General features: G+C 42.3%; 3 protein-coding genes and 1 pseudogene across 7 annotated transcripts; all 4 read right to left on the reverse strand.

Moving 5' to 3' along the window:
* Nucleotides 1-933: 933 nt before the first annotated feature.
* On the reverse strand, nt 934-12,905 carry LOC102958324 (glutathione S-transferase A2). 2 transcript variants are annotated; one of them, XM_007095518.3, is made up of 7 exons: nt 12,799-12,905; nt 7,458-7,562; nt 7,025-7,076; nt 5,649-5,781; nt 3,599-3,740; nt 2,067-2,198; nt 934-1,208 (listed from the first exon to the last, which is right to left on the reverse strand). In XM_007095518.3, exons 2-7 carry the CDS (start codon nt 7,542-7,544, stop codon nt 1,083-1,085), a joined length of 672 nt encoding a protein of 223 aa, XP_007095580.1. In that variant the 5' UTR covers nt 7,545-7,562; nt 12,799-12,905; the 3' UTR covers nt 934-1,082. The 2 variants fall into 2 exon arrangements, with proteins under 2 accessions (XP_007095580.1, XP_042842492.1); XM_042986558.1 differs by lacking the exon at nt 7,458-7,562 and having other exon boundaries at nt 12,799-12,814.
* Nucleotides 12,906-16,405: 3,500 nt separating this feature from the next.
* On the reverse strand, nt 16,406-20,105 carry LOC102949368 (glutathione S-transferase alpha M14-like). Its single transcript, XM_015543560.2, has 4 exons — nt 20,012-20,105; nt 19,215-19,356; nt 17,541-17,672; nt 16,406-16,682 (listed from the first exon to the last, which is right to left on the reverse strand). Exons 1-4 carry the CDS (start codon nt 20,080-20,082, stop codon nt 16,590-16,592), a joined length of 438 nt encoding a protein of 145 aa, XP_015399046.1. The 5' UTR covers nt 20,083-20,105; the 3' UTR covers nt 16,406-16,589.
* Nucleotides 20,057-57,947, reverse strand: LOC102958599 (glutathione S-transferase A4-like). 4 transcript variants are annotated; one of them, XM_015543558.1, is made up of 8 exons: nt 57,872-57,947; nt 48,635-48,741; nt 46,889-46,940; nt 44,188-44,320; nt 41,931-42,072; nt 37,891-38,022; nt 21,834-21,890; nt 20,132-20,141 (listed from the first exon to the last, which is right to left on the reverse strand). In XM_015543558.1, exons 2-7 carry the CDS (start codon nt 48,719-48,721, stop codon nt 21,867-21,869), a joined length of 570 nt encoding a protein of 189 aa, XP_015399044.1. In that variant the 5' UTR covers nt 48,722-48,741; nt 57,872-57,947; the 3' UTR covers nt 20,132-20,141; nt 21,834-21,866. The 4 variants fall into 4 exon arrangements, with proteins under 4 accessions (XP_015399045.1, XP_015399044.1, XP_007095581.1 ...); XM_015543559.2 differs by lacking the exon at nt 21,834-21,890 and having other exon boundaries at nt 20,057-20,141; XM_007095519.3 differs by lacking the exons at nt 20,132-20,141; nt 21,834-21,890 and adding an exon at nt 36,274-36,693.
* LOC122238916 lies at nt 50,233-50,333 on the reverse strand (annotated as a pseudogene).
* Nucleotides 57,948-60,834: the final 2,887 nt, after the last annotated feature.

Consider the following 60,834-nt stretch of genomic DNA (forward strand, 5'->3'; position numbering starts at 1 on the left):
CACAAAGAACCTCAAAAGTGTGAGGGAATACACTTTATGGTTCTTAACCACTAAATTTGTAGTCATTTGTTACAACAGCCCTAGGAGCATGATATACAAGGTATGCATGATTTTGGATTAGAATTACCTTTTTTTTTTTTTTTGTTTCTATCGCTATAGTAACCTCCCATAGGGCAAAGACTATATCTGGCTTGTTTATCATTAATAACGCAGCTCCTGGAACACAGAACGTTCTATATTAAAGATAAAATAAATATATGCTCCATAACTAAACAGGAAAAAAGATTCATCAACTGAGGGAAAATGGTTCTGTACAAAAAAGAAAAGAGAGAAAGAAAGAAAGAAAGAAAGAAAGAGAAAGAAGAAAGAAAGAAAGAAAGAAAGAAAGAGAGAAGGAGGGAAAGAAGGAAAAAGGCAGGCAGGAAGGAAGGAGGGTGAAGGGAGGAGGAATCTTTTAGGCTGCATCACAAAAACAGCAAATACAGGGGTGCCTGGGTGGTTCAGTCGGTTGAGTATCCAACTTCCCCACAGGTCATGATCTCACACTTCATGAATTTGAGCCCCATATCAGGCCCACGTCGGGCTCTGTGCTGATAGCTCAGAACCTGGGACCTGCTTCGGATTCTGTGTCTCCCTTTCTCTGCCCCTACTCTGCTTGCGTTCTCTCTTTCAAAACCAAATAAACATTAAAAAAAAATTTTTAAAGAAATACAGCAAATACAAAGGAAAAAAAAGAGCATTTTTTGTGTTACTAAATATAGGTCACATGAAACTTTCTACTTCAATTGTTTTGACAAGGTATGATATGATATGATAGCTGTTATGACAATTTTTTAATACATCAAAGAATCCATTAAATTTTTTTCTCCCTTTATTTATTTTTAAGTCCAAGAGATGTCCTAGGTGCTGATCATGATTTGATATTTGGTAAAAACAAAATAAATTGCTTTGCAAATCTTCATGTAGATGAAATTATATACTTTTGAAAACTTTACTAGCCTCACAATCATCAGGATCCACATCAGGTAACGCACATCATTGTTGGAAGCCCCAGACGCAAGTGCTGGCCATCCATGCCCGCTTCATTTAATCCTGAAAATCTTCCTTGCTTTTTCTAAATCTTCCTCACTGATAGGAGGCTTCCTCTGGCTGCCAGGCTGCAGAAACTTCTTCACGGGAGGGAGATTGCTGATTCTGGTCTTCAGGGCCTGCAATACACAAGGGCACAGCCTCAGACGGAGCCAGGGCCAGCCCCATCCCTGGCACAAGCCAGAGACCCTCCTAGACAAGGACCAGCTGAGTGCCCTCCATCAGCACCAGTGTGAGGCTGGGAAATGCACAGCCAGTGAGACACGAAGATGGGAGGAAGAAAAGACAGCTCGATCCCATTTTCCCCAAAGATGTCTTTCTTTCAGGCTCTATTCAGTTTCTATTCAGTTTCTTCTTCCCTACACGAAATCCTGTAGCTTCATGGCTTTTGTGCAATACGGGGAAGAGGATTGTGTCTGTCAGAATCCACACACATCAAGTCTCCAAACAGACAATGAAAATGTAGGAAAATTGCCCTGGACGAGAGACAGAAAATATAGAAAGCTGAACCATGAGACTGGCCAAAACCAGGCATTCCACTGAGAGAGGGACTGAGAGAGGGAGACTGCCCAGGGGAACATGATGTCTGCCCTTAGGAGCAGGTGCGGAGGGAAGAAATCAGAGGGTAGGAAACCTCCTCAGACAGGCACAGGAAGGAAAGAGGACACAAGTGGATAAGGGAAATCCCAGAGAAACCAAGGACAAATGCCACAGAGCAATGGGGATGGGGAGACTGATGCAGAGCCCTGGGTCCTTCTCATGGTAAAGACAAAGTGTTCTTCTTGGGGAAGCATCCACCTCAAATGTTCTGGGCATGACAAGATTCTCTGCATGCCTCGACCAGCACCCAGGAGGTAATCAATGCTGGAGACGTGGGGACGGCCAAGTCCTGGGCAACGATGGGACCCGAATGTAAATGTTAGATTCTGGAGGGGGAGATGTGAGCCTTCCCTCCTGAAGGCTGTGAGAGAGATTACCTTCAGCAGAGGGAAGTTGGCCATAAGGCTGGGGTCAAGCTCTTCCACATAGTACAGAAGTTCAACCAGGTGAATGTCAGCCCTGCTCAGCCTGTTGCCAACAAGGTAGTCTTGTCCGTGGCTCTTTAACACCTGGCAGGTTTGAGGAATTACATCATGAGCACAGGCATGGTCAGGCTGGGTCCCTCTGCCCCTCCCCGCACTCTCCAACCCAACCTCCTCACCTCTGCTGCCTCACTGAGGGGGTGTTGGCTGCAGACCCTCTTTGCTGCGCTCTGACTCAGTGTGACAGCAGGTCTCTGCTGTTCTTTCCCTGCTCCTCAGCTGAAGCCCCAGCTACCGTTTCCCTGAAACGTGTGCTCCTGTGTATCCCTTTCAACTATTCTGATGTATGCAACTTTTCCTAATAAAATGTTGGGGAAATTCACAAAATTTATTAAAACATCCCAATAATATGCAAATGATAACGTGAAGAGAAAACCCCACGGCATCACCAGCTTAAGGCACTTTGGATAAATACCCTTTCACACTATGTACACATATAGAAACATGGATAATTGTTATGCAAAGAATATAAGACCACTTCAAATGCCATATGGTAACATATGTTTTGCATTTAACTTACCATAGGGCGCTTTGATTTCAAAGCGAGTGGGGGCAGGGGCAGAAAGAGAGGGAGAGAGAGAATCCCAAGCAGGCCCTGGGCTGTCAGCACAGGGCTCAGTCTCACCAACTGTGAGATCAGGACCTGGGCTGAAATCAAGAGTGGGATGCTTAACCAACTGAGTCACCCGGGTGCCCCAGCCCATAGTTTCCATTTAGCATGATTTCAGGTAGTTTGGATCTTGAAACATTCTCCTCTTACGTCCAAGGAGAAACATTAACTGAGATAAGCACTGTCTATAATGATGGAACCTTATTTCCTTAGTTTGCATGGCTGTCCTCTGAAGTGTGAGAGCCATGCCTTCGAGTAGGTCAATTCTTTTCTCCCTAACTTCTCTCCATCTGTATCTTCCTCTTCATCACACTGCCCCCATCTCTGACTAGATACACCTCATCTGTCCACCCCCAAGACACTGCCACTCTCTCCCGAAGGGCAGCTGGTCTCATGTCTCCCTATCTCCCTACGCATGTTGCCACAGTATCTCCTGATGCATTGCTCTCACTGTGTTCCTCTTGGATCAAAGCCCCTATGTGGTGCTCTGTCTGCAGGACCTACTCCAATGTCCAGTGTGGCTCTCAGAGCCTTCAGCAGCCCAGGCTCTAACTATGACCATGAAAGTCTGCCAAATAGAGAATTCTCAGTTGGCTCCTGGTAAGTTGAAGTCTTGTTGGAAAATTAAAACTTGGGTATCACTGGTGCAATTCTTCCTCACAGTCAGTTTTTATGAAATGCTTTGAGAGTCAGGGTGCTGCGTCAGTATTCCGGAAGGCTCACTGGAAGTGGAGGTAAAGGTTCAAGGAATGCCAGCCACTGTCTTTCTTTGTCCTCTATGTCCAGCACCCAAAGTGCTCAATGACTGTCCACTTACTTTTTCAAACACGGGGAGATAACGATCTGTTACTTTCTCTTTGATCTGGGCAATCTTGGCCTCTTTCTGATCAGGTGGACACAGAGACAAAACGAGGATCATTTCATTCAAATCTGCCATACCTTCTATGTACATATCTATCCTGAAAGACAAAATGACCAAATTGTCAAATGTCTTCTGCCTTGATTTTAGAGTTGAAAAATGTATGAGAATGGGGCATCAGGAGGTGGCAAAGTAATTCAGCTCCATTTGATGCATTTTTATATACCAGTCATTAAGCTCTGATATTTACTTGATTTGAACATTTCATCCTAGAACAAGCCATCAAGGTAGATATGTGTCTAAAACTTTCATTATACACATGATGAAATAGAGGGACAGAGAGCATTGGTGACCTGTCCAGAGTCACAGGGAAATTGGTGGAATCCTGCAAATACCTACTGGGACCATACCTAGGGTCTGTCACCTCCATGGTGGCTTGTTCTAGGCACAAACGGAGTGTGACTCCATGTGGCTGACCTGCCCCCTAAGTGATCTCCAGAGAGAGTCGCTGGCACAACCATCTCAGTCATGTCCCCTTCCTCTCTCATCCTGTTACACCACCCAGGCCTGTTTAAACCAATGTCAGCAGGTTTTCCAATAATTTCCCACAGCACATGTTTCCACACTCCGTCCACATACAGTTGCCCAACTCTGGCCTTGTTCGCATTTCTCAAGTCTTCACCTAAAATATCTCCTGAAATGGTGAAATACTTTGTGCATTCCAAGTAGCACATATTCCAGCAGAGTAGTTTTGAATGTTCCAAGCTGGGCTTCCTGTAAGAGGTTTTTTTTTTTTTTTAATAAATCTTTATTAGCATATAATTCAATACTATAATGTGTACACTTCAAGAGTGTTTAAGTTTGTGATTTTTATAGTAAAGACACAGAATTCTGTACCATCACCACATACTAATTACAGAATATTTTCCTAATCCCAAAAGAAATGCTGTATGCTTTTACACCCATTCTAATTTCTTCCCTCCTCCAGCCCCTGGCAACCACTAAACTGCTTTCTGTTTCTATATATTTGAATGTTCTGGATATTTCATACAAATGGATTCACACAGTATGTGCCTTTGTGTCTGGTTTCTTTCATATAACATGATGTTTGCAAGGTTTATCCATGTTGTAGCATGCATCAGTACTTCATTCCTTTTCATGGCCAAACAGTATTGCATTGATAAGTAGACTAACCACTCATCAGTTGATGCACATTTGTGTCATTTCCACATTAAGAATTTTAAGAACACCACTGCTGTAAACATCTGTGTACAAGTTCTAGCGTGGATGTGTTTCAGTAGTCTTGTTTGCATACCTAGTAATGGAGTTGCTGGAATATGGCAACTCTATGGTTCACTTTTGAGCAACTCATAACAGTTGTTTCTGAGATTTAAATTTCAATCATGTGGTCCCATAACCACAGAGAGAACCCACAGATATGGTTGTATGGACTAAATCTGGCTACTTCGGTCCTGTATCAAAATGCTCGTGATAACCCTGGCATCTTGAGGACCATGCTCTGCTAACCCTTGTCAAGCGGCCAGTCCGTATAACAGGCTGATAAGTGAAGTTCTTGATCATCATTTTGATCATTTCTGAACCTTCAGAATCAGCGCCTTTGGATCCTTCTGTTCCCCAGTCTTATCTGCCGGACACTCAGACTCATCCTTTGTCTCTAGCTGTTGGCTGATATCCAGCTCCTAAAGGCCTGAGTACTGAGAATAGTGACTCCACCATCTTTCTGGCTTCCTAGTTCATCAGCATTAGCAAAAGACTGTCACCATATGTGCTCTATATGTGGACCACTTCCTTTTCTGTAATCCCACTTGGTGAATCCACTCCTAGGGGAATCCCTCATCCTCACAGCTCTCTGTGGTTTTGGACCTCAATCTATACCGCCAAGTCCTGTGCTGCTGCTGGCCACGATCCCCCCAACACAGTCCTGCCTGCCCAAGAACCCAAATTTTTACATTAATTGCTGATGAAAGAACAAAAAAAAGTACTGTACAGAGCTCTCTCCTTTATGTCTTTCCCATAGAGGTTGTATTTGGTGGCAATGTAGTTGAGAATGGCTCTGGTCTGGACCATCTTCATTCCATCAATTTCAACCATTGGCACTTGCTGGAACATCAAATTTCCATCTTTTGAAAAAAGAAAGAAGAAGCAGAGTGACATATTTTATGGATCATACTCTTTTAACATGAAAAACGTTTGTTGCCATGACCGAAGATATAAAAGGAAACAAAAATTATTGCCTGGTAACATTTCATCATCTCTGTATTTTGGTTTTTGCATCCTCTAATCCTCTTTGATCTCAGTCTGCATTTTACTCTTCACCTATTATTTCATTTATCTTTTTTGGAAAAATTTTTAATGTTTTTTTTTTTGTTTTTTTTTTTTTTGAGAGAGAGAGATATGAGCGAGAATGGGGGAGGGGCAGAGAGAGAGGGAGACACAGGATCTGAAGCAGGCTCCAGACTCTCAGTTGTTAACACAGAGCCTGATGTGGGGCTCAGACCCACGAACGGTGAGATCATGACCTGAGCCAAAGTCAGACAGACGCTCACCGACTGAGCCACCAAGGCGACCCTCATTTATCTTTTTATTTATCATCCAGATACATGGTAGGTTCCTGTATTTTTTGTGGTTGATTTACTTTCATGGGTGTTTTAGGAAACGTTGAGAGAGGCTACACCAGGGCCAACATCGCATTCAGTTCAAATGAAACATTCCAAAGTAAGTCTCTGGGTTCATGCCATTAAGGCGAATTTGAAGGGAGATTTCTATGTAGGGTGTTTTGCTTGCTCCCCCAGTTCTACCACTGGACAGTGTGTATCGGGCAAGCCCTGGTTTCCTGACTCTGCTGATGCAAGTAGTGCTTGAATTTTGTTCTTCATCTCCATCTTCATACTGTCACCTGGCCTTTCAATTAATCCAACTAAACCATCTTATTATCTGAGTCTATGATATTGCTAGGATATAAGCTTGCAATAATCCAGCAGAGAAAAGAACTCACACAACTGCTGGCCTATTTCTACTCTTTTCATTCTACTGCGTGGGTTTGAGAGTCCTTGCCTGGGCAGGCTATGTGGGATCCTGAACTGACCCAGCTCACTTGGGGGCAGAAAAGCTGGAGAGTGCAAGGGGAGGGCATTCACAGGACACGGTAAGACAGTTCCTTTAGCAAACACTCAGAGTTCAAGCCCCCCCCAGCCTTGAGTGAGGTGGAAGATCTGCCCAAGGAGCCCCGCCCCTTACCTTGGAGCCACTCATCTTCCATTCCACCACCCCCAGCTCCCACCACACTCACAAGTAGGTGTTCAAACCCTAACTTATAACTTCTACTTGATCCCCTCATCCGAGGAATTAGATACCCGGTCTTACCATTCTTTAACTTATCCAAGTCTTCTGGAGTTTCTATAAATTTCTCTTCAAACTGGAAAGCAGAAACAGTGAATTAGCATACCTAAAATACCAAGGATGCTTCTTTAAAATCATCTGATATTTGAAAAAGATTCATGTTTCTAATTATTGCACAAATGTCAAAAATGATATTTTGTAGATTTCTTAAATCAAAATCCAGATAAGGCTTACACATTATGCTTAGCTTCTGAGTTTAAGTTCTTTGATGAGAAGAAATTTAATAATATATTAGGTGAAATCTGTTCATCTCTTAATAGCTGACAATTTTTCTTTTAACATAAAACTCTTGACAGGTCATTTATAAAAGTAGAAGAATCTCCTAGCTTATGTGAGAAACGTATTCTGATAGAGTCAATTTTTGGTCTAACTTAGGATGACAAAACTCAGATCTAACCTCTACTCCGGCTGAAGCCAGGAGCCACCGGATGGACTCCATTCTGCCACGTCCATTAAAGTAGTGAAGCTTGGGCTTCCCTGCCATGATAGACTCTGAATTTCTCTAAACATGAATGAAACAACAAACGAATGAATGAATGAATGAATGAACAGATGAACGATATCACAGAAGCAAAAACATACTTTTTGATGTTGGTCAAATAGCACCAACAGTGCTTAAGGAGTACATGCCTTCCTCATGGAAGAATTAGAAGAGACCCTAGAATGTCTTTCAAGGCCCAATTCTCATACATCATTAGCCAGTCCTGGGAAACTCTTCCAAACCCTGCTTGTTACCTCCACTAGGTAAAGTCTGATTCTCTTGGCAGGCTAATAGGTGAGAGTGTGTGGTAAGGATGCAGGTGTGGGTGTAAGGAGGAGGGGGAAGGATTAGAGAATTGCTATTTGTTGAAACTCTGCTAATGATCCTGACCCAATGCCAGTCCTTTTGGATACATTATATCTTTAATCATCATAATGGCCCCATGAACTATTTGTTATCAGACCCATTTTTCACTTAATGAAACCAAGGCTCAGAGGTGAAAAGCCTTGTCCATAGTCTTCTCTAGTTAGTGATGGACATGGAAATCCACACCTAGGACTAAAAAGAGAGCAGGCTTGGAATCCACTCCAGTGCTGGCGCTGGGAGCCTATCAGGGACACTGAAAGCAGAGGACATCTCTGACAAGACCAGGATGAGGAGCAGAGTCAGGCTTCCACTCCTGACTGTTATGCTGCTTTTGTTTAAAACAAAGTTAGGACTAAGACTCGCTTAACTGCAGCTCAAAAGACCCTGGTTCTTTTTTTTTTTTTTTTTTTTAATTTTTTTTAAAAAATGTTTTATTTATTTTTGAGACAGAGAGAGACAGAGCATAGCAGGGGAGGGGCAGAGAGAGAAGGAGACACAGAATGCAAAGCAGGCTCCAGACTCTGAGCTGTCAGCACAGAGCCTGACACGGGGCTTGGACTCAACGAACCGCGAGATCATGACCTGAGTGGAAGTCAGAGGCTTAACCAACTGAGCCACCCAGGCGCCCCAACCCTGGTTCTTTCCATAGACACAGGATGCTAATTGCTAATTTCCTTCAATTCCCTTCCTTTTTTTTTTTTTTTTTTTTTTTTTGATTCTACATTCTGCCTTTACTTAGTGCACTTTATAATCTGAAAAAGGGGTATTACCATATTAACATTACAGTCAATGGAACAGAACTAACATTTCTTCATGTCTATCATATAATGGGTATTCTCGCCTATTTATCTTCAATTAATCCTACAAAAATCACCTGAGATACATTCTGTTATTAGTGTCATTTTAAAGTTGAGGATACTGAGGTTTCTTGAGTAACTTGCCCAAAGTAAGTGGTGAAGTTGGGACCCAAACCTACCTCTACTCAAACTTTATTTTCTACATTGGTGTTTTTAAAAAATGCGTGACCATCCTTCAGTGGATTGTGAAATCTAATTTTTAAAATGAAGTAGGAGAAAATAGAAAATATTAGAGTGCATTCACGTAGAAACACAAACTTTGTTTCATGAGGTCTTAGCTTCTATTATGTGTTTGTTGTGTATACGGGCCTGTGCATGAGTACACACTCATTTGATCAGTATAATGGTACTTTGTGATACTTTGTATCTGGTCAATGAAGTTTGAAAGCCCTTGGTCCATCCCAGGCTGCGTAGGAAGTGAACAAAGCAGGGAACCAGATAATAAAACTCAGTGGCTCAAACAATGGATGTGCTATCATAGGTGTGAATGGAAACACACAGGACCCATTAAAAGGTGGAGTCCCCAAGGCAGGTCTTAAGGAGGAACAGTTGCCTTTTCTATGCAAATCCCAAGCTCTGTTTGCAAAACGTTAAGATTGTCTTGCAAACTTTTGTTGTGGAGTTTGGGACAAAAATATACCTCCCTTACCCAGTGGATACATCTTTGAAAAACTGTGTGACTTGAATTTTAGAATTTTAGATATCAAAATGTTTTTAATGTCCACATTTTTCATTTGGGACTCAACAGTCAAATCTTTAGAAAGTAAAGAACCATTTGGAAACATAGTTACTCAAGTCATCTGTAATTAGAGATTTTGTTTATTGTACTTTTTTACCACAGGGAATAGAGGTACTATGACTCAGCAGAATGAAAAGAATAGTGCTCATTCTATGTGTGTTTTGAACTACAGGTCACAGAGCTGTGATTCAAACCCTCACACTGCTTACCCATGGACTGAGGATCAGATTACTAAAGGAAATGATATTTACCTTACGTAATATTTTATCATAGGACTCCCCCTGATAAGCAACTTTGTTCACCTTCTGAAGGGGAGGTCTCCAGAGGCCTGATAAAGGCTGTGGCAAAGGTTATCAGAGAACTTTGCCTGATCAAGATATCAGCAGATTTCTGGTTCTGCCCCGGCCTTGTGCATCCCTTATGTCTTCCATGTCTGGCCCATCCCCCATGCCACTGGCTCCCTGATCCAGGCACTATGGAGTCTTTCCTGCCCCAGCCCTTTGCATGGATTCCAGCCACTGCTTCTCCCTGCAGCTGGTCACAGCACTAGCACAAGGCCTCACTGTCAACTCGGGTTGAAAATTATCCCTTCTCTCCCAACATCCTGTTTCTTACCTGGTAACAGACCTTTCACTGCTCCTTCTTCAACACTTTGTTTCTGGTGACATGTAACGTATATCCTGCTTTCAAAAAGTTTCCTTCAAACTTTCTCAACTAACATCATTGATCAGTTTCATGTACTAAGAAATGATGGTTCACAGGAACAAGACAGGAGCCTGATTTGGTCTCTGCCCTAAAGGGTTTAGAGATAACTGGCAGCACACAAAAGGCCCAGTGGTGACTCCAGTTTAATTGGGTCCAACCCCCAAATCATGATTGTCTTACCCAAGTAATTCAGAGCAAGGTGAAGGTTGCCAGGCTGAAAGCCAAGGCTCCTGCCTCCCAGGACAGCATGACATGTTCATGCTCATTGCCTCTTTGACCACCATTTGTCTGTTTTCCTGCTCTTCAAATTAGGATTGTGCCTTATCCTTGTCAACCATGCTCTCTTGAGCATCTTGCAAAGTGCTTTTCTTCACTGTCATTTCAATATCTTCTGCCATACATGCTATATCTTTTCCCGTGGATTCTGTTATGCCTGGACAACTTCTGGATTGTTACAGTGCTGTCACTGAAACTCCAGTCTCGCCTGTCCAAACCTGTCGTTCCCCACCAATGTTAACACTTAGGACAGCACATCGTTGACTCTTATATTCTGATTGCAATGACTCGTGCATTCTAGCTAGGTGAATTTCTGTGCCTTTAAAAGTGAATTAAGTGTTCTGCTGATTACCTACTTTTCCCATCAAGATTTCTTGAGTTTGGGAGTTGGAGAAGTCACATGATCTAGTGATTCTTAATTAGGGGTGATTTTGCTTCCCCACACCTTGGAAGACATCTGATAATGTCTAGAGACATTGTTAGGTATCAAAACCAGAAAGGAGAGTGTTGCATTGTCAGCTGGGTAGGGATCAGAGATGCCTCTGCTATGGCATGAGACCATGCTTGATGTGCCTCCGAATGCTTTTTGTCTCCTACTAGTCATTCTGCATTTTATCTGCTTATTTTCATCAACCGTGTTATCCTAACAGACACATTTATTGGATACTTAGTTGAAAATGTCTTATGGTTGATTGCAATTAGCTATTGTACCTATGTAGTCTTTCCAGGATAGGATGCACTGCCATTTTGGGAAAACGCAGTAATTCTCCCATTATCCATTGGTACTTATTCTGCTCCACAGGCTGCCTGTCACTGGCCCTAGGGTAGAGCCTGACCCCCACACTGTGCTCTTTCTAGAAGTACTGAGTGAAACAGAAAGAAACCATGAGAATCTTAATTGTGTCAACAGTACTGCTGAAGTAACCATTTCTTGCAAAACTTGTAAATAAGCTCTCATTGTAGATATTTTAAAGGTCGAAGTTCACAAATTTGAGAAAATATGTATGTTAACAGTATTGTCAAATACATTCTTTAAAGCTAATTAAATGCACATTTCTATAACAAATATTTTTAACTAAACAACAATGGCAACAAAAGAACAATTAACAGGACAGCTCCCCCACAACACAGAATAAGCCAGCCTAAAGTGTCAAGAAGGCCAAGCTTGTGAAACCCTGTTCCAGCCCTTCTCTAGGTTTGCCATGAGTTGCCCAGAAAGAGAATGGGGCTTACCAGTCAGCTAATCAGAGCAAAGACTGACTTAGAATCTAGTTCTGCTGACATTCAGATTAATTTTTACTCTTATATTAAGTCTTAATTTTTAATTTTTACAGCCTACATCACATCACTGTATCATAATTCACAACTATTGCGTGTTGACTATAATGGTTCTCTGTGTCTGCACGAGATACATTCCAAGACCCCCAGTGGATGCCTGAAACCGAGGAGAGTACCAAACTCTACATATACTATGTTCTTTTCCTATATATACATAATACGATGAAATTTCATTCATAAATGAGGCACAGCAGATGAACAACAATGACAAATAATAAAATAGAACAATTCTAATGATATGCTATAATAAAATGATGGGCAATTTATAACATACGAATATTTTTCTTTCTGGAATTTTCCATTTAATGTTTTCAGACTGCAGTTACCACAGGTAACTGAAACCGCAGAAGGCAAACGACACGTAAGGGGGCCACTATGCTTCCACAGAGAAAGTAAGTCTGGCAAAACACTCGCACTCTCTCCTGCACTAGTCATATTCTCAGATTGCTGAAATGGTATCGTTCTTTTTTCCCCTTATATCATTCAGTTTTTTCTACCTAAATTCTTACGTCCTAGGTTTCTAATCTCTTTATTTTTATATTTCTGTAAAGATGTATCCAACAGCAAGTGAATAAACATCTCTTGGGGCACCTGGGTGGCTCAATTGGTTAAGCATCTGACTTCAGCTCAGGTCATAATCTCACAGTTCATGGTTTTAAGCCCCGCCTCAGACTCTGTGCTGACAGCTCAGAGCTGGAGCCCGCTTCGGATTCTGTGTCTCCCTCTCTCTCTGCCTGTCCCCTGCTTGTGTTCTCTCTCTCTCTCTCTCTCAAAAATAAACATTCAAAAAACAAAACAAAACAAAACAAAACAAAAAAAACAGCTCTTGAACTGTTCCCCAGACACACCAAGAAGTGTAATGCGAGTATAAAACAGGCTTTTCCTTGTGCTAAGGACACATTTGAACGCAGTTTTCTGGTGACCTAGAGAAGAGGATGGAAGGCAATGTCTGAAAACTTAGAAAAGCAGCACTTACCTTACTGAGGTCTATTTCCCACTAGGCTCAGCAGCTGCGTGCCAATCCTTCCTGCGTTTATAAGCTCTTTGATAGTTAGTAACTCCTCCTCTGTGAGGTGGGTAGAGTTCAGTGGGGGGAAAGTCACTCCCACAACGTTCAGGGCCTTGGCTTCTGTGACAGATTTGAAGGAAATGGCGAGTCACCTTCTTATGAAACAACTATTTAATATGTTCCTTTTCAAGGTTGGCAATTCAAAGATTAAACAATTTCTGACTGATTGGACTCTCTCTGCCAGTCAGTGAGGTATGGCTTTGGAAAGAAATTTACAGTGAGGTTTTCATGAATTGCATACTAGGACCAAGACAGATGAAAAACCTCTACCACGAGGCTAGCAGATCTCGGGAATGCCTTTTATATTGGGTTTTAAATAAAATACAGGGCACCCAATTGAATGTGAATTTCAGATATATAATACATTATCTTTTGGTACTGGCACAAAAATAGACATATAGATCCATGGAGCAGAATAGAGAGCCCCAGAAACAAACTCATCATTATATGGTCAGTTAATTTTCAAAAAAGGAGGCAAGAATATACAATAGGAAAAAGAGTCTCTTCAACAAATGGTGCTGGGAAAACTGGACAGCTACATGCAAAAGAATGAAATTGGACTACTTTCCAACACCATTACAGAAAAATTAACTCACAATCGATTAAAGATCTAAATGTGAGACGTGAACCAGGAAAATCCTAGAAGAGAACACAGGCAGTAGTTTCTCTGACATCAGCCTTAGCAACATTTTTCTAAATATGTCTCATAAGGCAAGGGCACAAAAGCAAAAATAAACTGTTGGGACTGAATCAAAATAAAAAGCTTTGCACAGAACAGAAACAATCAACAAAACAAAAAAGCAACTTCCTGAATGGGAGAAGATATTTGCAAATGATATACCTGCTGAGGGGTTAATATCCAAAATATCTAAAGAACTTATTTATACAACTCAACACCCAGAAAACAAATAATATAATTTAAAAATGGGCAGAAGATATCAACAGACATTTCTCCAAAGAAGACATCCAGATGGTCAAGAGACACATGAAAACCTGCTCAATGTCACTCATCGTCAGGGAAATACAAATCAAAACCACTATGAGATATCATCTCACTCCTGTGAGAATTGCTAAAATCAAAAACACAAGAAACAATGAGTGTTGGTGAGAATGTGGAGAAAAAGGAAGCCTTGTGGTTGGTGGGAATGCAAAATAGTGCTGCCCCTGTGAAAAACACTATAGAGTTTCCTCAAAAATTAAAATTATAATTACAGTATGAGCCAGAAATTCCACTGCTGGGTATTTACTCAAGGAACATGACAGCAATGCAAAAAAAAAAAAAAAAAAAAAAAATATATATATATATATATATATACACTCCAATGTTTATTGCAGCATTATTTAGAATAGCCAAGATATGGAAGCAACGCAAGTGTACCTGGACAGATAAATGGATAAAGAAGATGTGGTGTGGGGTGCCTGTGTGTCTCAGTTGATTGAGGGTCCAACTCTTGATTTGGACTCTGGTCATGATCCCAGGGTTGTGTGATCAAGCCCTGCATCAGGCTTCACACTGAGTGTGGCTCTCTAAAATAAAATAAATAATTAAAGCAAAGATGTTCTGTGTATATACACAAAAAAATATTACTCAATCATAAAAAGAATGAAATTTTGTCATTTGCAACAACACAAATTGACCTAGAGAGTATAAAGCTGAGTGAAATAAGTCAGTCAGAGAAAGACAAATACCATATGATTTCACTCATCTGTGGAATATAAGAAACAAAAGTAAAAAGAGAAACAAAAAAACAAAAAAAACCAGACTCTTAACTATAGAGAACACACAGATGGTGATCAGAGGGGAGGTCAGTGGGGGATTAAGAGTATGAGTAGTGTGATGAGCACTGAGTAATATATAAAATCTTTGAATCACTGTACTGTACACCTGAACCTAATATCAGTATGTTAATGATGCTAGAATTAAAAAAATTTTTAATTACAAAAATAAAAGCTTTCAAAAAATAAATACTCATATAGTATAAGTATGCCCTTAATGTTGTTTGGAACATACTTAACACTAAAGAATTATTGTTTACTTGAAACTCACATTTAACTGGTATCCTGAATTTTTTCTGCTAAATCTAGAAATCTAGTTCGTATGCTTTTTTCTCACTGTCACACTCCAACCAGCCTTCCTAGCCTCTGGGCCTTTGCACTTACTCTTTGTTCAGTTTGGAATACTCTACCTAAAGCTACTGTATTTATCCAATTATGTTCTTTCTAACAGTATTTTGACATTATATGTTTACTATCAGTTTCCTCCATGGACTACGAACTCTTGGAAAAGAGTCTTCATCTTGTTTTCAGTCAAGGCCCCATTGCCTGGCACAGCATCGGACACATATTGGCATGTAGAGCTCAATAAATAATATGCTGTTTTAAAATAATTAAATGGAAAATTTCTAGCAAATGCAAAAGTAGAGAGAACAGAATAATAAATCCCGATGTACTCATCCCCCTGCTTCAGCAACTGCCAACAATCTTTTTTTATCAACACCCTGTAATGGGTGGTATACCGGCCTCCTAAAAAGATAGGTCCGTGTCCAAATCTCTGGAACCTGTGAATGTGATCTTATTTGGAGAAGAGGTCTTTGTGGATGTCATTAAGTTAAGGAACTTGAGATGAGATCATCATGGATGATCTAAGTGGATCCTAAATCCAATAACACATGTCCTTATAACATAAGAAAAAATACAGACACACACAAGGTGAGGTGGTACAAAGATGGAGGCAGAGATGCAGACGATGTGGCCATGAGTCAAGAAAGGCAAGGAGTGCAAAAAGCCACCAGAAGCTGAAAGAGGCAGGGAAGGATTCTCCCCAGGAGCCGCTGGAGGAAGAGCAGCCCAGCCACCATCTTGACTCTAGACTTCTGGCCTCCCAAAGTGTGAGTTCTGTTGTTTTAAGCCTTCCCTCTGTAGTACTTTCTTAGAGCAACCATAAAAAAACACTGTATACTCCCATCTACTGCCCCCCAATATCATGGGAGTATTGTGAAGAAAACCCTAGACAGTGTATCACTCCATCTATCAAACATTTAGTACATTATCTCTAAAATGTAAACAGTTTTGGGGTGCCCGGGTGGTTCAGTCAGTTAAGCATCTAACTTTGGTTCTGGTCATGATCTCATGGTCTGCAGTCCATGGGTTCCAGTCCCACATTGGGGTCTGTGCTGACAACTCAGACCCTGGAGCCTGCTTTGGATCTTGTGTCTCCCTCTCTCTGCCCCTCCTCTGCTGGCATTCTGTCTCTCTCTCAAAAATAAATGAACACTAAAAAAAATTTTTTTTAAAGAAATACAGCAAATACAAAGGAAAAAAAAGAGCATTTTTTGTGTTACTAAATATAGGCCACATGAAACTTTCTACTTCAATCTTTTGGACAAGGTATATGATAGCTGTTATGACAATTTTTTAATACATCAAAGAATCCATTAAATTTTTTTCTCCCTTTATTTATTTTTAAGTCCAAGAGATGTCCTAGGGGCTGATCATGATTTGATATTTGGTAAAAACAAAATAAATTGCTTTGCAAATCTTCATAGTACATGAAATTATATACTTTTGAAAACTTTACTAGCCTCACAATCATCAGCATCTTACATCAGGTAACACATGTCATTGTTGGAAGCCCCAGATGCAAGTGCTGGCCATCCATGCCTGCTTCATTTAATCCTGAAAATCTTCCTTGCTTTTTCTCAATCTTCCTCACTGATAGGAGGCTTCCTCTGGCTGCCAGGCTGCAGAAACTTCTTCACGGGAGGGAGATTGCTAATTCTGGTCTTCAGGGCCTGCAATACACAAGGGCACAGCCTCAGACGGAGCCAGGGCCAGCCCCATCCCTGGCACAAGCCAGAGACCCTCCTAGACAAGGACCAGCTGAGTGCCCTCCATCAGCACCAGTGTGAGGCTGGGAAATGCACAGCCAGTGAGACACGAAGATGGGAGGAAGAAAAGACAGCTCGATCCCATTTTCCCCAAAGATGTCTTTCTTTCAGGCTCTATTCAGTTTCTATTCAGTTTCTTCTTCCCTACACGAAATCCTGTAGCTTCATGGCTTTTGTGCAATACGGGGAAGAGGATTGTGTCTGTCAGAATCCACACACATCAAGTCTCCAAACAGACAATGAAAATGTAGGAAAATTGCCCTGGACGAGAGACAGAAAATATAGAAAGCTGAACCATGAGACTGGCCAAAACCAGGCATTCCACTGAGAGAGGGACTGAGAGAGGGAGACTGCCCAGGGGAACATGATGTCTGCCCTTAGGAGCAGGTGCGGAGGGAAGAAATCAGAGGGTAGGAAACCTCCTCAGACAGGCACAGGAAGGAAAGAGGACACAAGTGGATAAGGGAAATCCCAGAGAAACCAAGGACAAATGCCACAGAGCAATGGGGATGGGGAGACTGATGCAGAGCCCTGGGTCCTTCTCATGGTAAAGACAAAGTGTTCTTCTTGGGGAAGCATCCACCTCAAATGTTCTGGGCATGACAAGATTCTCTGCATGCCTCGACCAGCACCCAGGAGGTAATCAATGCTGGAGACGTGGGGACGGCCAAGTCCTGGGCAACGATGGGACCCGAATGTAAATGTTAGATTCTGGAGGGGGAGATGTGAGCCTTCCCTCCTGAAGGCTGTGAGAGAGATTACCTTCAGCAGAGGGAAGTTGGCCATAAGGCTGGGGTCAAGCTCTTCCACATAGTACAGAAGTTCAACCAGGTGAATGTCAGCCCTGCTCAGCCTGTTGCCAACAAGGTAGTCTTGTCCGTGGCTCTTTAACACCTGGCAGGTTTGAGGAATTACATCATGAGCACAGGCATGGTCAGGCTGGGTCCCTCTGCCCCTCCCCGCACTCTCCAACCCAACCTCCTCACCTCTGCTGCCTCACTGAGGGGGTGTTGGCTGCAGACCCTCTTTGCTGCGCTCTGACTCAGTGTGACAGCAGGTCTCTGCTGTTCTTTCCCTGCTCCTCAGCTGAAGCCCCAGCTACCGTTTCCCTGAAACGTGTGCTCCTGTGTATCCCTTTCAACTATTCTGATGTATGCAACTTTTCCTAATAAAATGTTGGGGAAATTCACAAAGTTTATTAAAACATCCCAATAATATGCAAATGATAACGTGAAGAGAAAACCCCACGGCATCACCAGCTTAAGGCACTTTGGGTAAATACCCTTTCACACTATGTACACATATAGAAACATGGATAATTGTTATGCAAAGAATATAAGACCACTTCAAATGCCATATGGTAACATATGTTTTGCATTTAACTTACCATAGGGCGCTTTGATTTCAAAGTATAGGCTTGCTCAAGTGGGATGACTGTTCAGGTCTTTGTCATGTGAATGCGCCCCAACTCTCAGCACCACAAAGGTCAGGAAAGAGAGTATTTTTTTAAGTTTATTTACTTACTTTGAGAGAGAGAGAGAGAGAACGTGCACGAGTGGGGGCAGGGGCAGAAAGAGAGGGAGAGAGAGAATCCCAAGCAGGCCCTGGGCTGTCAGCACAGGGCTCAGTCTCACCAACTGTGAGATCAGGACCTGGGCTGAAATCAAGAGTGGGATGCTTAACCAACTGAGTCACCCGGGTGCCCCAGCCCATAGTTTCCATTTAGCATGATTTCAGGTAGTTTGGATCTTGAAACATTCTCCTCTTACGTCCAAGGAGAAACATTAACTGAGATAAGCACTGTCTATAATGATGGAACCTTATTTCCTTAGTTTGCATGGTTGTCCTCTGAAGTGTGAGAGCCATGCCTTCGAGTAGGTCAATTCTTTTCTCCCTAACATCTCTCCATCTGTATCTTCCTCTTCATCACACTGCCCCCATCTCTGACTAGATACACCTCATCTGTCCACCCCCAAGACACTGCCACTTTCTCCCGAAGGGCAGCTGGTCTCATGTCTCCCTATCTCCCTACGCATGTTGCCACAGTATCTCCTGATGCATTGCTCTCACTGTGTTCCTCTTGGATCAAAGCCCCTATGTGGTGCTCTGTCTGCAGGACCTACTCCAATGTCCAGTGTGGCTCTCAGAGCCTTCAGCAGCCCAGGCTCTAACTATGACCATGAAAGTCTGCCAAATAGAGAATTCTCAGTTGGCTCCTGGTAAGTTGAAGTCTTGTTGGAAAATTAAAACTTGGGTATCACTGGTGCAATTCTTCCTCACAGTCAGTTTTTATGAAATGCCTTGAGAGTCAGGGTGCTGCGTCAGTATTCAGGAAGGCTCATTGGAAGTGAACGTAAAGGTTCAAGGAATGCCAGCCACTGTCTTTCTTTGTCCTCTATGTCCAGCACCCAAAGTGCTCAATGACTGTCCACTTACTTTTTCAAACACAGGGAGATAACGATCTGTTACTTTCTCTTTGATCTGGGCAATCTTGGCCTCTTTCTGATCAGGTGGACACAGAGGCAAAACGAGGATCATTTCATTCAAATCTGCCATACCTTCTGTGTACATATCTATCCTGAAAGACAAAATTACCGAATTGTCAAATGCCTTCTGCCTTGTTTTTAGAATTGAAAAACATATAAGAACAGGCATCAGGAGGTAGCAAAGTATATCAGCTCCACTGGATTCAATTTTTTAATGTTTATTTATTTTTGGGAAAGAGAGAGAGAGAGAACAAGTGGAAGAGGGGCAGAGAGAGGTGGGAGAAAGGATCTCAAGCAGGCTCTGTGATGACAGCAGAGAGCCCAATGTGGGGCTTGATCATGACTGCGAGATCATGACCTGAGCTGAAGTCAGATGCTTAACCGACTGAGCCACCCAGGCACCCCTGGATTCATTTTTATATGCCAGTCATTCAGCTCTGATTTTTATTTGATTTGACCATTTCATCCTGGAATAAGCCATCAAGGTACATATACATGTCTAAAATTGTCATTACACTCATGACCAAATAGAGGGACAGAGTCACAGACAAATCAGTGAAATCCTGCAAATACCCATTAGGACCATACCTAGGGTCTGTCACCTCTGCCATGGCTTATTCTGTGCACAAATGGAGTGTGACTCTATGTGGCTATGACCTGCCCCCTAAGTGATCTCCAGAGAGAGTCTCTGGAACAGCCATCTCAGTCATGTTCCCTTCCTCTCTCATCCTGTTACACCACACAGACCTGTTTATGTGCCCAGCGTCAGCAGGTTTTCCAATTATTTCCCACAGCACATGGTTCCACACTCCGTCCATATGCAGTTGCCCAAGTCTGGCCTTGTTTGCATTTCTCAAGTCTTCACCTAAAATATCCCCTGAAATGGTGAAATTCTTAATACAGTTTCAACCAGTGCATATTATAAGGGATCTCTTTTTCTTTTGTTTCAAACTGGCTTTTCTATCTTACTTATAAAAATACCGGTTCTGCTTATAAAATCTTTACTTATAAAATTCGGTTCTGCTGAAATATATTCACATAATTGTCACCCTTTACAACGTATTTTTGTAGTTTTTAGTACATTATGAAACCATCAACACATTCTAATTCCAGAACATTTTTATCACCCCAAAAACAATTCTGTGCCCGTGACAGCCACACGCCATAATCTCATCCCTCCAGCCCCAGGCAACCACTCAACTACTTTCTGTTTCTGTTGATTTAAACATCTGGACATTTAATACAATTGAAATCATACAATATGTGGCCTTTGTGTCTGGTTTCTTTCATATGGTATGTTTTCAAAGCTCATCCTTGTTGCAGCAGGCATCAGTAATTTATTTTCTTCGTGGTTAAATAATATTCCATTGTATGGATATTCCACCTTTTGCTCATCCATCCATCGCTGATGGACATTTTATTTATTTCACCTTTGTGACTACTAAGAACAGTGCTGCTATAAATATTTGTGAACAAGTTCTTGTGTGAATATGTTTTTAAATTCTCCTGGGTGCATATGCAGCAGAATTGCTGAAATATGACAACTATGTGTAATTTTTGTGTACTTGCTGAGAGTCCTTTACAAGATTTAAATTTCAATCATGTGGTCCCATCACAACAGACAGGAGATTGCCCAGACAGCATATTGACTAAATCTGGCTGCTTCAGTCCTGTGTCAAAGTGTTCAAAGTAACCGTGGCACCTTGAGGACCAGCCTCTGCTAACTTTTGTCAAATGGCCAGTTCATGTAACTGGCTGATAAGTTAGGGTCCTAGTCATTATAATTTCTGTAATTTCTGAAACTTGTAATTTCTTAATTTGTAATTTCTGAAACTTGAGAATCCAAAGGATCCTCCTTTGGATCCTTCCTTTCTCGAGCCTGATTCTCTAGACACTCAGACACTTGTCCCTTGTCTCTAGTTGTTGGCTATCTTCAGCTCCTAAGGCCTGAGTACATGAGTCATGTTGCACCATCCTCTTGGTTTCATAGTTCATCAGTTTTGGAAACCTCTGTCATTCTGCTGTACCTGTAGACACAACCCCTTATATAACCACACTCACTTGAGCCCACGCCAAGTTTACTATTTCCTCTCCCTGGTAGGTCTCTCCTGTGCTAGACCTCAGTTATACCACCAAGGCCTCTACTGCTGTTGGCCATAAAACCTGTGAGCACAGTCTTGTTCATTCAGGGAAGGAACTAGATTGTTCCTCTTAACTGTTGCTGAAAACCCAGAAAATGTACCAAACAGGGCTCTCTCTTTTATGTCTTTCCCTCAGAGGTCATATTTGGTGGCAATGTCGTTGAGAATAGCTCTGGTCTCTGGGGCGCCTGGGTGGCTCGGTCGGTTAAGCGTCCGATTTCGGCTCAGGTCACGATCTCATGGTCTGTGAGTTCAAGCCCCGCGTCGGGCTCTGTGCTGACAGCTCAGAGCCTGGAGCCTGTTTCAGATTCTGTGTCTCCCTCTCTCTCTGCCCCTCCCCTGTTCATGCTCTGTCTCTCTGTCTCAAAAATAAATAAATGTTAAAAAAAAAAAATTAAAAAAAAAAAGAGAATAGCTCTGGTCTGTACCATCTTCATTCCATCGATTTCGACCATTGGCACTTACTGGAACTTACAGACTTCCATCTTTTGAAAAAAAGAAAAAAAAAGCAGAGTTAAATGTTTTATGGATTATACTCTTTTTGGATGAAAAAAAAAGTTTGTGGAAATGACTAGAGATTTTTTTAAAAATGACACTAAAATGACCTGCTAACACTTTAACAGAATGGCATTTTATTTTTAGGTTCCTAGAGTCCTTGTTTTTCCTCTCAGTCTTTTACTCTTTACCCTATTATTTCATTTATCTTTTGATTTCTCATCCAGGTCCATGAGAAGTCCCACACAATTTTGTGACAATTTATCTTCATGGAGAATTTAGGAAGATGTTGGAAGAGGGCTACAAGGCTGCCAACCAGATGTCATTTCAGATGGGAAGTTCCCAAGTAAGTCTGCAACAGCACTCCAGCCCGTCCTAAAGGTTAACTTGCTTCCAGTGAATACACTCCTTCCTTGCTGACCTAAGTCCCTGGATCTGTGACAGACTGGCCACGGGCCTTGAGGAGTGAGGGATCAGACCTTTCCCAGGCTGCAGAAGCCAGTGGGTTTGTTTGAAGATGCCTTGGCTTTCTGATTAACACAGCAATTTTTTTTTCAGCAAAATATTTTTATTTTTTAGGTCATACAAATGATTTTACTAACCTCCCTTTGTGTATCTGTAGACCTTACCCTCCTCTGCAGAAAGAAGAGCACTCCTGCGTATTATGAAACAGGACCTAGACCCGCTCACACAACTCTGAGCAGTGAGATGACATTTGCAGCTGGCATCAAGTCTGTGCATAATCGAGAAATGTTGCAGACCGCTGCATTCCCTTTACTGATTAACGACCCTGACCCCCCTGAAAAATTCCTTTGGAAGCCTTGGAGTCAGCTTTTGGACAAGAGTCTGCTTCTCCCCATGTGTCCAGCCTCCTGAATAAAGCTCATATTCCTTTCCAATCAAAACCCACCTCTTGAGTATTGGCCTTTTGAATGACAGGCTTGGAGCTCATAAACAAGGCTCATGGTGTTCATGGCACTTAAATGAGTTTTGAAAGAGAGTTCTATGGAGGGGTTCCTTTCCCTGCTCTTCAAAATCTGCATTATTTGATGGGATATTAGCTTGCAATAACCCATCAGAGAAAAGAACTCACATAACTGCTGGCCTATTTCTACTCTTTTCATTCTACTGCATGTGTTTGAGAGTCTTTGCGTGGGCAGGCTATGTGGGATCCTGAACTCAGCTCACTTGGGGGCAGAAAAGCTGGAGAGTGCAAGGGGAGGGCATTCACAGGACATGGTGGGGGGTGGGTAGGGGGGTGGGGATAGTTCCTTTAGCAAACACTCAGAGTTCAAGCCCACCCAGCCTTGAGTGAGGTGGAAGATCTGCCCAAGGAGCCCCACCCCTTACCTTGGAGCCACTCATCTTCCATTCCACCACCCCCAGCTCCCACCACACTCACAAGTAGGTGTTCAAACCCTAACTTATGACTTCTACCTGATCCCCTCATCCGAGGAATTAGATACCTGGTCTTACCATTCTTTAAGTTACCCAAGTCTTCTTGGAGTTTCTATAAATTTCTCTTTGGACTGGAAAGCAGAAACAGTAAATGAGTTCTTGTTATTTCATTCCATAACATTATAGAACTTTGAAACCTGAATGGCGCTGTCTGGTACATACTATGGAGAAGGTAAGATTTCTGAGTGTGGCCAGGAATGCAGAGGAGCATGATCATGGCCATTTGGAAATTTAGATTAGACCCATCAAGACAACAGCATGGGCTGCAGCACGTAACAGCTTATTCTTGTCGGTTCAATTGACCTCCACCCCCTTGGTGATGGGGTTGTCATTGGCAATGATTAGGTTGTGATTGGGAAGGGGGATGTCATTTTGGAGGGAAGGAACTGAGGAGTCCTTCTAGTTATGAGTTTAATATCTCAGAAAAGCCAGTCTCACCACATGAGACAGACAGGACATTGCGTGTGCCCCAGTGTGGGCTATGCCACTGGGAGCCATGACCAACTCAGATGTTGCCACCAGGGGCCTCTGCGGCCATTTATATCACTACATTCCATTTTATATTTAAAGAAAGAAAGAAAGAAAGAGAGAGAGAGAGAGAGAGAAGGCAGGGAAGAAAGAAAGAAAGAAAGAAAGAAAGAAAGAAAGAAAGAAAGAAAGAAAGAAAGAAAGAAAGAAACAGACAAAAGGATCACCTGGAGAACTTGTAGAAGCACAGATCCTGGGCCTCCTTGAGGCGAGATTCTCATTTAGTTGGCTCAGATGGAGTCCAGGAATTTGCACTTCTACCCAGCCTTTCCACCTCTGGGTATATACTCAAAAGAATTGAAAGCAGGGTCTTGAAGAACTACTTGTACACCCACGTTTATAGGAACAGTATTCACAACAGCCAACAGGTGGAAGCACCCAATGTTCACTCAGAGATGAATGGACAAACAAAATATTCTGTGCACACCCAATAGAATATCGTCTAGCCTCAAAAAAGAAGGAGATTCTGACACATGCTACAGCATGGATGAACCTTGAGGACATTATGCTAAATGAAAGAAGCTAGACACCAAAAAAGGCAGGTACTGTATGATTCCATTTACATGAGATGCCTAGGGTAGCCAAATTCAGAGAGACTGGTTGCTCAGGGTGGGGGAGAGGAGAATGGAGAGTTGTTTCACAGGTACAGAGGTTCAGTTTTGCAAGATTAAAAGGAGTTCTGGAGATGAAAGCTGGTGATGGTTACACAACAATGTGAATATGCTTAATGCCACTCAACTGTACACTCAGAAATCAGTAAGATAGTAAAGTTTATGTTATATGTATTTTGGCAATCAGTCAGTCAATCAATCAATAGCATTCTAAGAAGCTCCCTGATGGAAATGCTGCTGGCCAATGAACCCACACAGTGGAGCAACCTTACAAAGAGGACTCCACCAGCCATAAAAACATTGGCTCTGTATACAGATTAGCTCTTGGGGATATCAGCTTCCCTCTTTATCACTTGGTAACTTGGTGTTGCTCTCAATAGAGCAAATCTCTTAATCTCTCTGGGTCTTTGTTTTCACATCCATAAAATGGATGAGAGCCTGGACCAGGTGATCCCTGTTTCCTTTGGACTAGGTGAGTGCGTTCTTCGAATCTAAAAGTGCTTCCAGGAAAGAGCTCCAGTCAGCAGATGGAAAGACTGTGCAGTATATACAGTGTGGGTCTAGGACAGTCCAGACTTAGTCTACAGGGAAGAAACAAATTCTTTTTTTTTTATTTTTTTTTTATTTTTTTATTTATTTTTGGGACAGAGAGAGACAGAGCATGAACGGGGGAGGGGCAGAGAGAGAGGGAGACACAGAATCGGAAACAGGCTCCAGGCTCCAAGCCATCAGCCCAGAGCCTGACGCGGGGCTCGAACTCAGCCCAGAGCCTGACGCGGGGCTCGGACTCACGGACCGCGAGATCGTGACCTGGCTGAAGTCGGACGCTCAACCGACTGCGCCACCCAGGCGCCCCAAGAAACAAATTCTTTAGGAAAATTTGGTTCAGTCAGGTTCTGAAGGTTTTGGATCATGTTCAACACGCCTGGAATCTGACAGGTGGTCACTGGAATCTCTGATTTCAATGTTTGGTCATCTCCAGAAATGTAGAAGTTTAGTACAGAAGGAAAGCTACAAAAATGACCATGGAAGCCATCAAATTACCATGAAGGAGACTTTTATCCAACATTTTTAGAGACATATACTAAGGCAAAAGCAAACAATGGCCTCATTTGATCACTTTTTCCCATTATGTTTAAAATTCAACTTGTCTCCTCATATTACAACAGGAACAAAAATTCCAAATTCATTTCAATGAAGCGAGTGTTTATTTCAATACATCTTCCCTCTGCTACAGCCTTCTACTTTGAACACAAACCATTTGAAACTCATCAACAATCAAGTTGCGCCTCTGTTAAAGCCCAGATGGCTTTAGGTTAAGATTAACCATCGGATCTCTGCACACCAGGTCTGAAGCACTGTGAAGAGGGCCTCTGTCCCTCCTTAGAACATGCCTGGAATTACACGGAGGGTAAAAGTGGCCTACTGGCACAGAAGGAGTGTGTTGGTAATGATGAGCAATGCAAACCTACGGAGACAAATATCTGTGTGGACAAAAATACAGCCAGCTGAAAGCCAAAAACCACAACCAAAACCTTAAATGAGGAAAAGCAAGCAGATATAATTTTAATTTTGTTAATTTTAATTTTTAAAAATTTTTTTAATTTTTATCTTTTTTTAATTTTAATTTTAGTTAACATGCAGTTTTTTATTAGTCTCAGGTATACAAACAGAATTCAATAATTCCATATATTACCCAGTGCTCATAGCAGATGTAACTTTTAAATCCCACCTCCTCTTTCTTATTATTGTGAAATATTGTTTCCTTAACTGCGATGAGACCCCTACACTGCATGTGCAACAGTAATGATTGGGGCTAGGGCTTGCTGCTAATTTGACTTTAAAATCCAAGTGAACTTTCAGGGCACTTGGGTGGCTCAGTCGGTGAAGTATCTGACTCTTGATTTTGGCTCAGGCCATGATCTCACAGTTGGTCAGACTCTGTGCTCACAGCTGGAGCCTGCCTGGGATTCTTTCTCATTCTCTCTCTGCCCCTCCCCTGACTCACTCTGTCTCTCTGTGAAAATAAATAAATAAACATTGAAAAAAAAATCTTATTAAACTTTAGAGGCAACACACTTCATAAAATTGGTACTTCTTTACCTTTTTGATTATTCAGCCATATCAGATATACATACAGCTTGTGTAATAAACCTAGTAAAAATAACTATTGTTTGGATACAGCCATTTAGAAAAATTCAACTTCCCCTCTCACTGAGCTACCAACAGGCAAAGATCATTTGAACAGAATGTGCCTTCTTACTTCTGCTGACCTCTAGTGATGTCAACAGTAGTGCTTCAAGGAGCAAACAAAAGTGGAAATGCAAAGGGAGAAAAAGTACGAGGTGTTTGTGGAATGCATGGAATTTATAATACCCCAAACATGTTTTTGTTAGACATGCAATTTATACCACCAAAATGAGGGGTGCCTAGGTGGCTCAGTTGGTTAAGCGTCTGACTCTTGGTTTTGGCTCAGGTCATGATCTCACAGTTTGTGAGTTTGAGCCCGGTGTCTGGCTCTGGGCTGCCAGGGCAGAGCCTGCTTGGGATTCTCTGTCTCCCTCCCTCTCTCTCTGCCCCTCCCCCACTAGCGCTAAATAAACAAACAAACAAACAAAAAAATGATGAAAACTCATCCATTGGTGATGGTTAAATACTGTTTCCTCTCAAACAATAAGTTGCCACAGCTGCCCATACCAACCATATGATTACCACACTTTGCTTGTAAGCAACTTGAGTAAAGGATCTCATCCTAAATTTGCAACCTGGGAACTGCCACAATCAGAGCTGAATTCACGGCAGCCCAGTAATGGATGTCACGTGAGGATGGCCCAGGTCTGCATAGAATTGTTCACATCTGATTCTCTGGAGTTGATACCGGAAAAGGGTAGAGACTCAAGGACAGGTGGGCCGTGCCTGCCAAGGCTCTGGTTATCAAGAGATAACTAAAGCCAACCAAGGACGCTGGGCAAGCAGATGCATTCTGTCCCAGAAACTCTCTCTGTGGAAACAGGCTTAGAAAGAAAACTTGCTTAGTCATGGGGTTGGCACAGCCAGCCCCAGGTCTTTCTGATGCCAAAGTCAATGCTATTTTCACCATGTGCCTCTCACCCAGAGTGGAAAGAAGGAAGCAAACCATGATCTGGGGCTTGAAAACATGAGCCAAAGCCACCACCACTGGAAGCAATTGAGGGTCTGAAACCTAAAGCGGGCGGAGGAGGAGGTGGGAAACCATCAGAGCAGCCTAGTACTTTGACTTCTGCATAGTGTTGCCAGATAAAATACAGGACATATGTAACATTTGGAACATACTTATACCAAAAAACTATTCATTGCTTATCTGCAACACAAATGTAACTAGACATCTTGTATTTTTATTTGGTAAATTAGCAACCCTATTTCTGAATGCCTTTTGTATCTGGTTTGAGTTGGAGACAAGGCCTTGAGGTTGTTCTTATTAAGTAAATGTTTGATTAGACCCATGGTATAGACAGCAAGTAGGGGATGAAAGGAAATAGAACATTCTCACACCTGGGAAGGATAGCATTCTACATGTGGAGCCAAGACTGTGTTTGTTTGGAAAAACAAGTATTAGTACAAGGCCATGTCAAAAACTTTAGTGAGCAGGGGCGCCAACTGGGTGGCTCAGTTGGTTAAGCATCCAACTTCAGCTCAGGTCATGATCTCACAGCTCGTGATTTCGAGCCCTGCATCAGGCTCTGTGCTAACAGTTCAGAGCCTGCAGCCTGCTTCAGATTCCCTCCCTCTCTCTCTGCCCCTCCCCTGCTCACACTCTGTCTCTCACTGTCTCTCAAAAATAAAAAAAACATTAAAAAAAAAAACTTCAGTGGGCACACAGATCACCCAGGATCTGGTTAAAATCCAGATTCTCATTTAGTGGGTCTTGGGTAGGGCCCAAGACTCTGCATTTCTAACATGTTTCCAGGTGCTATCTATAGTGCTAGTCTGGTTCCATACTTTAAGTAGGAAGTGTAAACCATGTAAGCTGAACGAGGAGTTCAGACACAAGTGCCCTCTACAGATGGAGCCTTCCACACTAGGATGGGGGACACAGGCACTGGGGAACAGCCACTGAAGTGCCACCGGAATCTCTGCTTCAGACACAACAGTCTAGAGTATGTCTGTTATTTTCTGCTGCTGTTACAGTCCAGCTGTGGGCTTAATTGTTTACTTTTGGCAAAAGACCTACAAGAACTGTTGACCTTGGAGGTTTTATCTCTTTTCTATCAATGGAAAGGTTTCTACAGTGGTTGGGCTGGCCTTGGGGTTTTGAGGGGTTATTTTTGTCAAAAGATGAGGAGGGTCTAATCTTTCCAAATCAAAGGAACTCCTTTCCCACAATCTCACTTTTCAAAGTTTCGTTGTTTTTGACATAGGGAGCGGCACCAATTGTGGGGCCAGACCCAGAGAGGCTGGTAAGAAGCCAGCTGTACCAGGACTGAGCCAGCATCTGGGAGCACAGAGGTTTCCCCACCCAACATCAGCAATGATGATGCTACAGAGTGTAACTCTGTTCTGGATTCCAAGGCCTCCCACCTCATATTTGGCAAACTCAAAAACAGATATTGGCTTTGGGGTTATCAGAAAAATCTCTACTTCTCCTTTCTATGTTTGGAAAGAAGGAGAAAAACTGCAATGCATCAAGGGGCTGCTATGTGCAGGCATTGTGCCTAAATCTGTCACTGGATTCACACACACACACACACACACACACACACACACACACACACACACACACATCCATGTCAAAGTAAGAGGCAGAAAGCAGCTGGTTTTTAATTTTTGTTGAATTCATTTCATTTGTGAGAATAAATATCTATCTTTAGAGTCTACAGATGGACACACTCTCCAAATCTTTTTGCTTTTGTTGATGTGGATGTCCTGATTAAACAGAAAATTTGATTTTGGAAATTGGTCAGGTAGGGTATAATCTTACATGAGAAAAAGACTTTGCAATTCCATTCCCTAGAAGAGACTGGGGCTGCCCGCCTATTCGAGGGGACCTGTCTCTGGAGGCATCATCCAATTCAATTTAACTCCAGCATCTCTTCTAGTCCCTTGACTCTTGTTTGCTTCTTTCACACTTGACCAGATGCTTTATGACTATATAAAGCTGTTCTCTATGATGCCTTCTGGGAATAAGAAATACAACTAAATTATAGTTTTTAATTTGGCCACAAAGACCCAAAAGGAAAAACAATCAAATTAACTAGATTCTTGAATTCTTTTGCAGTTGTAAAGAGACAACAGGGGCCTTCAGACTTTGGGGAAATAGCAGCTACTTCTAGGTATGCATTACAGGCCTGTGAAGAGGTGATCCGTCTTTAAGTAGAACCTGAGAGTTCTCCACACACCCCTTTCCACTGGACTGGTTTCCCTGGTATGCACAGTTTAATAACAATGGCAGTTCTTCCTTCCCCTGCTAGTGAGACTGACAATATAAGGTGTTTTTGAAGATTAAGTAACAGATAAAAACTGCCTTGCATGAAGCTAGACACAAGGAAGGCACTCAAAGACAGTAGCCATTATGATGACTGCATCAGTATAAATAGCAGAGGTTATGGGAAGAGAATTTAAAAGCACTGAGGAGAGAAAATAAAAAGTGGAGATGAGAGAGGAAAGTCAATTGCCTCCTCGAATGGCTGCTGTCTCAGGTAGTTAGAAATCTAGACAAGAAGCCAACCTCAGTCTACCAGGCAGGTCTTGGGGGATGCCACCAGAGAGAATGGGGCCACATACACCCACCACCCAGGATGCCCATAGTTAGGTAGCATCACTACCAGAAAAACAAAATAGAATTGCCTCTCTGGCCCCTTCTGGGGTCACTGGCCTGGTGGACCTGGCTTGTTAGAATGCTCTCACCAGAAGGCTTGTCTGAGCAAGGGTATCCCTGCAGGACTGGATTCCTTGATGGTATTAGAGGCCATGCAGGGAAACAAGATGAAGTAATCTCTCCCCAACCAGGGTCTGGATCTTTTTAAAGCCTTGTATTTTATAATCATTTACTCTCAACCCTGGAAAAGGAAGGCACCTTGGGCCTGGGATGGGCAGGCCTGGCTCTTCACACTAGTCCTGGTCCTGTCTCTGGGAACCTGGGTTCTCTGGCTTCTCAGGGCCTCAGTTTCCTCGCTGTACAATCTCAAATGATCCTATGTCTCCTAAAAAGTTGTCTAAAGGATTAAATCACATAATGAATGTAAAGCACGTAGAAGAGAGCCTGGTCCATAGAAAATGCCCAGTAAATGTTACTTTTCACTCATGACAATTGTCTAAAGCAATCTCTGTGCTGTGTAGTTTCACTATGAAGGACCTTTGATCCCTGATATATCCATACCTGTTTCCTGATACCTGAAATTCCTCTTAGAAGGGACAAAGTTTTTACAATTAAGTACGAGGTAGAGCATACAAATTGTGCAGAGGGAGGTTACATAAAGCTGAGAACTAGTTGTGGAGGGGAGGAGTGTTGTGGCCAGAGAAGCCAGAAAGAATGGATCCCAGCCTGCTTCTCAGACAAAGATGGCGGCGTCTTGTATGATCATGAGCCCAGGGTCTGTGTATCAGCTCTTCAGGTCCTAAAATACAGTCGTGTAAATGTGCCTCCATAGGTAATACAACAGGAGAAAACTTCCTTTCACGAAAAATACACAAGACAGCCTTTAAAAGAATGAAATTCTGACACATGGATGAACCTTGAAACCAAACACAAAAGGACAAATATTGTATGACTCCACTTATTTGAGGTACCTAGAGTAGGCAAATTCATGGAGACAGAAAATAGAACAGTGTTTAACAGGGGCTGGCCTGATGGGGCGGGGAGGGAGGGGGGATAGGAATTTATTATTTAATGGGTATACAGTTTCAGTTTGGCATGATGAAATTTTTTTTTAAATTATTTTCATGTTTATTTATTCATTCTGAGAGAGAGAAAGAAAGAAGAAAGCACAAGCAGGGGAGGGGCACAGAGAAGGAGAGACAGAATCCCAAGCAGGTTCTGCACCGTCAGAGCAGACCCCGATGCAAGGCTCAAACTCATAAACTGTGAGATCAGGACCTGAGCTGAGATCAAGAGTCAGATGCTTAACCAACTGTGCCACCCAGGCTCCCCGGGATGATGAAAAATTTTAGATATGGATAATGGTGATGGTTACACAACTATGTAAACGTGCTTAGTGCCACTGAAATGTACACTTAAAAATGGTTAAAATGGTAAATTTTATGTTATGCATATTTTACCACAATAAAACACACACAGGAGACATATATACAAACCAGAGATACCTGTTACTTTACAAGAAGAAAATTATTGCCCGGAGGATCTGAAGGTTCCTGATAACTGGCCAACACACCCACACCCAGAGGGGGGAAAGAAGTCTGTAAACGAAGCTCTGATGAAAGCATAACCCAAGGTAGGAAAGTGGGCTGATGTTGAGAGCCGGTTTGACTCATGACACTATGAACTCAGAGTCCACCACCTGCACTCCCCAGGGCAATTTCCCAACCTTTCACAAACCAGTAGAGAGAAGAAATGGTGGTATTTGTAAGCCCTGGAGGTAAACCACCACATGGCTCCAGCAGCCCCAAGGACTGAGCTGATTAATTCCTGGCTTCCTGCAACCCATCCAGGACACATAGATTGGGAAGCTCTGTGCCCAGGGGGCCCAGAATAGTCATGTTCAAGTGTTGGAACAGTGTGTGAATTCCTGTTCTATGCACACTGCTATATAAAACTGCTAAGTGAATTATAACTCACTTTTGCATTAAATCCTGTTTCCTTGAGGTTACACCTCAGCATCCTTAATTGACTGAGGTTTCCTCACAGGACCTTGACATTCTCTCTTTGCCCAGTGATGTCTGTACTACCTTACTTCATTCACTGTTGAGAGAAGGAGCTACCGACTCGGGTAGGACAGCCTCTCACTGAAAAGGGCAGGTCTGCTGGACCTTTCTGCAGGAAGAGACAGCCACAGGAAGATGACCCAGGATTATTACCTTTGGCATTGGGGGTTCATGCCAGTTTTATCTTGGAGAAGCAAATGGGCTGTGACAGAAAGCAGATTAGGGATAGCCTGGCACTGGAATGGGGGCAGCCTTTGACTGGGACAAAGAAACTTTGTGGAATGGGAGCATTCTATGACTAGAGTGAGGTGATGTTTGCAAGATTATATACGCTAACTAAAACTCATTGAACATTTCATATACAGTATCCTCAGCACTGCTTCCTATTAAAATACAGAAATGTGACATTTGTAAGAACAAAAACAATGGATATTGAGCTGTAAATGTAAGATTTGCCTCCTTCACTGTTTGCTTTACTTCCATAAAAAGCTTTACAAAAATAATAACAAAGAAAGAAAGAAAGAAAGAAAGAAAGAAAGAAAGAAAGAAAGAAAGAAAGAAAGAAAGAAAAAGAATCGGTTGCCTGGGTGGCTCAGTTGGTTGAGCATCTGACTCTTGATTTTAGCTCAGGTCATGATCTCATGGTCATGGGATCGAGCCTCACTTTGGGCTCCATGATGAGGTTGGAGGCTGCTTAAGATTCTCTCTCTTCCCTCTGTCCCTCTCTCCCACTCATCCACTGTCTCTCTCTAAAATAAAAAAATTTAAAAAATCATCAAGTTCCAGTAGTGTTACAATCTGAAAGAAAGAAGCTTTATCCTTGCAAGGTTTGGGGGAGGGTCCAATAGATACTGGATGGAAAGGGCCATGGGAAAAAAACAAAAACCAGAAAGTGCAATTTACTGACTCAGCATTGTAATGGCTACTGAGGGCGAGGCATGGGAACACTGTGTCCAAATCTGCCGTTCCTTAAGCAATCAGGAAAGACTATCTCCTACCTCTCCTCAATCTCGCAAAATGTACACCAGGCTCCTGCCAGTCTATTTAAAAGACCATGGATCCATGGTCTGGGCTACAGTTCAGCCACTCATCAGCTTGTGATCTTAAATGAATTTGCCTCCTCTCTGTGGGTCTAATTTTTCCCATCTCTAAAGCTGGAAGGTAATTCCTACTGGTATAGCACAACACAGTGGGAGCCTTGTGTATGGGGTAACAGACTTGCTGAACCTCACTTTCCCTCTCTGTAGACTGGGGAGATAGTAAACCTTTGTAGGTGTGTCTGCCCTGCATGTCTCCCCTCTCCTCCTTGCAATACCAGCCCACTCCTTTAAGGAACCTCCTTTGCCTCCTCCCTGTGGTTCCACTGTGGCTGCAGCATCGCCAGCCCCAGGGCCCACCTGGGATGAGGATGAGCCAATCACAGAACCTCGGAAGAACCTAAGACCAACACAGAGCGAAATATGGGCAATCCTGATGGTCTGAAAGTCTCTGGATTCATACTTGTTCTTTCAGATGTATGAGCTAATAAACCTCCTTCTTTGCTTAAAAACTACAACTACACCCTCTGACATGCCCCTGCCCCAAATGAAAAAAATCCAAAAACCAAAAAAAAACCCCTTTCTCCCAATTTTACAAGCTAATGGAAACAACCATCTCTGGCTGTGTCTTTTTGCCCTCTGGACCTATCAGAGAAACTCATGCAGCAATCCCATGCTGCAAAGTCCAAGCTGGAATCCAAAGGGAGGATTAATGATCAACATCCAGTTAGGAAGGGTCATTATGGGGTCACTGCCCAGGTTTTAATTCTTTGTATGCTGAGGTCTAAGCAAACAAAGCAAATAAGCTTTAACTGAAATAGGACAGATTCACAGTCACCAAGGAAAGAAATTCTCACCTTTCAGAGGGCTAACCTTTTGAAATGGGCAAAGAAAGATGGTTAGAGGGTCTTCATCCCAGAATCTTTTGGAAGAGAAGACCAAGGACCTTTGAAGCCTTATACCTCCCTTTCTACGGGTATACTGAGCTGACTGTCTTCACTTGCCCATCTTTTTCTGTCCAAAGCTACGACTCCCTAGTGATGGAAGAGAAGTGGGGCCTTGAATGTTGCTGACTGCTATAGACTCTCTGAGGCTCACTTCCTTGGACACCCAGAATTACCTCTACTAGTTTGGGTAGCTAGGCAGTTGGCCCAAAGAGAGCCCTATAGGGAAGGATGAAGGGATAAAGACTATTACAAGAAAGACAGCAACTTGTACGTATTATAATGAATCATTCTCTGGCACTGGTTGGATGTGCCTTTGTTAGTTGCCTTTAGGGTGTGCTCAGAGAATGTGCCGGGTTGGGGTCAGACCTAGGGTTTGTTTTCATAACCCAGGAAGTAGGACCCTGGGCAACACAGGCTTAAGGCTTTGGGAACTCAACCACATGGTGCTTGGTTCTCAAGGGAGACATCAGGGCAGGGAGTGAGGACCCAGGAAGTGCTTGTTTTTAAGAACAATCCAGGGAGGGGAGGATTTTATTTTTCACTGTGTAAGCCTTCTAAACTATTTGAATTATTTACCAAGACCATGTGATTATAACAAAAAGAGATTGGCTTACCATTTTGAATCGTGAAAAAATAAGTTCTTTTCCTTTCCTCACTTAATTTCTGTCAGGTCAGACTCTTGGCTTTGGCGGAGGTCAGAGGAAAAAGTCATCCCACAGAGAGAAGGGCAGAGTTTCCCTGTGAGAAGTCTTTTCTCCCACTCTGATTCATCATCTGGTAGTGACCATGGCCTTGCCAGAGTGGGGAATGAGACAGGGCAATTAGCTAAATGAGAATCCCCAGGTTGGGATTTGACTACGTTGGGAGCAAGAGCTCAGGTCATACACAGGCTGGGCTGGGGGATGCTGAATGGTCTACGTGGTTATAACTCTGTTGACCAATCTGTCATCTGAGTTGGGGAGGTAAAATGGAGAGATGAGGTACAGTGTAGGGATGCCCTGTGGTGCCCTTCAGGTGGCATGAAGTCTGGTGAGCCATTAAGTCATTTCACAAGTAAGGACATGTACCTGGATACATACTCAGAAGCTGATCAAGTGTGTGGCTTGGGCAGGATGGCCCAGCAGCAGTTTAGAGCTGGTAGAGTCATGTACCTCAAAGCATTGACAGAAGCCCTGCTCCAGACCACAGACCACCCATTGGAAAGCACCACCGTGCCTGTAAGATCACCCTGGACAGCTGCTCCATCCCCCACCAAACAGGGTCCTGATGTGGAGCTGAGTTCCAAATTACCCAACTTGGGAATGCATTAGATACACTTAAAGCATGTTTATCAAGGACAGGGAATCTTTGGGTCAGTTTGTACAAATATTCATCGGTTACATCTTAATCTTAGTCTTACTTGGAATTGTTTTAGGAAAGCAAAACCCAGACTAAGGAGGCTCTGTTAGGGGGAATAGGGTTGTCTAATTGTCCAAGTTCTTTTTGGGGCCACAGAATGATGTTCCCTGGACATTCTCTGTCCCCCATCCTTCCTCTTAGGATTCACTAGCATCAGCCATCATGTCACTCCTGATTTGTCATTTGCCACTTTTTATCTAACCCAAGTACTCAGCGTCAGTGTGGGTGTTGGAGAGATCCTGGCCCCCAAATCTCTCTGTTCACTCTTCCAACAGTGGTCCTGATCTTGGTACAGACAGCGAGAACAGTGCCTTATGTAGGCTGCTGCCCTAAATACACACTGCCTCTTATTTAAAAAAAAAACAACAACATTTTTTAACATTTATTTATTTTTTTAGAGACAGAGTATGAGCAGTAGAAGGGCAGAGAAAGAGGGAGTCACAGATTCAGAAGCAAGCTCTAGGCTCTGAGGTGTCAGCACAGAGCCTGATGCAGGGCTCGAACTCATGAACTACAAGATCATGACCTGAGCCGAAGTCGGATTCTCAACCAACTGAAACATCCAGGCGCCCCATACTGCCTCCTATTTATTTACACACAACACTGATTTCATAAAGGTTGTAACCATCATCCACAATCGACAAGCTTAAAAAAATTTCACACATCAGAATGGTTTCGTATTGCATTTAATCAGTGTTTCCTGTTCCTAGTAGTATGGTTTTGTTCTTTTCAGACACTTTACTCTTAGAATCTATAGTTTGCTTCAGTTTGCAGCAGCCCGTACTGATCCTGCGACTGGATCATGGCTGTTTGCCACTGTAAGACCTACTTTCATCAGAACTGCAGGATGCCCCTGACTACCTCCACATAGTGGCTATCTGGGGGCGGCTTCCTCGGACTCCCAGGCTGCAGGAACTTCTTAATTGTAGGGATGTTGCTGATTCTTGCTTTAAATGCCTGAAATGAGAACCAGTAAAATGAAAGCCTCGATAGCAGCCACAACCTTTAAGAAAATCATAACTTTGTCATGGGAGGAGAGTGCTTAGGCTGCCAGCTTATGGAGCTCAGTGTGTTGAATCTGAATTAATTCTTAAGGCCTGTTTGCTGGATGTTCCCAGGATGGTAATACAATTGCTAGTATGTTTAGCCTGAATAAACTGTTTTGTTAAACAATCATTCGGGTGCATGTGTGGCTCAGTCAGTGTGTCCGACTCTTGATTTCGGCTCAGGTCATGAACCCAGGGTCGTGAGATGGAGCCTCCATGTTGGGCCCCATGCTGGGCATGGAGCCTGCTTCAGATTCTCTCTGTCCCTCTCTCTCTCTGCCCCTCCCCGCCCCACACACTATCTCTCTCAAAAATTGAAAAAATAAAAAATCATTGTCTCAAAGAGGTTCATATTAAAAACTCTAAAAAATTCATACTCTTTGACCTACTGATTCCTGTTCTAGGAATTTCTTATAAGGGTGAGCAAAGAAATAACATAACGTATGAGCGAAGAAATAATGATAAGAATGTTAGCACAGTGAAAAGTCAGAAATAACCTATATTTCCAAGAACAGAAAACTGGTTATATAAACTATGGTACATCCCTACAAAGTATATAGTTCAGTAATTTAAAATGATATAATATATAAGAAGAAGAGGAAGACCCCTGTATTGACAGGGAAAGAGCTCTAGAATGTGCTGTTTAGTTTAAAGGGAAAAAAGGGGAGGGGCAAAAAAAGAAAGGGAGAGAGAGAATCCCAAGCATTAGCAGTTGGCAGCATGGAGCCCGATGTGAGGCTTGATCTCACGAACTGCAAAATCATGCTCTGAGCTGAAATCAAGAATCGGATGCCTGGGGCCCCTGCGTGGCTCAGTCAGTTAGGCCTCGGAGTTCAGGCCAGGTCATGATCTCACAGCTCATGAATTTGAACCCCGCATCAGGCTCTGTGCTGACAGGCCAGAGCCTAGAGCCTGCTTCCGATCCTGTGTCTCCCTCTCTCTCTGCCCCTCCCCTACTCATCCTCTGTCTCTCTCTCAAAAATACATAAACATTAAAAAAAATTTTTTTTAAGCAGTCTTCGTTTAAGATGACCTGGAGATACATTTTGTTTTAGTCTTGGTTTCTATTCACTTTTTCTTAGGCTTCGTGTGGATATTAATACACTACCTTCAGTAGAGGGAAGTCAGAAAGAACAGAAGCATCGAGTTCTTCCACCATTAAAATAGCTTCCAACAGTTGTATGTCTGCCCAACTGAATTTGTTGCCAACGAGAAAATCCTCTCCGTGGTCATTCAAAATCTGCAGAAAGAAAGATGACAAAGAATATCATATAAAAGTAAAGATTATTTTGCCTGGCTAAACACTTATAAAAGCAGGGACTCTTTTGTAAAGATCATATGTACTAAAGAATCTTTTTCTTGATAATCTCCAAGAATCCTAGAAATGGTCAGATAAAACCAACTCTTAAACACTCTTAAACCTGCTGCAAATTGGCACAATATTGTTGGAAAATTGTCAGTGATTATCAAGTTATTTGGGGTAGTAAAGTGTTAGAACGGAGTTCTCTCTAATAAGCTTAGAGCTGGTTAAGTAAAACTGAACCCACTAGTATAGGGAGACACTAAGGTCATGATTAACTAGAATCTGGCTACTATCCCACAAGTAGAAATAAATCATCAATGGGATATCAGAAGCCCAAACCTGAGCCTTCTTACTATCCAATGAAAAGTGAATATAAAAATCCCTCAGGTGTAGCTTTGAGTGGCAGATGTACAAAATATGGGTTTATTCCATTGGTAAGGAACAAAGATAAATTCAGGCACCACATCTCTTCCTGTGATACATGAATAAAAATAAAGTATTAGTATGGATGAATAAAATGACTAGAATCAGTGAATTCTAGAGTATTCCAGCCATGGCAAACATAAAAACAGTTGATGGAATATATCAAATATGCCAAATATATGGAAAATGATTCCTGCAGAAGACAAGCTCACAGACACAAGTTACAAAGCACATGATTTGTACTTGAGATAACTCTTTTATAAGACAGAGGCAGCACACTGACAAAGAAGAATTTTGGGTCACAGAGCCAAATGTAAGAGTGGACTCTTAAAATTTTTTGTTTAATCTTTATTTATTTTTGAGAGAGAGAGAGAGAGTGCAAGGGAGGAACAGAGAGAGAGGGAGACCCAGAATCTGAAGCGGGCTTCAGGTTCTGAGCTGTCAGCACAGAGCCCAATGCAGGGGTCGAACTCATGAACCATAAGATCATGACCTGAGCTGAAGTCAGATGTTCAACTGACTGAGCCACCTAGGTACCTCAAGAGTGGACTCTTTAAGGAGTTAAAAATGCTTAAAATGTTCAAAGAGAAAATGGGGGAGGAAGGCATGTGGAAAAAAAAAAAGAGCATATGGGTTTGAAAAAGAAATAAATATTATTAAATGAAAAATATAAATGGTATAAAAATATTCAATAGGGAAATTGAAAAAAATAAGTAATTTGGCATAAAGATCTGAGGAAACCCACAGAAATAAAGATACTGAAAATATGAGAGAGAGGTTAAGAGACATGTAATATAGAAGGAAGCTCCAACCTAAGTCTAAGAGGAGCCCAGAAGGACAGAACAGAGAGAATAGGGAGGAAGCCATTTTCCCTATTATTTGGTGGAGGATTTTCCAGAATCTTTTCAAAAAGAAGGACATTCTTGTTAACTAACTTGGATTTAAGTAAAATTAAAAAATTAAAAAAAAAAAAGAGGGAGATTCTTCAGACCGAAAAAAAAAAAAAAAAGGGAGGAATCAAAGATTGCTGGGACCATGTCAAAAACCAGAAGCAAACTTGACCAAGCTACCACTGTCCAAAAGATAAGACACTTGAGCTTCTATAATCACTTCCATAATTACTGAAACTAATGTAACATTGTGTGTCAACTATACTCAAATTTACTTTATTTATGTATTTTTAAAAATTTATTTATTGAGAGAGAGCGCACATGTGGGCATGCATGTGCACATGTGCATGCATGGGGGAGGGGCAGAGAGAGGACAGAGGGAATCCCAAGCAGGCTGCCAGCTGTCAGCACAGAGCCTGATATGGGGCTCAATCCCATGAACCACAAGGTCATGACCTGAGCTGAAACCAAGAGTCGGATGCTTAACTGACTGAGCCACTCAGGCACCCCATACTCAAAAAAAAAAAAAAAAAAAAAAAGAAAAGAAAAGAAGAAGAGCTCTAACATTAATCAAAGCACAGCCAATGTTCAAATTCATGGCAATAAACAGTATCATCATGTTATTTAAAGAACAAAAACAAGAAGGAAAAAATCAATAAACTCATTAGTCCCCTTTGAAGATGCTAGGTAACTAACTCATTTTGAAAAGCAGTGAACACAGAGCAAGAATCAAGGATTTATCCTCCTTTCCTAATATAAACCACACCCCAAAGTAACTAAATATATTATGACGGGGAAGATTCATTTTATAGAAAGTATTCCAGCTAATAAATGAAGAGGGGTTAACAGATTTGGGTGTCAGTATTTTGCATTCACCAATAAATCAGTGGGTCTAGGCATTAATCATCAGTCACATTTAGTTGTAAGAAGAGGGAAAACCAGATAATGTCTGCTTCCTAATGACCTTCACAACATCACCTATGACAGTCTGGCCAAAATAATCACATCTGGACACGATTAGGCTTCTAATTCTAACTTCCAATTGACAGAAATTTTAGAGAATAAAGGAGTATGCTGCATTTAGTAAAATCCAGGCTATGGGAAATTTGACAAGATAAATACAAGAGGAATAGAAGGGGAGAAAAAGGGGAGCCCGAGTGGCTCAGTCAGTTGAGTGTCCAATTCAACTTGATTTTGGCTCAGGTCATGACATCATGGTTCATGAGATCCAGCCCGGAGTTGGGTTCTGTGATGACAGCAGGCAGCCTGCCTGGTATTCTCTTTGTCTCTGCCCCCCTCCCTTGTGCACTCTGTCTCTCAAAATAAATAAATATTTAAAAAATAGAAAAAAAGAGGAAGGGACCTTATAGATTAAAAGAAGCTTAAAAATGTAATTGACTAATGACAGAGAATGAATTTGAGGATTTTTTTGTTTCTTTGTTTTCGGGGTTATTTTTTTTTTTAATTGAAATACAGTTGACACACAATGTTACATTAGTTTCAGATAAACTTGAGTCTGATCCTGATTTGAACAAATACATTATTTTAAGTGTTTTGAGGAGTACTGGGTTAGGCCACACAGATTTCAAAATCTGTAGTATGATAATGTCCATTTAACATTATAACTCAAGTAATCACACTAGTTTTTTTTTTTTTTTTTTTTTTTTTTTTTACATGAAAGGCATTTCAACAACACTGTACATTGTTCCAGATAAAGAGGAGCTTGCTTGTCTAGTTCTGAGGTACTGGCAGAATCCTTCATTGCGGTTTAATCAGTAATAAATCATTCTTTCCCCAAGACTAAGACTGAGGAGAAATACCACAGAATTCTTCTGTCTGACAAGCCTTTATTTATGGAACCCTATGCATACATGGTACCTTACCAGATGTATTTCCAGGACATTCCTAATGATTCACTCCAAAATGACTTCGGAAAAGTTGTAACTTTAAGAGACCTTATCTTTTTACTGAGGCATGATTACCCACCAGAATTACACGTAAAGAAACATCTGACAGGAAATTTAAGGTGAAGATGCCTTGGGCTGATGGCTTCTTAAAAATTCAGAACAGAAGCGCTGTACCTTTCATTGCATTTGGCTTATTCCCATTCAGTTTTGTTAGAGGTTCCATAATTACGTAACCCTTATTAAAGTTTTGCTCCAGGTGCAGTAAAGCTCTACCACAGCTTCTGTCTTTTTAACATTTTTAACAGATATTCACGCCTGAAATAGTCTTCTTAGCAACAGGAAGTAAGTCCGGAATGCCTGCATCCTGCAAGTGCAGGTGGGAACTTGCCTTGCCCGCGCTCGGCTTCCCAGTTCTCGTCCGCCCCGCCCCCAGTTGCCCTCTGGCGTGGGAAGGGGTACCGGCAGGCCTCTTGATAATGCCAGCCCCGCCCCCTACTCCACTAGCAGGACCTGCGCGCGCAGCCGTCGCGAAGGGCGACCCTGCCTCTCGCGAGAGCACCTTGGCACGTCTGGCCCGCCAGCATAAGGCCTCAGTGAGGTCCAAAGTGGATTGCTCCTCCCCTACCTTTTCAAAGGCGGGGAAGTAACGGGTCTTAGCTTTCTTCACGATTAAAGTAAGATTCTCCTCTTTTTCCTCAGGGGGTTTGAACGCAGCCAGCGCGGTCATCATCATGAGGTCCAGGGTACCGTCAGCGTACATGTTGATCCTGACAAAACAGCGTGTTGACTCTTATTCCGACGCGACCCTTTCAGTATGGGATTCCCTAATTCGCCACAGTGGTGGCGCAGATCAATATTGGGGCAAATGACTTTTCATGCCCCCTCCCTTAAGATTCCATGCTCAGGAATGATTTCTGCCAACAGAGCCATCCTAGTGACCAGGGTTTACTAGCGTCTCTGGAAATGTTTATTGAATGAAGGGATGTGTGAAAAAAATTAGTAAGTGCCTCTAAGTTGATATCTGCCATAAATAAATAGATTATTGTGGTTTTAAAAACCCAACTGAATGAAGTTTACCGGAAGTGCGAAACTATTAGCACCAGAACCTCTTCAGTTGTTTAGGAAAGATGCATAATTTAGCAGGTCTTCCCCTGACCTGGCAACTGAGAAGGAAACGTTTGCTTTCCTAGTCAGATCAGACAAATACCTTGATTCATTCTCTAAAATTTTCCCTTGCATTGACAAACGCAAAAAAAAAAAAAAAAAGGTTAAAAAAACAACAAAAAAACTAAGATTGGTAGATATATGACCATTATTTATTAGACTATTGGTGCAGTTATGCTGTGCAAGTTCTCTCTACAACCAGCATGCAAACATTAAGAGTTGTGTGTCTGTGTATCCCCCACTATATGCTAACTGCCCAACAGATTTGGTTCAGTGATCATCTCTATTTTCAACATATATAAAAGCATAATTTACTTTGTTGTCCTATCTGAATTACAAATCGTTTTTCTTACATGTTCGATTGTCATCTAGCCTGTCACCTTTAATTGTAAAAAACAAACACATGCATCAAAACAGTGAGAAACAGATTGCTTTTGCATAGTATTACTCATTTACATTGTTACAAAAGGATGCTTTTCATACACTGTTTGAAATTGCTTCTCTTCCCATAAACCTTTGGGACTGCAAGTTAGGATGACTAAATTCATTTTAAAGGTGGATCTAAAGAAGAGTTGGGTGTGCTGCTTCTGGTTATGGACTTTTTCATTCCTATGTTATACTCTCTGTCCTTCTTCTAAACAATTGAACTTAGGCCTTTGTCCTACCATGTCTTCTCTGTATATGTATGGACCACCCCATAGTGTTCATGCTTGTGGGGATAAGATTTCAAGGACCACTGAAATGGCCCTTTGACCCCAAATACAGATAAAACCTTTATAGTTATAAGTCTTCGTTTTGTCTGTAGTTTACTTATCTCATGTGAAGCTGAACTATGTATTCCTGGGAATAATAACCCAGCCATCCTCAGCCAAGCCTAGCACACAGTGCCCAGCATGGAGTAGATGCTTGTGGTATATATGTGCAAAACAATGGACACAAAACTTCACCGTTCAGTAATTGTGATAAAACTTGATAGTCCCTTCCATCATTAGTTGTGGTCTGTTTTCTGGAATGACTTCATGACTTGCTTTGACAAATAGAATGAGGTGGAACTGATGACCAGTTCTGAGCCTAGAACTTAAGAAGCTTTGTATGCTTTTACTCTCTGTTAGAACCCTCCCTAGCTGCTCCAAGAACAAGCTTGGCATGAGAGAATGAGAGACACATGGCCCATTTACCCCTCAGTGGACAGTCAGCACCCTAAACCAGAGCCCCCTGACTGCCTACTGGTTGACTACAGACATAATGAGTAAGTCCAGCCAAGAGGAGTCAAGCCTGGCCCAGATATGCCAATGCCCACGTGACATATAGACTGGTGACGAAGAATAAATGCCTACTGATTTAAGTCACTGTGGTATGTTTTACAACAGTATTTGTGGTAATAGATCATTGATACAATGCTCAGTGTTTGCTGAATCAGTCATTTCCACCTTACATAGAATGAAGTTTACTAGGTCATTTTATGAGAACCTATTCTGTGAGGAGTGGGGAGAGGATATGAATGTTGAATGCAGACCACCATGAGTAGTAAAAGGGGAAACCTGGAGTCTTCAGAGTTATGCACAGCACATGTGGGTATAGCAAGAGCATCTCCCCTTTGTTCCCCTTGCCTTCTCCTCCTAGCCCAGGCAGAAAGTCTACATCTGAACTGAATTTCAGCTGGTGCAAAACTACAGAGCTTGGATAAGAGTCATGTACAGACATGAACACTGTGGTACCTGACTGTCTCCTTCAGGTCCTTCCCATACAAGTCGTACTTGGCAGCAAGGTAGCTGAGGATAGCTCTAGTCTGTGTCAGCACCATTCCATCAATTTCAACCATAGGCACTTGGCCAAATAGCAGGCGTCCATCTATGGATTGAGCAAAGAGAGGTTAGGGTACTCTCCTTCCATGGTTGCGGTAAGCCTTCAGGAGGGTCCCTTCTAATTTTGTTGAGTAGTTTTTAGTTTTCATCCAAAGTGGTGAGCTAACGATGCCAGTTGTTGAGGAAATTCCTACCATTTGCTTTATGGAAAATCTGAGACTCGCTTGATGGTTTCATGCATTTTTGTGCATTGGTTAATCACGACTATTTAAGACACTATACATTTACTATGACTGTATTATAATATAAATACTATGAAAATCATCTCAGGGAGATGGATTGTTAAAAATACTCACCCACTCCCCAGATAATTCTGATTCAGGGCTGGAGGCTGGGAGCCTGAATTCTTTGAAAAGCACATCAGGTATCACTCCAGGTCTACACAGCAGCAGGACAGATGTGACAACAAGAACCCAGGAATACTGGGTCCAAATGCCAGCTTTAGCCCTCCCCAGCCATGTGTCTTTAAGCAAATGACTTACCTGAGCTTCAGCTTCCTTTTCTCTAAAACAGTAATAATACCTATCAAGCAGGATTTTTGAAAAGATTAAATGAGATAGCTTTAAAAAAGCACTGAATACTGTCAATAATCAGTGTTCAGTAAAATTAAATTTTCTTCATTGTGAGTGACTGCCTATAAAAGTAGTGCATTTAAAGGTGTACTATAATTAGTACTCTTTTCATAGGATAGGGTCTTGAAGAAATACATAGCCTTTAAATTTCCTTTACTACCTGCACATTGCTGAGAATAAGGAACTTTATCTAGAATAGGAACCAGACTTTACTAGTGCATTGGCAAAGACCATAATGAATTTCCCTAGTTTCCAATATTGTTGCTGCTTGATTTAATGAGAGACAGTAGAAGATGGTGGAGAGAAAACCACCACAGGAACTTTTCAGGGAGCCAGTGTCCCTATTTAGTTGGATGATTCAGGCAAGTCTCTGTCTTCCCTAAACCTATTTTCTGATCTGTAGCAGTATTGTCTTGCCCATTGTAGGGTTTCCTTGAGCAGGAATAAAATCATGCTTGTGACCATGCCTTGGAAATATTAGTACAATTATTAATGGAGAGACTGAAAAATCTCCACTTCCTAAAGATAGTGCTACATTTGTCTAACACTGAATGATCATCCAAACTGGTCTCTGTGCTACTGCTTTTAAGGATGCAGAAGTCCATTAAAAATGATCCATGCTTCTAGGAACTGATGATCTTCTTCAGAAGGATTTTTAAAAATCTAGGATCAACAGTGCAGGGAAGGATCTTTGCAATCATTTAGTTCATTCATATTATAGACTATGGCACTATGGAGGCCAAGAGGGCAAACGTGACTAGCTCACACTCATAGGAGACAGCTAAACCAACAGAAGTAGGTCTCCCGACTCTCTGCCGAGGGCCCTCTCTGCTGTCCTTTTCTGCCTCTTATTCACTAATAATAGTAATGCCCAGGAGGGTGTCAGAAGCACAAGAGTAGCATCACAGACTCAGAGAGGAATGGAAGATCTCCTAGGCTGTTAGGGAGGACTTCCTGCCAGAATGATCATGGAAGAGTTTCTGAAGATACATTTCATTTACTTATTCAATACATATGTATTTACTCCCTACTACGTACCAGTGACTGGCCTTGTTTGGGGTGGAGTAGGGCAGAAATAACGAGGAAGAGGAGGTTCAGGGATTTATTAAAGTTTCTGGACAAGAACTGGGGAGGGGTTAGCTGGCCTTCCCCATTTAATGAGATCTACTGGCATCCTGCATCTGTGACCACAGAGATTATTTTTATTTTATGGTAAGGAGAAAGGACGCAGAGAAGTTAAAGGCCTTCTGCAGTCATACAGTTTGTAAATGGTAGGTCTGCTGATTACTAGTTGAACATTTTTTCAAAAAATAATTTGTGTTCATTTCATGACTTTATCAGCAATAATGGGAACATCCAGGTTTCCTTAGATAAGGAAAATAACTTTGTGGCGGTTAGAAGTTTAAGAAGCTCTGTGAAAGTACTAGTCTTTTGTCTTGGTGTGAGAGACTTTTCTAGGGCATTGTAAGGATGAAGGACTTCTTCCAAATGTAATCAAATTTTGATCTTTTCTGTAGTCTTGGTTCTATAATTGTAACCTGATAAAAAATGGTGTCTGTTAACCTGCTGAAACCATTAAGAGGAAGTGGATATGAGCCATGAGAACTAAAGAATACCTTTGGTCAAATTCCTCTTCCCTTTTACTCCCTCCCCTTCAACCCACTGGATCAGTATTTAAGAATTCTAAAAGGATTCTTTAGTGGGGTGGGGAGTATTGAACCAATTAGCTCAGTTAGCCCATGCTATCATATCTAATTGAGGTCAGGGTCATAGTCTACTTGATAAGCTTTTATGAAGTCTAAGGAGAAATGCAGATGATACATTTAGCTCTATGACAGGGATACAGTGAGCATTCAATCAGTGTTAGCAGTCCTTGTCCTCATAGTTGTCACTGTAGAGTTTTGTGTTCCTGTATTGAAATGAGTATTTCCAGAAACAATTTTTTTTTCTAGTAATATAGCATTGGATAAATCTAGGCTCACCCTTCTGCAACTTCTCATATTGTTCTGTTGTTTCAATAAATTCTTCTTCAAACTAGATAAAAGAAACATTGTTATAACTTTAATGTCCTCAGAGAGAGAGAGAGAGAGAGAGAGAGAGAGAGAGAAATGTTCACAGTATAAAATGTCCAATGGCTTCCTGAATGAAAATTTTATTTTTATTTACTTTTTTTAAGATTTTATTTTTTTTAAAAAATTTAATGTTTATTTATTTTTGAGACAGAGACAGAGCATGAGCAGGGGAGGGGCAGAAGGAGGGAGATACAGGGTCTGAAGCAGGCTCTAGGCTTTGAACTGTCAGCACAGAGCCCAATGCAGGGCTCGAACTCACGAATTGTGAGATCATGACCTGAGCTGAAGTCGGATGCTTAACCGACTGAGCCACCCAGGCACCCCAAGATTTCATTTTTAAGTAGGGGTGCCTGGGTGCCTCAGGTCGTGATCTCACAGTTCATGTGTTGGAGCTCCAAGTCAGGCTTTGCACTGACAGCTCAGCCTTTGGCTCCCTCTTTCTCTGCCCCTCCCCTGCTTGTGGTAGTGTTCTCTCTCTCTCTCTCTCTCTCTCTCTCAAATAAATAAACAACAACAGCAACAAAGATTTTATTTTTTAGTATTCTCTACACCCAATGTGGGGCTCGAACTTACAACCCCAAGATCAAGAGTCAGAAGCTCCACTGACTAAGCCAGCCAGGTGCCCCCAGAATGAAAATTTTAAAACGAACCACAAAGTTACCAATTTAGACACAGCTGAAAATTCTGCCAGCATGTGTGTGTGTAGGGGGCATGGGACTGGCATCCCTTTGGGGGTTTTGTCTACTTAACAGGATATCCCCAGCCCCGTTCATATTATTTCCTTTTCTTCACATTAGCTCTTTTTTCTCTCCAAATTCTTGTCCTTTTCTCTAACTTCCCCCAATAATTTCCCTTCTCCTATTCCTCTCTTTCCCTTCTTCTCTCTCTTCTGTGCCATTCTCCCTCTGTATCAGGTCAAATTAAATTTCTCTTCGATAATTGTACATTCAATGAAAGGGATCTGAAGATTATTACTCAGGTGGGGTTATCATTTACTGATGGAATCTCTGAAGCTTCAGTGGGAAAGAGTGACTTTTTGTCCCTAAGACTTGAGATGTGGGTAGGATAAGGTGAACAAAACAAAGAAGGTCATACGTGAGTCCTTGTTTTAAAGAAGATGGCATTCAAAGAGGGAAAAGGAAGTCTACACCTGCATGAAACCAAACAGTTTCAAAGCACTTGTGAAAATCTGTGGAAAAGTCAGTGGTTAAGGAATTCAGAATTAAGGACAGATCCAAGTGGGGGAGACTTTTCTGGGCTCAAGAGGAGACCAGATTGCAGCTGGAGGTAAGGTTTCAGTGGGTAGCCATGGGTAGAACATGGTGCCAGGCCAAAGCTGGAAAGACCCCAGGAAATCAGTTCGTTCCAGTGAAAACAATGATGCAGATGTGGGTCTCCTCTCTCTCCTTTGTCTTATGAGTCATCATGATCTCTCTGCCCCTACAAAGTTTCCAGAACACCTCCCTACACTTCTACCCTCCCAACCCTGCTTAAACAGAGGACTATGATCCCTCCCTCACCTCTTACAAAGGAAGACAGATGGAAAGGGAAAGAGTGGATCCATCTCTAAAGACCACCCTGAATTATGAAGTGGGGAAGAGGACCACTCCAGCCCACCCAAATTACCCTCCTTCCTTTTCCCAGGAAGGAACCAACCTCCACTCCAGCTGCAGCCAGCAGCCAGCGGATCGACTCCATCCTGCCCCTGCCACGAAAGTAGCAGAGCTTGGGCTTGGTTGTCATAACTCCTGGCTCAGGGCTTTCTGAAGGGCAAAATAAGAAAAGTAAGAAAAGCAAGAAAACAATGATCATAGAAGCAGGATTGTGGTTACCTCCAAGGAGGAGATGAGGGTTGTGATGGCAGGGGGTTAATGAGGGTGAGTCTGGAATGCTATTAATATTCTGTTTCTTTTTTTTTTTTTTTAATTTTTGTAATGCTTATTTGTTTTTGAGAGAGAGAGAGAGCAGGGGAGGGGCAGAGAGAGAGGGAGACAGAATCTGAAACAGGCTCCAGGCTCTGAGCTGTCAGCACAGAGCCCGATGTAGGGCTCGAACTCACGAATTGTGAGATCACGACCTGAGCCAAAGTTGGACACTTAACCGACTGAACCACCCAGGTGCCCCAATATTCTGTTTCTTAAACAGAATTAATAATCGGTCTTTATAATTAGTCTTTAAACCGCACATAAATGCACTCTCCTGTATGTATGCTCTATCTCACAATTTAAGAAAAAAGAACAAACTATACTTATCAAAGTATCAAGGTATCCATAGATTTGAGAGACTGTCTCTGGTATTTTGAGAAAGGATCCAGGTGTTAATATGATGGTTTCATGAACAACCTTGCAAAAGAAAATCTTTTCTAACAGTGGCAAGGAGCTGGGCCGTTTTGGACTGAGATGTTCTTTGGGAGTTGGGCCACTCTTTCATTTCTGTCACAAGGCTTTTCTGAGTGTTGGGACAGGCACAGATGTACGCCTAGTCAGGACCAGGATTCTAGTCCTTGCGTGACCACCAGGGAGCCGGGCAACCTTAGGCCCAGTTCAGTAGGTCTGTCCACCTGCATGTCCTCATCCGTAACTGGGAAGGATTACACTAGGTGACCTGCAGCCTTTTCAAGAAAAGTATTGTGATAACGCAGGCATATGTGATAGCACTTTCTACCTCACTGCTGCAAGGGCCACAGTGGCTATTATGCTAGTGACCTCTGCCTGTCGCACAGGATTATTGAACGTGCTTTGAGAATGTTAACACTCTATACCAACTCAGAGAACTGTCTGGTCTCCTTCTCCCACATCTGCCTCTCTGACCCCATAGGTAACAATGCATGCTCCAAGGAAACAACAAAAAAAGCCAAACTACTGGCACAGTGCTCATGGTGCTGTGGCTGGGAGGGTGCTCAGATGACCTGGACAGAGAGACTGACCTCAGCTTCCCAAGGCAGCCCTCACCATAGTCCTCTGCCCACCAACCCCCAGACTGCCAAATAGCATGTCCTAGCCAGGATTCCACTCAAGGACGCTGCCTGTGCTAAGAAAATTCACAAGAAAGTAAAAAAAAAAAAATCAGAACATCAGTAGCTCGGTTCATGATGAAGAATTTGGCTGTTAATACCCTATATCCTATGACAACAAAGTCACTCAGGTTCACAAAATCTTGCAGGTGTTTTGAGGCCGTGTTGCCCTCAATCATTCTATTTTCCTCTACGTTGGATTTACAGTTTAACTCTTGGAAAAGCTGAATCCCTTTCTTTTTGTAATATGGAACGTTTCACAAATTTGCATGTCATGCTTGCACAGGGACCATGCTGATCCCTGTATTCTTCCAATTTTAGCGTATGTGCTGCCAAAGCCACACCAATTCTTTTCTTGTTGTGGTCTTGTCACCTCTTGGGCACTGCCCATGTTGGGTTGCTTTTAAGACTCATTTCTTTTAAGTTGCCTCTTTAGCTATTGAGTATTGAAAGTGTCAGGAGCTTCCTAAAAACCCACTTATTTATTGTCTTGGGAAACACAATGATTAAAAAGGCACCCGAATTCCCTGATTAGAGAAACATGTTTGGGTCTAGTAACTTACTACTAACACAACTTAGAATGAGCCTTACAACAAAATCAGCGTGGAAAGAATATGGCAAGAGGGAGAAGGGAAATGGTGCCTTTTTGTTTAACCTCTTCCCAGTGAGATAGCTCTTGAATTCTCTGGTCTCCTACAGGTCCCACGTAGGATGGTTAAGGAGCCAATGCAAGTGCTGTTGGAAGTCAGAAAGAGGAGGCATAGCAGTTCACCAGGATGCTAAAGACACGGCAGGACACACATGCCCAGTGGGTGTCAGCACTAGAGTAATTCACACCCACATGGGCCATTTTTCAGGTATTGACCAGATGTCAGGAAGGCAGCAAAGCAAACAAACAACAACAATATTAACAACAGCAAACCCTGGGTGACCGACAAATGATTCAAGTCCTCTGAGAACCCCTTCCAAGTATCTGTCCGTCCTGCTGCCTTCAGACAAAAATAAAGCAACACTGGTGAAGTTAAATATCAGTGTCTAGCTTGGGGAGCTTCCTCTTTCCACTCTGCTTAGTGCATGGAGCTCTAACCAGTTTGACCCCTCTCTACCTGCTCTGAGAGATGGAGATGAGGCTGTGAATCTAGCTGTGGCTGGTCTCAGGTTAATTCCTGTCATTTCATCTCCTTGAAACCTTCAACGAGTCCAAATTCTGTTTGAAATAAATCTTATGGTGAAAGAATATGGGACATAGGAACTCCTGCTAACACCTTTTTTTTTTTTTAAGTTTATTTATTTTGAGAGAGAGACAACACAAGTCAGGGAAGGTCAGAGAGAGAGAGAGAGAGAGAGAGAGAGAGAGAAACTCCCAAGCAGGCTCCCCACTGTCAGTGTGGAGCCCAACACAGGGCTTGAACTCACAAAAGCATGAGATCATGACCTGAGCCAAAACCAAGAGTCAGACACTTAACCGACTGAGCCACCCAGATGCCCCAGCTAACACCCTTTTATAGTGATTCTGTCCTACCCCCCACATCCCTACCCTCCACCCCTCTACCCCCAGTTAGACAAGGCTGAAAGTTATCCTTTGATTTAGACCTTGGATCCTGGAAAGGTCATCTCTGGTAGCCTCCAAAAGCTGTTTCTCAACAATGGTCACTTAAAATGTTGGCTGGATGGTCTTTCTTCTGATTATTCTCTTAGTTACTTGAAATCTACAGAGATTAAAATTCTGGCCCCAGATTGCCCATGAGAGACAGATACCTAACACAACTACTGAGTGTCATAATGTGGAGGCTCCAGACATTGTATTTGTTCCAGAGACCCAGTCAAGAGTCAGAGTAAGATTACTGGTACTGTGCCTGGTACCAGTAATGGTGAAATCTCTCAGATGAAAAGAGGGGCAGCAAAATGTACTCCTAAAACGATCAAGAAAAGGCAAGCTTCTTGGTGGCATGGGCAGAATCAACACTCAAAGAGATGCAGGCATATGAGCCTTTGGAGGTGCTGGAATGAAACAATGGGAGCCAGCAACATCAGGTGCCCAGGAGTCTAGGTGCCAGGGATGGAATGTGGTGTTTTCTGCCGGGAGGGGCATTGTCAATGGGTAAGAAGGGAAAGCTGTGCTCCTTAGGGTATATAATCAAGAATATGGATTAATAGCCACCCTTGGGGCACCTAGCTGGCTCAGTCAGTTGAGCATCCGACTCTTGATTTTGACCCAAGTCATGATCCCAGATGAGCCCTGAGTCGGGCTCCAGACTCCTCAAAGAGCCTGCTTAAGATTCTCTACCTCTAAAAAACGAAAGAAAGAAAGAAAGAAAGAAAGAAAGAAAGAAAGAAAGAAAGAAAGAAAAGCCACCTTAGCTTCACAGAGAGTGAACACTGAAAAAGTTGAGGGCTCAGATGTGGATCTAGTACCATTCATTTACATCCCATTCTGCCAGGCATGGTACCCAACTATGTCCAGTCCTCAAAACAGAGATGACGCGTGTGTGTTACTATCCCCATCTTTCAAAGCAAGGTGCTCTTGGCTGCAGAGTCACAAGTCCTCACTAATGTTGTACAACTTTTTTCCACCCCTGTAAGCCTCAGTCTCCTAATCCTTAGAATGGGTATGGTGGTTGTACTACTCACTTCAGAGGGCTATTGCAAGGATCGAGGACAAAATAATGGATAGAATACATACTACAGTATCTGGTCCATAAACAGAGTCCTCTGTGCTTCTTTAAATGAATTACAAACAGATTTAATGTTTTCTTAGAGCTTCTAATGCTGATTGGCTTCTCTATTAGTTTTATTTGTGATCTATAAGTTTTTGTTGCAAATGATACTGATATTTTGTAAAAGGGAGCTAAGACAAGACTTTTGTAAATTTGACTCAATATTGCAATATAAGACATTTTAAAAGCAAATTAGGATGTGACTTTTGCCTTCATTTTTTGATTGTGAGCATCATTGGAGCTTTTTCATGGTTTGCTGCTGTATGGAAGAGAATTTGGGGATTTTATGTGATGCCCTTGTGCCCATCACTTTCCCCCACTTCACTTCTGCCAGGCTCTTACTCATTCTCAAGGCACGTGGGAGATTGAAGGATGAATCTTTGGAATCCAGAGTTGAATTACAAGGGACAGGATCACTCCCCTCCCTGCCACCACCTCCAAGCCTTCCCTGTTGTTCAAGGGAGCCCTAAAAGCCCAGGGTTACAATGGAGACCCCACCTCTGAAAAACAGGACTGTAGCCTGCAACCCTCCCTTTCCAGTCCAAAAGAAGGAAACTTTTTCCACTAGTTATTAATAACCAGGCACTCAAATGATAACCCGTTACCACTTCTTGTAAAAATCTTGATGTTTGTGCACCCCATGAACAGCTGGTTCTGGCCAACCAGCCACCATGCCTCACCTCTCAGCCTCAGTTCTGGTGTTCTAAAGTGGGCTCTTGGGTCCTGTCCCTATCCCCAACCCTTCCCAGGAACAGCTGTTTCTTCTGGAAGAGTTGAGTACAGGGAAGGAGCCCAATACTGCTTACAATCCCACCCCAGCCAAGAACCAACTGCTCCCCGTAGATTCTGCACTGCAAAACTCTAACAAGGTGGCAAACTCTTGGAAGGCAGGGGTCAGGGTGTCTTCCTTCCATCTCCTAGAGAACCAACCCAGTACTATCCCAGACACATGGCGGTTGTACAGAATATAGGTATTACCTCAGTGTGCCACTCTGAGATGCCAGTTTCTAAACTCGCCAAAATGTCTGTTTGATCTTTCATTCTTTCAACATCACACATTTATTGAGCTCCTATTATGAATACAGTACTAGGTAAAGTACTCCAAGCATACAAAGATAAATAAGATATAGTTCCTGCAATCAAAAACCTTACAAACCAAGGGCGCCTGGGTGGCTCCGTCAGTTAAGCGTCTGACTCTTGGTTTTGGCTCAGGTCATGATCTCACAGTTCATGGGTTCAAACCCTGCCTTGGGCTCCACGCTGACAGTGCAGAGCCTGCTTGGGATTCTCATTCTCTCTCTCTCTCTCTCTCTCTGCCCCTCCCCTGATTGCACTCCCTCTCTCTCTCTAAATAAAAAAATAAACTGAAAAAAAAAAGAAAAAAAAAAACCCTTACAAATCTGATACCTAGTGATGGAAACATCCAGACTATCAAGTTGTAAGAAGTAAATAGTGTTTAAAAAAAATACAATATGGTATTATAAGAATTGGACAGAGCTGTACAGAATGAGCATATAAATATAAGTTTTTCTGAGCCCTGCCCCTTCCAGTCCCATGACATTGTAGGTTAAGGGCCTAAACCAAGTCTTTTAATCCTTTTCCTTTGACCTCTAATGAATTTCGACAAAGATTAGAATAAGCCACAGCTTGGTAATATAGAAGACCAAGTTTGTTTGTGCTTCAAGAAATAAACTCAATTATTCTCATTGTTAAAAAAAAGTAAAAGTACATTGTCAAATCTGAAAGGAACAGGTGCAATGGAAATATTTGTGCCTTTCATGCGAAATAAAGGGAACAAAGGAGCAGTGCGTTCTGGATTTCACCCAAAATGCAGACATTCTGCAAACATGGCTGCTGGAAGACCCAGAACCCAAGGTGTTGAAGTCACCATAAACTCAAACCTCTTCAAGTCTGCTTTTTGTGCTGCTAATATTGACCAACATGTATGTCCTTAATTAAACAAACCTGGTGCACCAGCTAAGATTCCCAAACAGGACTTATTACATTGGGAACTGAGGGCCACCTTTTTGGGCTCGCAAACTTCACCTGTGAGATGAGCCGTTGGATGCACTCCCCCCACTCAGAGCCCCGGGGGCCCATGCCTAAGACGGGGTCAGCAGAAGACAGTAATGGGATGACGTCACAACATTTGCATAGTCAGAGTGTGGACCTGGGTAAAAAATATGCCCCAAATCTTTTAGAAAATGTGGAAGAACTCATATCTGAGTTACGCCCTGGGTACCAATAAAAGCAAAGACCTAAGTTCAAATTTTAGCTCTGTTTCTCACTTAAGCAAGTTTAACCTCTCTGAGCCTCAGTTTCCTCATTTGTACAATAAGACAAATAGTTCCTAATTCAGAGGGAAATGAGATAATGTGTGCAAATTGCTGAACATAGTAAGGACTCAAAAAATGACGTGCACACACGCATGCACACACACACATAGGCACATACACATTCCCTATCTCCAGATTGTAGTAACATTCACATGCGAGAAAAGAAGTCAAATTTGCTTCTGAAAGAAGGCATTCTCCACAAGTGGGATTTTGGACTGGCAGCATCAGCTTCACCTGGGAGCTTGTTAGAAATGTAGACTCTAAATTCCTGGGTCAAAGCTACTGAATCAGAGTCTATGTTTTTCATAAGAGACCTAGACAATTCAGTTGTATATCAAAATGAACTTTGAGGGGCGCCTGGGTGGCTCAGTTGGTTAAGTCTCCGACTTCGGCTCAGGTCATGATCTCACAATCACTGAGTTCAAGCCCAGCACTGGGCTCTGTGCTGACAGCTCAGAGTCTGGAGCCTGTGTCTCCCTCTCTCTCTCTGCCCCGCCCCCGCTCACACCCTGTCTCTGTCTCAAAAATAAATAAACATTAAAAAAAAATTTTTTTTAATGAACTTTGAGAAGCCAGGTCTGGAGTGAACACCCAACACAACTGCATCTGGGGCTCCATGTGTGGCCCTAGGTCATTCTTTTCAGGAACTGTCGTGCAGACATAAATTGCAGATACTTAAAAAGTAGGGTGAGCAAATGGTGAAGTGCTGGAGTGGCATGTGGCTAAGAATTGAGAAAAAGAAGGGCAAAGGGAGTTTGGGATAATTGTAAGTGAATTTCCCATGCTAAATAAATTTTTATTGACCCCCTTTGAAGAGATATAATGCTCCTTCCATCCCCAAGTTTAACCGAGTACCAGATGTGTAGCTTTCCTCCAATCCTGGGGGAGGTCTGGAAGAAATGTCTGAACTATCAAACAGGGAGTTGGCTTAGAATTTGATAATCTCCTTCATTTCTTTCAGTTTTAACAGTCTTTCTGATCTTATTTTTCTTCACCTGTCTTCATTCTTTGCCCTACACTCCTCTAACCGTCGAACACATGCCTTGAGAAAACAGGCAATCTTTTTGAGGTGAAATTCTACTGACAATGTTAACAGCCATTCTGGATAACTGGGGCAAAACAGCACACGATTTTCTCAGTTATTTGAACAGTTAGGCAAAAGGCAGGCTTTTATTGAATTTTCAGGATAATGAAAATTTTAAGGGGTTAATTTAAGAAGCTGCCAATTTTAGCAGATGTTTTGGGCCAGAATTCAAGATGTTGATGCTAAATCTATTATTAATGGAAATATCTGTAACATTTACTTTGGCTTCTCCAGTGCATCAGAATGGCCTACCTTCATTGTAACCAGTAGATCCAAATGTATCATTGAGACAAAAACAAAACAAAACAAAACAAACCCAAATCTCTCCCACATAACCCTGTATTCACCCACAGAACTTAAATTTGCTAGACTGGAAAGATGTAGCATCAATTTAGCCTTAAGTTGACAATGTTTCAGACAAAGAATATGTTAAAGTTGGAAAACAGCAATAATAACAGCATAACCAAGACTTTCAGCGTAGCTTTAAAGTATAGTTAAATATAGGCTTAAAGTTACAATCCATTTGTAATTGAGTAGGAATTATTTCTCTTCTATTTTCCTAACATGACATATTAGAAAAATATTTAATTAGTTGATTTGACACGTTGGTTGAATTTGACATGTTATCAAAAGGTAAGCCTCTTACATGGAATTAGCCCCTCTGAAAAACAGCTCAAGTATTTCTCTGACATTTTTAATACACGAACCGCCAAACCACATTCCTGGGTAGGGTGGGGGTGGGAGTTACTTCTGTAACAGGGTGGTTAGGGAGGTAGCTCTATTCCAACCTCACATGCTAAGCAGTTTCTCCAAAGAGCCCTGTATTTCAGCAATATATATTTCCTAAATATTTCAGAAACTGTATTTCCTTTCCATTAGGGTGTAATGGGCCTAATGGATTGGTTCATGTTGCCAAAACTAACAAGAGGTCGACTTACACCCCCCAGGTTTATAAATTTATCTTGGTGAAATACATACCTGAGCCAAGGAAGAGACATTCAGCTGCCCAGGTGATTCAGGCTGTTGAAGGAATGAACAAAGTAGGCCACCACCTGGCCTATTGCTGTTTAAAGATCTGGGCAAGACCTAGAAAAACTGTGTCAGGGTTGACTAGAGACAGACACCTGTTTTTCAACTTAGCACAGACCCTCAGGGATGCAGGACCTCGGAGGAAGACCCCCGTGTCAGACTGGATGATTATATCTTCCAAGCCTACATAGACACCTAGATGGAGGAGATTTACTCTGTTAGCCACCATGGCACAGAGTGGGGGGCACCTGTGTTCTTTTCAACTGTGTACAAAAGTAGGAGATTTGCCTGAGGGGCAAAGAAGCAATGGCTTAAAAATTGGTAAATGTTTCAATTCTACTTAAGTGTGTTATTTCCACCAATCAACTGAAATACCACTTGACTCTTACATACTTATTTTTTAAATTACATTTAATGTGCAGTATGGGCTTGGGGGGGGGGCATTTCAATGTGTGATATGTATGTCATACATAGGCAATGAAAGTCTCCAAAAGGCCTGTCTAGATGAAAATTTGCTATCTCTTTTCCATGTACAGATCTACTCTGCATAAAAAATGTTCCTTTTATTTGATATAGGCAAGTTTAAAATCCTAGGCATTAAATTAACCACAAAGTTAAAACAATTGCTGACTGTAAGCTGCAAATTTGGCCACAAAATAGAACTATCCATCCAAACCCAAGAACATCATATAAGAAATTCACCACTATCCTTACCTCTTCGTGGCTCTTGTCTTGGAGTGTTGCAGGAAGTTCAAGTGAGGGTTTATGACCCTTTCCTTTCCCACTGAATGCTCCACCCAACTCAAGGGATTAGCCAACGAGCATTCCAGTTTGTACACACCTCTGGGGCTTCACTTTACATCCATTGTTTGTGTATTTGAGAGCGCATCAGGTTGCCCAAGTAAGAAGAAAGATTCCACTGGTGCATTGAACAAATATTTACTGAGTACCGCTCTGTGCCCGTCAGTGGTTTAGGCCTGGAGTCTACAGTGGCAGGCATGATAACCCCAATTCCTGCACTCGTGGTGCTTACATTCTAGTTGGGAAAGACAGGCAGTATAAATTTATGAACAAGTAAATGTAGTGCGTTAAAAATAATAGTAGGAACAATATGTCAGATGATTATAGCTTGTGGATAAGTGACATCTATGACAGAAATGTTATAAGGGACCAGAGGAAAGAATCGGGAATACTCTAAGATATCTGCACTATCCACCGGGCAGTATAGTGTTATTTGAAAGTGGTCTTTGCATAGTTGTAAATCTGTATTGCAAACTTTCTGAGTGGCTTGTGCTGGGTCCCAAGCTCATTAAGTGCTGCACCTTCTCCTCTGTCCAGACACCAGAGCCTCTGCAACTGGCCCATTTAGGGCTAGGCACTTTTACTTGTTCGTTTACCTGCTGAGGCTTTAGTTGGTGAGCCTCTTATTCCATGGGCTTGGGGTCAGCCCTGAACCCTCTACCATACTGCTGTTGTTGAGAATAAACGATTTCTTGTTCCTGACCTCTTACTCTATTACCAGAGTCTGGTGGCTCATGAAAATGGGGGTGGAGTGCTGTGGGCTGAGACCAAAGGGTAGGAGCCTGGACCAAAAATGGACTGTGACAAAATGGGTAATGCCACCTGAGGCAAAACAGGGGAGGAGGGAAAGTTGTTTTCAATACAGGAAGAGAACTACACAACTTAAGGTCATGTAGCCCTGAGCAGGAAAGACACAGGAACCAGTCTTCATTTGACACCGCATGGTCTCTTGTATTTATTTTCTCTAATCCTCTAATTCAGAAGCCAACCTTTCTTTCTGGTTGTTTTCTCAGAGCCCTGAGGGCTCTCTAGTGTTGAAGAATTAAAACCCACCGGTTACAAAAAGGCTTGAGGTCTACATATCACCAGGCAATGGCACTGCATAGTAAAATCACACCACGGTAATAGTACAAAATAGTGCAAATTTGCTGCCATCCCACAAAATTCAATCATACAGACCCTGGGTGTTATCAAGCCAATGTCTGGTTCCTATGCATAAATTAATCTACACATGAGTATAACATGTTTCTCTTCTCTGAAGAGGTTAGAAGGAGCAGTTCAAAAGACCACCCTCACTTCTGACACCAGCTGCAAGTTGAAGGGTGCCCCCAAACCAGCCTAAGTTCCACAATCTGCCGACAAACTCACAGAACACATTGAGAGCTATTATACTCACAGCTGTAGTTTATTACAAGGACAGGATACAAATGAAAATCAGCCAAGGGAAGACATGCACAGGGCAGAATCCAGGAAGGTTCCCAACATGGAGCTTCCGGATGTCCTCGTCCTGTGTAGTCGTGGAGAGCATTAACTCCTGACAACCATGTGTGACAATGGAGTATAATCAACCAGGACAGCTCCTGGAGCCTTGAGTCAAGAATTTGGGAGTGGGTATGAGGGCTCCATCATATGGGCATGATTGACTGTCCATATGGCTGATCTGTCTCCAGCCCCTCCATAGTTGAGTAGACATGTGACCCCACCCTGTACTCTATTATTGGTGTGGCTCAAGGGTCTCACCCTAAATCATGTAGTTATGATCTGGCTGGCCCAATTCCTCCAGGCAAACAGGCATTCCCATCAGGCATGATATTCCAAGGGCTTAGAGATCAACTCCCAGAAGCAAAGGGCAGACCTGTCTTTGGGTGAGGTGATACTGTACTATACACCCCCCATTTTCCTCTTACTGGCTTTTGCTCTTGCTCTCAGGAGCCTAGAGGGAGCCAGGGCCTCTCCCTCAGAAGCAGCAGCCTAGCCCATCATTACTTCTCAGGCTTGCCCGGCACTGTGCCTGCCACCAAGCCATTGCTCCTCCAGCAATTCTAAATATCATAGTGATAACAGAAGCCCACACTGTGTACATGAGAACACAAATAATCACCCTGATGGCTGTACTTGATTTTCCTCTAATAAAACACTGAGGTACTGGCATTGATTAAGATAGGCATTAATGATCACCTCATGGCTGCTGTTTGCTTTTTACATCTGGACAAAAAATTCCTCTGCAGTAAGAAATGAGTTTGTCCTAAGACTCTCATCAGAAACTTGCTTTTCCTTAGTTTTTTAATTCTTGAAATATCAGGGGCGCCTGGGTGGCTCAGTCGGTTAAGCGTCCGACTTCAGCTCAGGTGACCATCTCGCGGTCCGTGAGTTAAAGCCCCGTGTCGGGCTCTCGGCTGATGGCTCAGAGCCTGGAGCCTTCTTCCGATTCTGTGTCTCCCTCTCTCTCTGCCCCTCCCCCGTTCATGCTCTGTCTCTCTCTGTCTCAAAAATAAATAAAAACGTTAAAAAAAATTTTTTTTAATTCTTGAAATATCAGATACTCTAAAAGCAGCAACTCTTCCTTTTCCAAAGTTACTTCAGCTGTTTACATGTCTATCTCCCTTACCGTGTGGTGGATTTTTCCAGAGCAGGGGCTCTGTTTTGGGATTCTGCCTCCTGACACCCTCCCTGGCATATAATAGGTACTCAGTATCTGAGCAATAAACCAACACATGTTTAAAGCGGTATTAATACAGTGGTATAACAAGGGTATACGTTCTTGGCATAAAAATTATTAAGTATAAAAAGTAAACAGAAAAATGTGTATCATATGATTGCACTATATATACAAAAACTATCAAGAAGAGACATTTGGGGGGTGCCTCTGAGGTGTT

The sequence above is a fragment of the Panthera tigris genome, chromosome B2 (genome assembly GCF_018350195.1).
Source record: "Panthera tigris isolate Pti1 chromosome B2, P.tigris_Pti1_mat1.1, whole genome shotgun sequence".
NCBI classification, from domain to species: domain Eukaryota; kingdom Metazoa; phylum Chordata; class Mammalia; order Carnivora; family Felidae; genus Panthera; species Panthera tigris.

Bases quoted from the DNA above. Each gene is read 5' to 3' on its own strand.
- LOC102958599 (XM_007095519.3), bottom strand. From the start codon at position 48,721: ATGACAACCAAGCCCAAGCTCTGCTACTTTCGTGGCAGGGGCAGGATG. The intron at 46,941-48,634 runs GTTGGTTCCTTC...TCTTTTATCTAG, and splicing joins TGGCTGCAGCTGGAGTGGAG to TTTGAAGAAGAATTTATTGA. The intron at 44,321-46,888 runs GTGAGCCTAGAT...CTCAATCCATAG, and splicing joins ATATGAGAAGTTGCAGAAGG to ATGGACGCCTGCTATTTGGC.
- LOC102958324 (XM_007095518.3), bottom strand. From the start codon at position 7,544: ATGGCAGGGAAGCCCAAGCTTCACTACTTTAATGGACGTGGCAGAATG. The intron at 3,741-5,648 runs GTACAGTACTTT...TTTGTCTTTCAG, and splicing joins GACATAAAGGAGAGAGCTCT to GATAGATATGTACATAGAAG. The intron at 2,199-3,598 runs GTAAGTGGACAG...CAAACCTGCCAG, and splicing joins ATCTCCCCGTGTTTGAAAAA to GTGTTAAAGAGCCACGGACA.
- LOC102949368 (XM_015543560.2), bottom strand. From the start codon at position 20,082: ATGGACGGAGTGTGGAACCATGTGCTGTGGGAAATAATTGGAAAACCT. The intron at 17,673-19,214 runs GTAAGTGGACAG...CAAACCTGCCAG, and splicing joins ATCTCCCTGTGTTTGAAAAA to GTGTTAAAGAGCCACGGACA. The intron at 16,683-17,540 runs GTAATCTCTCTC...TGTGTATTGCAG, and splicing joins CCAACTTCCCTCTGCTGAAG to GCCCTGAAGACCAGAATTAG.